Source organism: Macaca mulatta, chromosome 1, assembly GCF_049350105.2.
Source record: "Macaca mulatta isolate MMU2019108-1 chromosome 1, T2T-MMU8v2.0, whole genome shotgun sequence".
Classification (NCBI taxonomy): Eukaryota; Metazoa; Chordata; class Mammalia; order Primates; family Cercopithecidae; genus Macaca; species Macaca mulatta.
The window spans coordinates 227,572,738-227,633,685 of NC_133406.1; the positions used below are offsets into that span (position 1 = coordinate 227,572,738).

General features: G+C 45.8%; 1 protein-coding gene across 5 annotated transcripts; it reads right to left on the minus strand.

Moving 5' to 3' along the window:
- Window positions 1-4,174: 4,174 nt before the first annotated feature.
- On the minus strand, window positions 4,175-40,165 carry PDPN (podoplanin). Of its 5 annotated transcripts, none has more exons than XM_001106933.5 (6): window positions 39,902-40,165; window positions 15,577-15,710; window positions 11,817-11,946; window positions 8,391-8,429; window positions 7,730-7,835; window positions 4,175-6,243 (listed from the first exon to the last, which is right to left on the minus strand). In XM_001106933.5, the coding sequence occupies exons 1-6, from the start codon at window positions 39,966-39,968 to the stop codon at window positions 6,237-6,239; spliced, it is 483 nt and encodes a 160-aa protein (XP_001106933.3). In that variant the 5' UTR covers window positions 39,969-40,165; the 3' UTR covers window positions 4,175-6,236. The 5 variants fall into 5 exon arrangements, with proteins under 5 accessions (XP_001106933.3, XP_014969944.2, XP_077829847.1 ...); XM_015114458.3 differs by having other exon boundaries at window positions 7,724-7,835; XM_077973721.1 differs by lacking the exon at window positions 39,902-40,165 and adding an exon at window positions 39,658-39,808.
- Between the last annotated feature and the right edge of the window lie 20,783 nt (window positions 40,166-60,948).

The window sequence follows — 60,948 nt, forward strand, 5'->3', positions numbered from 1 at the left end:
TAATTTTCAACTAATAATATTCTTTTCCAATGGTGGGAATATTTGTGCCCATTGCCCAGGGCACCCTTGTTCCAGTATTAAGCTACTTGGGGAGCTGGATTATTAATCAGAAGACTGTTAGATGGTACAGAAGAGAACAGGAATGGCTAATCCTGAAATGTATCTCATCCAATCCGTGGTGGACGACTCCGGTGATCTCTTTGCATATCCCTGACTCTTAACCTTGAGGTACACCAGAGCTCAGTTCTTGGGCTTGCCTTTTTCTATTTATACTCATGCCCATGGTGAGCTCATCATCAGCATCATGGTTGTTAGGTTCTAGTAACTCCCAAATTATGTCTCCAGTCATCCCTCATTTAAGCTCTAGACTCATGTGCCCAACTGCCTGCTTCATACCCCTAGCTGGATATCTGTACACAGCTCAAATTCCGCATATTCAACACAGAACTCCAGCTCTGCTCTCTCAAGCCTGCAGCATCCACAGCCTTGCCCTATTAACCGATAACAACTCCATTATCCCAGTTGCCTAAGTCAAAATCCTTGGCGTCATTTTGACCCTCCCATTTCTCTCATATCCCACATCCAATCTATCAGATAATTCTGTTGACTTCATTCAAATTATCACTAGAACCAGACCACTTTACACCATGTCCACTGCTATCATCCTGGTCTGAACTGCCATCATCTCTTGCTTGGATTCTCACACTGGCCAGTTCCCAAAGAGATGAGGATTTTTTTTTTTTTAATATAAGTCAGATCACGTCACTCCTCTGCTCAAAAGCTTCCCATGGCTCCCCATTTCCAAGGGTGCTCCACCTCTGTGACATCATCTCCTACCATGGTCCCCTGCGCTGACTGCTCCAGCCTTCTGAGCTTCCCTGCATTCCCTAAAACATGCCAAGGGTACTCCTGCCTCAGGCCTTTGCTATGCCTTTTGCCAAAAATACTTTTCCCTCAGGTACCCATCAGGATCACTCCTCACTCCGCCACTTCAGGAACATGGCTTAACTCTCGGACAGGCCTTCTCCCACCCCAGACGCCAAGCTGCAGCTCCTCCAAACTTGAACTTCCTCTCCTTGCTGTGTTTTTCTCCATTGTCTCCCGTTTTCACACTCTATGATTTACTTATTTTTTGTAGTCTCCAGCATTAGAATGTAAGCTCCATGTGGGCAGGAATTTTTGTTGGTTTCATTCACAGGATTCCCAGCACCTGGGACAGGCCCGAACATAAATGTTTGAATGAATAAATAAATGAATGAGCAGATTACTCCTGTCCCATGAGAGTCCTTCAGCAGTTATACCCAAGGGAGTGTCGTTTGTTTCTGGATCTTGCTGGACAAGCACCCACATTATGTACCCCCTGCCCAGTGAGCCCTGCGCCATCAGCAGATCCAGCCTCACCTACAGATGCTCCGTGGCAGGGTGGGAACGGGAGCAAGAGGAAGGGGTCCACCTCCTGCTATGGTCAGGGCACTTGCACACCTTCCTGAGGTTACATGCGGAGGACCGTAAGTGCTTTTATTCAAGCACATATTTCAGACGATTTCTTTGACTACTTCAGCAGCACCCAGAGAGAAGCCATCACTTCAGAAACATTTGCTGATCGCCCTGGTATGTGACCGGCACGTGATTATTTTCTCAAAGATCTGCATCAGTGGAAAGGCAGAGGCAGCAGTAGAGAAGGAGGTAGGAAAGAAAAAATGGGAGGAGGAGCAAGGTCTCAGAACCACGCATAGGACTGTCTGTACTATGGCCCGGAGCCCTTGGATGCAGAAATAGAACATGCCGTGCTTTGAGTCAGCGTCTGATAAAATAATCTCAGAGTAAGAAAAACTGCTGAGGAATAGTGTTCAGTGCTTTCAAGCTGGCTTTGCCTATACCAGGTACATACCTGTATGCTGGACCCCTGGGCCAAAAAAAAAAAACTCCCATTCACGCCAGTGGGTATGGTCTGAGACTCATTCTGCACTGTTGACCAATAACCACACTTACATCATTTATGTTTACTGAGTTGAAAAATTCAGGATCTACTATATGTTCTAACCCAATTTTAAGCTTCAGGAAGAGCAAAGAGAAAGGCAAAGTTTCAGGTAACGAGTCCTCCAGTGCACACAAGGGGATGATTCTATTTTTAGTGTTTGTGTTAATATGCAGCTAGTTTGGGGAGAATTTTTTCCACTTTCAATGGACTTTTAATTGGCGCAAGTTTTAAAATCAAAACATGCATCATTCCTCAATCGAAGCATGTCACAAACTGCCCCATGCCCTGAATATTAAATAAATCTGAATTAACATAAAAATAGAGGCCGGGTGCAATGACTCATGTCTGTAATCCCAGCACTTTGGGAGGCCGAGGCGGGCGCATCACGAGGTCAGGAGATCGAGACCATCCTGGCTAACACGGTGAAACCCCGTCTCTACGAAAAATACAAAAAATTAGCCGGGCATGGTGGCGGGCGCCTGTAGTCCCAGCTACTCGGGAGGCTGAGGCAGGAGAATGGTGTGAGCCCGGGAGACGGAGCTTGCAGTGAGCTGAGATTGCGCCACTGCACTCCAGCCTGGGAGACAGAGCGAGACTCCATCTCAAAAAATAAAAAATATAAAAAAATAAAAATAGAGACAGCAAGGGATGAACAGTTCCTTGCTCTTTTCTGTTCATGAATGCTGAGCCTTGAAGGTGGCACATGAAGCAGAACTAAGCTCTGCTTTTTCAACTGGTTTTACCAGGTTGAGAGGAAAAAATAAGGGTTAAAAACAAGGCCTTTATACCATGCAAAGAGTTAGCTTCAGCACCCCCTGCTCCCAGATACCTCTGATAAGAGTTGTTTCCCTAAACATCCAGGGCCTTGGCACCTCCACCAGTTTCACCTCCACCAGTCGTCTCCTGGGGGTGGCATGTAATGGAATGTAAATTTACATGTAACATAGTTGAGGGTCCATTCTCTTTCAATCTGTTGAACTAGGTAGACATGGTTAGTTTTCTGCTAGAAAAGGGATGCTTTCTGACAATCTCATGAAAGTTATTAGAAACTGCAGCCCAAAGAAGTTAAATGACTTCCCTGAAGGGTTACAGGTGTAGAGGAGCAGAACGGGACTAGAACTCTGGTCCGTTTTTTAAGAGATGGAGCTCTCACTTTGTTGTCCAGGCTGGCCTTGTACTCCTGGGCTCAAATGATCCTCCCACCTCAGCCTACTGAATAGCTGGGACTACAGACGTACAATATGGTTCCTCGTTTGGAACTCAAATGGGCACCCAGGATTGCTGACAACAGACAAATTCAACAATCCTGATTTAACAAAAGTGAATATTTATTTTGAGGAAGTCATGGGGCTAACTGCTCTCCTGCTCCTAGCACCTGACCCTTACAAGTGGGGATGGAGTTGGCAGGGAGGGGACACACATCAGAAGGATGAAATCCAAATGGAGTGGTGAGGTGGGGTCAGGAGGAGCAGATCTGCAGCATCCACGCAGGAGCTGGCCACAGCAATCTCCAGCCAGGGTCAGGGTGAGCAAGGAACTGTGGGGCGTCCCACAGCAACAGGGATTCACCTCTCCTGAGGTCAGGTGTCTAGGGAGGACTAGCAGTGGCAAAATGAAATTGCTCCCTCACCTGCTTTTACTCTCCAGTGCTGAGAAATTAAGAATCAGGCGGCCAGGCTCAGTGGCTCACACCTCTAGTCCCAGCACTTTGGGAGGGCCGAGGCAGGGAGATCAAGACCATCCTGGCCAATGTGGTGAGACCCCATCTCTATTAAAAATACAAAAATTAGGTGGGCATGGTGGATAGTCCCAGCTACTCAGGAGGCAGAGGTTGCAGTAAGCCGAGATCGCACCACTGCACTCCAGCCTGGGAAACAGAGAGACTCCGTCTCAAAAAAAAAAAAAAAAAAAAAAATCAGGCAAAACCTCATTAACCCTTTGGGACCAGAGAGGGCGAAAGCCCCCAGGTGCCATGTGTCTCCCCTGCCCATGCTTCTGCTTGACCTACTTTGGCAGACCTAGCTGAAAGGTGTAGGTGTGTTTTTTTCCTGTGGAATTCTTTCCTCTGGCCATCTATAATCCACTCTCAAGCAAGGCAACAGGCAGGCGTTTACCTAAGTTGTAATCTTATCTGGAGATGTTCCCAAGTGTGGCCCAGACTTGTCTGTTTTCCAACAAAGGTCTGACTCATTGTTGTACACAATCATCTGTTTTATTTGAAAACATGTCTACACTGCATTGAGCACCAACACAGGTGTGACCAAGAAACCCACAGTCCTGTCCCTGCAGGCACTGGGTCCAGTGTATGACTTGGGGTGGACTGTTATTTTTCACAGTGAGGGGGAAAGAAAGGATAGGAAAGAGAAGATGGCCATTATCCCAACTCCTGTTCAGGAATCTGAACAACGAAAGTGAAAGTTATTTAAACTCATCCAGCTCTTCACATCCCCCTTCTCTCAAACAGCTGATGTTCAAATACGGGATCTGAGGAAGGGCACAGTGGCTCACACCTGTAATCCCAACACTTCGGGAGGCCGAGGCGGGCAGATCACGAGGTCAAGAGATCGAGACCATCCTCGCCAACACGGTGAAACCCCGTCTCTACTAAAAATACAAAAATTAGCCGCGTGTGGTGGCGGGCAACTCTAGTCCCAGCTACTTGGGAGGCTGAGGCAGGAGAATTGCTTTTTGATGCCCTGACACACGTACAATTGCCGGGAGGCGGAGGTTGCAGACTACGTTTCAAAAAATAGATATATATATATGTGGAATCTGAGCCGGTGGGGCCAGCTGGATTTGGGAACACATAGACACACTGTTTAAAATAACATCCACACGTTATTGCAAAAAATGGGAGGAATGGGCTGTGCTTCTGACTGATAGTTTACTTTTTCCTGTTTTACGAATGCTTACAAATTTAGAGGATACCAGAATTGCACAACCGCAATCACGGCAGAACATCTGCTCAGTATAAAAACTTTGTTTAGAAAAAACAAAAAAAATCCAACGGATATATGGGAAGAGAAGTGCCGGGCTGGATGGTGCTGAGACAGAATGACCCCTTGGGCTCCTTTATTTCGTTTTTTTCAATAGGACCCCACAGATATTTGTGGTATGTCATGAGGACCGGGGATATCTTCTATTTTTAAACCAGGTATTTAAGTCCAGCTGCTTTTAAAATTAAGATTGTACAAAATGATTTTTGTTCACTGTGTCTTTCCTCAGAGGCAGAAAGTAATGTTGCTATAAAACTGGCAGATTTTGTTTCTCATACGAGAGGCTCACATAGGATTTCTTTCTGCACGGGGGCCAACGTGGCTCTTAGTTTCAAAAACACTTGAGCCACTAGCACCATGAGGCATCCGGCAGCTTCCTCGGCATCCAGGCTGAGATATCCATATTCCAGAACAAAGCAGCCAATCCGAAGGATATGCATCATTGGGAAGAGAGAAGGCTGCCCCCTTAGCCCTGGCTCCCCATCATCTGAGGGAAGTGGAGGGGGCAGGTGGGAGCAAGCTTGGAGTCACCAAGTCATGGCTGGAGAAGGATTTGGGTAAAGCAACTCTAGGGGCTGCCTGGTGGCGTACTCGGGAGATACAAAGTGCCTTTGAGACTATAGACTTCCTGCTTGTGATCTAAAATGGATGTCTTTGAAATGATTAATCTGGACCAGCTAAAGGCAGTTGCTCATCACGTGTTATCCAAGTTTAGATTTTCTACTTGATTATTCACACCAGATCAGGCTTTAAAAGATAGAACAAACTAGACCAGAATGTGTGGTACATGTCAGCAGATCAGCAATTGCAAAACGCTGGTGCTATTTACTGACGTGGCACTGGATCCAAGGACTCCGTGGATATAAATATTTCCAGATTCCTCTGCATTTTAACAATAACAAGAACGGTCAGACGGAGACACATGGTTACAGCATCTAACATCGATCCAACGGTCCAGTCTTAGTTACAAATCAGCTTATACAGTTTTGCTCCATTTTCTACGAATTTTGTCTTTCAAATCATCTTTTAGAGAATGTATATTCAAAAACATGTTTGAAAGGCAAATGTTTAGAGGAGCCAAGTCTGGTGAACAGTCTTTCCTTCAGTTACTTTGGCAAGCGGAGAGGTCACCGTGGATTCCAAGTGGGCCGGGCAAGTGTTCCACGGGTCATCTTCTCCCACGAGCTCAGGGACAGGGCGCAGAGTCAGAAACGGTCTCTTTTAAGCATGTTGGCAGCAGGGCGTAACCCTTCAGCTCTTTAGGGCCTGTGAGAATAGAGAAAGGTGACAGTTGTGTCTCTTACTGGCATTGTGACTAGTAACCCCGCGAGCCCTTGTTCCTACCGTCCTTTGCTCTAAATCCTCCCAGTTCTGACACCTGGTGATCTCTTGTTCCTGACATTCCTCCTCCATCCCTTCATCCTCACACAGCAGGGTCAGACTCCCTGGCTTTTCCAAACATGCTGAGTCCACAGCTGTGTTGTCACCGGTATCCCTCAACCCTCCAGGTGTGTTATCACTTGTCCTCTCCCCTCCCCTCCATCATATATCATCCCCCAACACATATAAGAAAAACGTTTTTGGCCAGGTGCGGTGGCTCACACCTGTCATCCCAGCACTTTGGGAGGCTGAGGCGGGTGGCTCATGAGGTCAGGAGATCGAGACCATCCTGGCCAACATGGTGAAATCCTGTCTCTTACTAAAAAATACAAAAAATTAGCCAGGTGTGGTGGTGCATGCCTGTAGTCCCAGCTACTTGAGAGGCTGAGGCAGGGGAATCGCTTGAGCCCAGGAGGCAGAGGTTGCAGTGAGCCATCCAGCCTGGTGACAGAGCAAGACTGTCTCCAAAAAAAAAAAAAAAAAAAGAAAAGAAAGAAAAAGAAAAAGGTTTCCTCTGGCCATAAGTGTAGATATTCTGAATTCTTAAGGAAGTTTAATAAGGAGAAAAAACTCCTTCCCTTCATCAATAGTCAAAGCTAGGAGTCCATGACCACGTGTGTGGGTGCATGCAGGGCAAGAGTAGGAGATCTCAATGAAAAAGACCCCCTCCTTCAGTGGAACTCCTCATCAGAATGGGCTGCTAATTCTGTGACAGGTGGTTTTCTAGAAGCCACCTATCTCTGATGGCTGGAGGCAGGCTGATTAGGCATCAGGTTAAAACTTGGTTTGGATTTTCTTCCAAGTTCAGTTAGTTGGAAAATTAAGACAAGAGATCAGACGTGGTCAGATCTCAGCAGAAGTGAGCTTACGAGCCCTCTCTGGCTCTCACTCTCTTCTTTTGGAAATTTATAAGGCTTAAGTAGACATTTGTTCTTCTGAGGAAACTTCAGATGTAGCCTTTCTCAAGATTAAGGGGCTTTTTCTCATTTTTAAGAGACAGAGTCTTGCTCTGTCACCCAGGCTGGAGTGCAGTGGCATAATAACTCACTGCAGCCTCTAACTCCTGGGCACAACTGAACCTCCTGCCTCAGCCTCTCAAAGCCCCGGGATTCCAAGTGTAAGCCACTGCACTCAAAGCCCCAAGTAAGGAACTTTGGAACAGGACCATTATACCACAGATTATTTTTTTGAGACAGGGTTTTACTGTGTTGCCCAGGCTGATCTACAGGTGATCCCAGCAGCTGAGACTACAGGCATGAGCCACCACACCCAGCTTACATTACAGATTTCTATCTGTCCAAAGATTTGAGTTCTAGACATGATAGCCTTCATTTACCTATCACATGGGTATAAGTTATTTACTTACGAGTACCTTCCCGACATTTTTCGCATAACCACAACGATGATCCCACCAATGAAGCCAATGGCTAGTAAGACCCCGACGATGATTCCAACTAGGGTCACTGTCGCCAAACCATCTGAATGAGAGAAAAAAAGCATGAGCCCCAGATAAAAAACACATCGGTGATAAAATATGTAATATATAAACAAAGCCACTGCCCTACTGTACATAGCAAATAATGATCTATGTTGTTTAAGCACAGAGCATTTCTTCCAAAAGTAGAAAATCTGGGCTAGCCTAATCCTATTTTACGAATGGGAAGATTTCTGGGTCTGAGGATCTATCAACATAACACTCACATTGGCTTAAGTGTTCATTTTTGGGTAGTGTTTACGTATGGCTATTAAGCTAGCCCCTATTTTCATCCTTAGTAACGACAAACTGTGATATGATACCATTCCCCATCTCTGACATTAAGGGAATAGACTCATCTGGGGTTTGCTTATTTTCAAATACAAGGAATTCCCTTTTCTCTCTTAAAAAAAAAGCTTGGAATCTGTTCTCGAAGGTTTTCTATTCTGCTCGCATTGACTGCAATCCAGAAAAGAATGCAATTCGTCTCAACAATTAGCTTCAAAGAAATTTTTTAAAAGCTCCAGTAGGAGTATTTTGATGCCAAAATCTAGCCTACCTTTCTCAATTGCTGTCTGTGTGTCTCCATCCACTTTGTCTGGAAAGAGAAAGATATAATAATGTAGAATTATTAGGGCTTAATAACTATAATTTAACAATTGGCAAAAGGTGAACTTACCCAAGTGGAAAGTAGCAGAACATAAACCAACAGGATGGTTTCTTAAATAAATTGGATCAGGGGATTTTTAAGCAAGCCCCGATGCGACACGTTGTAACTATTATTATCTAATTTATGAACCCTTATTCACACCAATGGGTTCATAGCACTTTTCCATGTATTAATTTTGTCTCATCTAATTTAGAAAGCAGAGTAAAGGTAACTGAGCCACACAGATCTTAAATAAATGATCAAGAAGTATCAGAGGTTAAGGTAGCAGAAGAATTCAGAGCTGTGGATTCTTAGTCCAATGTCAAGATCACAGAGAAGGGACAGACTGTGAAGAGGTATTACTCATTGTGAGATAATACTCTAGTTTGGGAAGATGTGACCAAGACTGATTCGTCTCAATATCTATTTCCTGCTGCTGCTTTGGTGGCAAAATCCAGATTTTTACAAGGCAACAACAGGCCCAGCTAAGTTTCATGAGCGAATGAATACACCCTTTGTGTTTGTGCCACTGTTATTTTAGGGTTTCTATCTGCAGTCAAACCTAGTCTAATAGTTACAATGTGAATAATTGTCATTGTGAGTTTATTTTGAATAATTTTATGCAATAACTTATTTAAAAATAAAAACGTTTCATTTTTCTTCTTGACCTCTTTATATAACGAGTCCTTTACTCCTCTGGGAGGTGGCTATTGACTAGTTTGCAGATGGAGAAAAAGTCAAGATACCTTGATTTTATAAGAAATTGGAGAAGTTAATCATCAATCAGGCCCTGCCCTAAAATCTTAGTTCGCAGCTTGCAAAATACCCCAGATATCCAGAAGCTTCCCTAATCAGTGGTAAAACTAGCCAACTATCATGTAAAAGATGCCTACTTTTTCTAATGGTTGGGTTTGAAAACCATCCCTTTTGTACCAAGGCTCTCCTCAGCACAAGGTGCCTCCTTCAAGATGCTTCCAGGGTACAGGTCCCAGAAGCCGGCACTCCCTGCACAAGCTGAGCCCATGGGTGTAGAGTACGTAAGAGCTTGTGCTGACTGTGCTACCCCCACTATAGAGAACACGGCTGGGTTTGAGCTTTCCCAGAACAAAGACGGCATCAAATCAACTCCCCAAATGTCACTGCTAGAAGTCAACTGCCTGGAGAGATAAGTCAATCATCTGCTTGTCATTTGCCTACCATGTGGCTGCTGATTCCCAGCTCTTAATGTACCATTATCAAAGACACCACTGGTTAAAAAATATATTACTAAAGTTTGTGGACGATTTGTTGTTATTAAATTAGAGCTTATTAGTGCCATCTTTCCCATCTCCCTCCCAATGGCACTGACTGTGATCATGAGCATGCATCACACGTGTGCACATCATCCTATGCGGGTGTTTCGCAGCAAAACTGAACATCTGCTGCCCTAATAAAATTACCCCTTCAAAACTGCATGCTTATAATGACATTTTGGCTCACTTGTGAAAATGCCTTGGGATAATGATGTATTAAGTAGGAATGTGCCCTAAGTCACAATTTTTTGTGACAGGGAGGGGCAATTTTGTGACAGGGTGGGGCAGGGGACAGGAAGAAACAGTAACATGAGTTCTTTCCCAGGCAACTGAGAATTTTTTTTTAAAGGAATAGAAGAGGGGTATGAAGTATGATAGAATATTCAACATGGATGGCACAATTTTCTGCTGCTAATATATAGCTGTCAACCCATATTACAGATAAGCAGTTCTCCAAAATTTTGAAATGTTTTCCAATGATCGTTTATATTGATTATCCTTTCTTTGCTTAGCTCTACTTGGCTTTCTCTAGTGTTTAAATGTTAATCATTTCTTTAACAGCTTGGAGTGAGTTTCAGGTTTTATCTCAAAGCCTTTTATAAGGCTTTTCCCCCCTTCCCCACACACTGTGGTATAACACATACAGCATAAAATGTACTAAATTAACCATTTTTAAATGTACAGTTCAGTGGTATTAAGTATATTCATACTGTTGTGCAATCATCGTCACCATCTACCTCCTGAACCCCTTTCATCTGGCAAAACTGCAACTCTACCCACTAAACAGTAGCTCCTCATTCTCCTCTTCCCCCAGCCCCTGGCAACCACCACTCTACTTTATGTCTCCATGAATTTGACTACTCAAGGGGTCTCATATAAGTAGAGACATACAGTATTTTTTTTGTACTGGTTTATTTCACTTTGCATAATGTCCTTAAGGTTCCTCCACGTTGTATTATGTGTCTGCATTTTCCTTTTCAAGGCTGAATAATACACTATCATATACACCACATTTTGCTTATCTATCCAACTACCCATGGCCACTTGAGTTGTTTCTATATTTTAGCTATTGTGAATAATGCCGCTGTAAACATGGGGGTACAAAAATTAAGCATTTTTTTAAATCCTAAAAAGAACCATAGTTTTTAAAACCAGATTGGTGATTGATCCTGGAAATGTAAAAGGGACAGTAAAGAAGAGCTTTCTAGGTGTTCTGAATTGCGACTAGTTTGGGAAACCACTGGTTTAGACGTCATCTTTCTATGTAAGACCTATCTAGACTAAATGATTCACGTAAAATTTCTCAAGTTAGCCAGCACTCACTGAGGTTTTCACAGGATTCATTCATTTTCTCTCCCACCCTTATCCACTATAAAATAAGGCATTTTTTTAAAACCCCAAACCACTGAATTTCTCAAGAAATCTCTAGAAATAGGAAGTGATCTCTTTCTATTTCTTAAATGGACAATCATTTTTCCTCCTTCTCATCAGTGACGGTCTAGATAGAATAATAGCAAAGACTCAGAAAACTCCTCCATTTTTCTCCAAGGTGTTCCAGTCACGGGGCTGCAGGTGCCAACTGTGAGCCACAAGTACAACCCAAATCCTGGCAAGACGGGTTGGGAACAGATTCTTGCACCACGCATACAGACATGAACTCAATGTAAGGTGGTAAGTCTTCCTAGAGAATCTATTAAGATTTACAGAGGGTGGCTGAGTGTCGTGCCCTTGGGCGTCAACACAAAGTTCTTCGCGTCACATTCTATCAGCTTGGGGTCCGCCGTGCAACCTCAGTAGTTACTTAACTCACCCTGTGCAGGTGTTATCACTAGTTATTCCAGGTAAAGAGATATGTTCAGCAACGCACTAAACCAAATGTATCGACTCAAATCGAATTCTGAACCTACCATATAAAACTTGGTTCAGAAGTCATTCTTGCAGACCAGTATGTCCCCTGTTGATTATTATATTTGCTGGTGGACTTTGGAATGCACCGATTATGTAAAAGTAGATCAGCCCCTGTGGAGGTGGCTGGTTTTCTTACCTGTGGAGTGACTGGTTGCCACATTTGAGGCTGTGGTGCTCGGACTTTGTTCTTGGGCGTGGACTGTGCTTTCTGGGGTTGGCAGATCCTCGATGTGAATGTCTGTTACACTGTTGACACTTGTTGCTACCTATTGTAGGTGTAAATGAGAAAAAACAGGAAATAAAGCCTGCTGTCTTAAAATATACCGCCTGCCTTATAAGATAAAATGAGTTAAGGTGGCATAAAAATATAGAACGTATGATGGCATGAATTGCAAGTAGAAACAAGAACATGAACAGAAACAATTAGGTCTTGAAGAGACAGTTGTACACACATGTTCATAGCAGTATTACTCACAATAGCCAGAAAGTGGTAGCAACCCAAGTGTCTACAATATGGTCTATATATGCAACAGAACATGATTCAGCTTTATTTTTTAATTTTTAATTTTTATTTTTTTTAAGATGTAGTTTCGCTCATTGCCCAGGCTGGAGAGCTATGGTGCAATCTTGGCTCACCGCAAACTCCACCTCCCAGGTTCATGCAATTCTCCTGCCTCAGCCTCCTGAGTAGCTGGGATTACAGGCATGCGTCACCACACCTGGCTAATTTTGTATATTTAGTAGAGATGGGGTTTCTCCATGTTGGTCAGGCTGGTCTCGAACTCCTGACCTCACGTGATCTGCCCACCTCAGCCTCCCAAAGTGCTGGGATTACAGGCGTGAGCCACCATGCCTGGTCTATTCAACTTTAAAAAGGACAAACATTCTGACACATGCCATAGCATGGATGAACCTTGAGGACATTATGCTAAGTGAAATAAACCACTCACAAAAGACAAGTACTGAATGATTCCACTTATATGAGGTGCCTACAGGAGTCAAATTCGTAAGATAGAAAGTAGAATAGTGGCTGCCAAGGGCTGGGGGAAGGGAAGAATGAGGAGTTATTCTTTCATGGGTAGAGTTTCCGTTTTACAGGATGAAAGTTCTGGAGATCGGTTTAATGACGTGAATATACTTAACACTACTGAATTGTACACTTAAAAATGGTTGAGATGATACATTTCATGCTATTTTTTAAACCACAATATAAAACATACGTTAATGAGCACCTCCTATGGGCCCAGCATGGTTCCAAGCCCCAGGATTATAATGTGAATAATATAAATCCTCTGCTCTCTTGAAGCTGGCATTCTGGGGCGGGGAAGCAGAATATAAACACTTAGTAGGTAAACAAGTACAAAGGGTGGTTTGATATGATTTTGAGTGCTTTGAAAGAAATATAAGCTAGCCTTGTCTAGACTAGACTTAGACTAGCCTTTGGAAAACTTATTCTGTAAAGGGCCAGATGGGTAAATATTTCAGCTGTACAGGCCACACAGTCTCTGTCCTAACGAATCAACTCCACTCTTACAGTAGGAAAGCAGCCAGACAATTCTCAACTGAATGGGCATTGCTGTGTTCCAATAAAACTTCATTTACAAACACAGTGGGTGGGCCAAATCTGGTGGGTAGTTTGCTGACCTAAGGGCTAGAGGGTGACTTCTGATGGGGGGTGGTGAGACTACTTTAGGCTGTTGGAGATGGCATCAACCTTAAGAATTGTAAGAAGGCCGGGCGCAGTGGCTCACGCCTGTAATCCCAGCACTTTGGGAGGTCGAGGCAGGTGGATCACGAGGTCAGGAGATTGAGACCATCCTGGCTAACACAGTGAAACCCTGTCCCTACTAAAAATACAAAAAATTAGCCGGGCGTGGTGGCGGCGCCTGTAGTCCCAGCACTTTGGGAGGCCAAGATGGGCAGATCACGAGGTCAGGAGATCGAGACCATCCTGGCTAACATGGTGAAACCCCGTCTGTACTAAAAATACAAAAAATTAGCCGGGCGTGGTGGCAGGCGCCTGTAGTCCCAGCTACTCGGGAGGCTGAGGCAGGAGAATGGCGTGAACCCGGGAGGCGGAGCTTGCAGTGAGCTGAGATTGCGCCACTGCACTCCAGCCTGGGCGACAGAGCGAGACTTCGTCTCAAAAAAAAAAAAAAAAAAAAAAAAAAAAGAATTGTAAGAAAAAGTCAGCCATTCTGTAATTTACCCCTCCTCCCGTTGTAACGACTCTTCCCGCCAAAACTGTCTTTCAAGTTAGCCAGTTGGGTTCAGTTTAAATTGTGCTGTCCCCAACTCCAGCCAATGAACATAGTAGTAGGGACAAACTGCATTAAGAATAAAAAAAACCCTTTCCCTCCTTTGTTCGGTGTGCTCTTGTGACAACCAGTCCTGCGAGAAACACCCTTCTACAGAAATAAATTTGCCTTGGTGAAAAATCTTTTAAGTGTTCGTTTTCTCTATGACTCTGAGCTTTACTTCCAACAGATGTGGAGGTGAGATTACTTTAGGCTGTTTGAGATGGCATCAAACTTGAGAATTATAAGAAAAAGTCACTCATGGAAAGATCTGGGCAGTGTTCTGGGCAGAGAAAACAAAAGCCTAAGTTGGAACAAGCTTGGTGTGTTCAAAGGTCAGAAAGGCCAAGATGGCAGAAATGGAGAAAATGAAGGAGATGCTGGTGTACAGGTCAGACAAGCAGGCAGGAACCTCTGTTCTGTTACCAAAGAAATCACAGAGTCCCTCAAAGGTCGAAGATGTGGCTCATTGACCTCCTCAATCCCTCCCAGTGCCTGGCACCTTGTCTTGTCTATGGCAGGTATGCAACACATATGAGTTAAAATTCATCAGGTTAAGAATGTGTTGGTTGAGAGGCTCAATAATCTGTAATCATGTGGTCTGTGGACTGGTTCTAGTCCTGTTTATTACAAGTCTTAGTGAGAAAAGAAATTGAGACTTACTTACTTTCTAGTCCTGTTTATTACAAGCCTATAGTGAGAAAAGAAATGGAGACTTACTTACTTATTTATTTATGTATTTATTTATTTTTTGAGGAGGAGTTTCACTCTTGTTGCCCAGGCTGGAGTGCAGTGGTGCAATCTCAGCTCACTGCAACCTCCACCTCCTGGGTTCAAGCTATTCTCCAGTCTCAGCCTCCTGAGCAGCTGGGATCACAGGTACACGCCACCATGCCTGGCTAATTTTTGTATTTTTAGTAGAGATGGGGTTTCATCATCTTGGTCAGGCTGGTCTCGAACTGCTGACCTCAGGTGATCCACCTGCCTCAGCCTCCCAAAGTGCTGGGATTACAGGTGTGAGCCACCACGCCCGGCCGAGAAGACATATTTAGAACCCTTTATAGCAATGACATTGCCACAACAGCCAAGAAAACTTTCACTGTATTGAAAATTGGGCTGTAACGGATTGAAAATGTAAAATCTTGACTCCTTACCAATTTGAGAAGCTTCGGCTTCTACTTTCAAACCACCGGTGATCAGCACACCAGCTACGTGGATGAAATTAGGAAGGACCGTAAGTCCTCACTTAACGTTGTTGATAGATTCTTGGAAACTGCGACTTTAGGGAAAACGACATGTAGCATGTCCTCAAATAATGTTGTTTCTTTATAAGTCATTTTGCTTCAAGTCACAGTTTCCAAGAACCTATCAATAACATTAAGTGAGGACTTATTCTTCTTTGATGAGCCACATTACTATTCCTTGGAATGGTGGCTCATGCTGATTTTACAGATAGATATATTTATAGATATATATTATAAATAGATTATATATAGATTATAATATAGATTACTTTATAGATAAAGTAAAATATACATCATAACCCTGCATGTGATCACATGCCTACAGAAAAAATTCCTCTCTTCCCAGGACACTGACCGGAGTTGTCAAGCCAGACTTATAGCGGTCTTCGCTGGTTCCTGGAGTCACCACATCATCTTCGGCACCTGGCATCGCAACGCCGCCTTCCATACCTGTAGTCTCAACGTCATCTTCTGGCTGGCCCGTGCTGGCTGAAGAAGAAAGATTGAGTCAGAGCTTAAGGTGGAAACCGCATAAGCAGACCAAACTTGCCGGCTACATTCGGATTATTTTCTTTTCCATTTCTTTTGGAAATTTTTGTTTTATTTTTGGGGTCCTTTTTCTGGCTTACTGTGGTGCCAGAAACCAAACCATTCTCCTTGCAGCACTTCTGGTCCATCAGCACCCTGGTTATCTCCGTTGCAAAGCAAAGGAAAATGAAAGCATTAAAAGGTAGAGCAGCCAGCCCCTCCCTGGGGCCCCACCGAAGTGGCCTGGACAGGGGACGTACATCTTTCCTTTTCAATAAGGAACCTGATTCTTCCTGGTGTCATTTCATATGATGAATTAACATATTCATCTAGACCTAAAAACTCTAAATTAGAGTCAACAGGAAAGATTTCTAAACATACCCCTTTGCAGACTCCATGCAAAACTCGGGTCTCCATCTTTTTATTGATTTTGTTCTTCTTTTCCCTTTCTTTTCAAATTAATTTTTTTTAAGAGACAGGGTCTCCCCTCCGTTGCTGAGGCTGGAGTGCAGTGGCACAATCCTAGCTCACTATAACCTCAAACTCCTGGGCTCAAGCGATCCTCCCGCCTCAGTCTCCAAAGCAGTGGGGACTACAGGTGCTCACCACCACATCTAACTTCCATCTTTTTAAAATCAAACTCCCTCCATTTAATTTTGAGACTGCTGTTCATTTTGACAATTAGAACCACAGGCTCTGACCACAGACCTCATAGATTACATGGAGTTTTACCTCTTACTTTACAGTTGAGATTACTGTCTACAGGGGAGGGTCAGTAATCTGCTTAGGGATGCCAAGATGCCAATAGAACACTTAGTAACACCAAGAGCCAAACTAGCTGGGTGCAGTGGCTCACGCCTATAATCACAACACTTTGAGAGGCCAAGGTGGGTGGATCATTTGAGGTCAGGAATTTGAGACCAGCCTGGCCAACATGGTGAAACCCTGTCTCTACTAAAAACAAAAATCAGCCCTTTGTGGTGGTGAACACCTGTAATCGTAGCTACTCGGGAGGCTAAGGCAGGAAAATTGCTTGAACCCAGGAAGCAGAGGTTTCAGTGAGCTGAGATTGCATCACTGCACTCCAGCCTGAACTCAATCTCAAAAAAAAAAAACCACAGCCAAACTAATGAACTGCCCCTGGCCCTGGCTTTTCTGCATTAACATTTGGACAAATGATATGTCATGCCAATGAAAAAGGTTTCTGGGCCAGGCGTGGTGGCTCACGCCTGTAATCCCAGCACTCTGGGAGGCCAAGGCGGGCGGATCACAAGGTCAAGAGATCGAGACCATCCTGGCTAATATGGTGAAACCCCGTCTCTACTAAAAGTACAAAAATTAGCTGGGCATGGGGGTGCACGCCTATAGTCACAGCTACTCAGGAGGCTGAGGCAGGAGAATCACTTGAACCTGGGAGGCAGGGGTTGCAGTGAGCCCAGCTCACACCACTGTACTCCAGCCTGGCGACGGAGCGGGACTCCATCTCAAAGGAAAAAAAAAAAAGGTTTCTGGTGGAGCAGGGGATTGGAGTGGACTACTAGGTTGAATTCTACAACGAGAGACAGAGCAGATAACAACAGTATCCTCTTTTTCAACTTCTGTTGCAGTGATCCAAACCACTCATGACTATGCTCAACCATCATCTCTAAAAATCACCAAACCACCTTCTTCATGCATTAAAAATGTGACTCATTGGCCATGGGCTTCTTCCCTAGACTCCAGTGGTTCTGGAAATTCCATGACTAAACACTGTTGCAAAATACACAAGCATACACATCCCGGGAGCGAGGGGAGGGAGGTGCTTGGAGACTCCTTTGTGTAATTAAAGAGCAGATGTTTGTTTGTCTCTAGGCAGCACTTACATTAGCAATCCATTCCTTGCCTTAAGATACCTTATTCTCCCCACTGCTTAGACGGCCCAGCCAGAGGCACAGCTAATAAATATTTGATTATAGCTTCTTTGATGCCTAGAGGGAGGAAGCCTCTGAAGTAAGTTCACTTGTTCTATGAGCCTGCTCTTTGATTCTAGAGTCCTAATCCAGTACAGATAGCTTTGGATGAGCTATCTAAAGATTTTAAACATTTTTTTTTAATCTGGGGTATACGGCAGGGGGTTTACTAGTTAGCAATAACTGAATATTTCCATGCACGCAAATGGTTTGCCTCTCTTTGTGGCCTTTTGCAGGAGTAGGTGTAGAGGTAAGGCTTGGTGATTGGTTCCTACAAAAATGCATGACTTGCGGTATAAGCAAACATTTAGTGTATTTATATTGAGCTCAATGGCAAATATCCCTTTGCCAGACAAGTAGTCCTTATTACAAAACATATAGAGCTTCCCATTTTATTTTCTCCCTCCCCTGGTTTGAACTTAGTTAACAAATCATCAATTTTAAACATGTTTTCTGGAGCTGTTCAGTACAATCACTTACTTATTTGGTGTATCTAACTTAAAACAATCCTTGCTTTTAAAAAAATCAAGTGCTCAATGAAGTTAGTTTGAATTCTTTCATAGAAAGCTCAGTTCATTGAAAGCGTAACTTGATAAAAATTCCTTCTTGCTCTTTTCTACTCTTGGCCCCCAGAGCGGAGTACTAAAATCACTCTGAATGGACAAAAGGTGTTTTATGAATGACAGTCAGGATTAAGATGCATGTCTTTTGTCTTACCACCCTGGCATTCTTTTTGCTCCATGGGAAAGTTGAACTTTAACAAGAGATCCCCAGTTGTCCCTCTTATTATCTTGGCTGAAGGCTTCCCTGGGTGAAGAGTTCCTACTAGGTCAGCTGGGTGTTTCCAGCCAGCATCTGATGTTCTTTTCCCCGTCCTTGTGAAATTCAGATCATGTGCTGATGCCTTCACTTTCCAATCCACTTTTCCCCAAGACACATGTGTGCATAGGCATACATACGCACACACACACATACAAGGATGCACATATGTGCACACACACAATTGTTTCTACAAGCGTAGAGTGACGAATTTGCCATCATAAACCAGCACCCACAGCCTGGCTTACAAGTTCAGTTCTGGAGTGGTGTACCCGCATGCTCATATTAACACCCTTTCCTGCCACACCCAGCCTCAGCTGAACACGGCTCAGTGGAAGTTTCCAAATGCAGCAGCAACCAACCGATCCACTTATTTTGAAATTTGTCGTTGTTGTGATTCTTTTAAAAAGCTAGGCTGGGCTGGGTGCGGTGGCTCACGCCTATAATCCCAGCACTTTGGGAGGTGGAGATAGGTGGATCATGAGGTCAGGAGTTCAAGACCAGCCTGGCCAAGATGGTGAAACCCATCTCTACTAAAAATACAAAAAGTAGCTGGGCACAGTGGTAGGTACCTGTAACCCCAACTACTTGGGAGGCTGAGGCAGGAGAATCACTTGAACCCGGGGGGGCGGAGGTTGCAGTGAGCTGAGATCATGCCACTGCACTCCAGCCTGGGCGGCAAAGTGAGACTCTGTCTCAAAAAAAAAAAAAGCTAGGATGAAGTTTCTATTTCCCAGGAGAAGATAATTTGATAAATCATCTGTCTCTTGGGGTTCTTAATTTTGAGAAAAAATAAACTTAAGCAATGCTTATTTATATGAAATCACTGACCATGAATACGTTTTATCTTTGCATTCATGTCTAATAACTCTTTAGATCGCACATATTACAGGATGGCATTTCTTTTTTTGAGATGGAGTTTCACTCTTGTCACCCAGGCTGGAGTGCAATGGTACAATTTCGGCTCATGACAGCCTCTACCTCCTGGGTTCAAGGGATTCTCCTGCCTCAGCCTCCCAAGTAGCTGGGATTACAGGTGTACACCACCATGCCCAGCTAATTTTTATATTTTTAGTAGAGATGGCATTTCATCATGTTGGCCAGGCTAGTCTCCAACTCCTGACCTCAGGTGATCCGCCTGCCTCGGCCTCCCAAAGTGGGCATTTCTTTTTCAAACAGAATTTCTTTTCTTTCTTTCTTCTTTCTCTTTCTTTCTTCCTTTCTCCTTCCTTCCTTCCCCCCTTCCCTTCCCTTCCTTTCCTTCCTTCCTTTTCTTCTCTCTCTCTCTTTCTTTCCTTTGTATTTATAGAGATGAGGTCTCATTTTATTTATATATATATTTATATATATATATTTGTAAAGAAGAAGTCTCACTACCTTGCCCAGGCTGCTCCTGAACTCCTGGTTCAAGCAGTCCTCCCACCTCAGCCTCACAAAGTGCTGGGATCACAGGCATGAGCCACTGTGCCCGGCTTGCCATTTCTTTAAAAATACTTCAGAGTTGGCTGGGCGTGGTGGCTCACGCCTATAATCCCAGCACTTTGGGAGGCTGAGGTGGGTGGATCACCTGAGTCAGGAGTTCAAGACCAGCCTGGCCAACATGATGAAACTCCATCTCTACTAAAAATACAAAAATTAGCCGGGCATGGTGGTGCGCACCTGTAATCCTAGGTACACGGGAGGCTGAGGCGGGAGAATCGCTTGAACCCAGGAGGCAGAGGTTGCAGTGAGCCGAAATCGAGCCATTGCACTCCCGCCTGGGAGACAAAAAAAAAAGTACTTTAGAGTTTAGATGGAACATTCAATCAGGCTGTTATTGTAATTGTATTGTAATAGTCCAAATTCTTAATAAAAATCTTTTAAATACGTGTTTTCAGTCTTCTGTTTTTATTTACACTTCTTTGATTTGTGGAGCGAGTCGTTTCATCCATTTGTCTTCTTTTGTGACAGTTTTTTCTCTGCACGGCATTCCCTCTTGTAAGCACTCTTCGTACCTTAAGAATTTACTCTTTGGCCTAAATGCTGCTGGCATTTTTTTTCCCTCCTTGGCATCTACATCTTTCTTTTGCAAATGACCAAGCTATATCAGTAGTCAAACTTCTTAAACTTGTCTTCTCTTTGACGTCACACTCACAAACCCTTCCTCAAGACCACATAAATATTCACCTATATTTTCCTTACGGTATTGTTCTTATGTTTAATATTTCTATTTGTCTTACATTTATTTTGAAGTATAATAAAAGAGAAATATAATTTCCCCCCCAAAAGATTGGCCAATCACCCCGATAAATTCTCTTTTCCCCTTTGCTTCAAAACCAGCTCTCAATGAGACAAATCTTTTCTTTCTAATACTATGTCATGGCTGGGTGCAGCGGCTCAGGCCTGTAATCCCAGCACTTTCGTAGGCCAAGGCGGGCAGATCACTTGAGGCCAGGAGTTTGAGACCATCCTAAAAAACATGGCAAAATGCTGTGCCTATTAAAAATACAAAAATTAGCCAGGCATGGTAGCACATGCCTGTAGTCCCAGTTACTCAGGAGGCTGAGGCAGGAGAATCCTTTGAACCCAGGAGGCGGAGGTTGCAATGAGCCAAGATCGTGCCACTGCACTCCAGCCTGGGCGACAGAGCGAGACATGGTCTCAAAACAAAGAAACAAACAAATAGTGTGTCATAGTTACAGGAGAAACTTCTCAGCACAAGGCCCAGCTTAAGTGGTTAAGTGGCCTGGACACTGCCAACTGTCCCCTCTCCACGTGGCCCTCTGTCTGCAGACTCTCCAGAACCTGTTTCTAAATCCGTGCTCTCTTCACTGTAAGCTCCCAATTCCTCCTCACATCAGCTGACAGCTGCTGAGTTAAATCAGTGACCAGGGAGTAGCTAGAATAAAACTCAGTGTCTAGGGCAACGAGGAAAAGTAAGTATTCAAACAGGTGCATTTGGGGTTGTTCAAGATCTGGCACTGACGCAGCATTGGAAATTCCACTTAACGTGGAAGATACCTCATTGTCCTAACACCCTCTCACCCACATTTACTACTCACAATGTAGGGTTTACATGGTGTCTCCCAACTGACTTGATTTCACAGCAGTGCTGTGGTGGCTAGGCCCTTGGCCTGCCTTCAGAAAGAATCTTGTTAGGCCAGTTTAGCAAGAATCCCCCCAACCCGGACATCTCTTAGGAATTTTCCACCCACTGACCCCCTCATTCTGCTTATGGGCTACAAACCCCCCACTTTTCCTTTTACTCAGAAGTGAAACTGAGCTCTCTTCCCTACTGCAATGGCCCTTATTACAGTGGTCTTGACTAAAGTCTTCCTTACAGTTGTTTTTTTTTTTTTTTTTTTTTTTTTTTGAGACGGAGTCTCGCTCTGTCGCCCAGGCTGGAGTGCAGTGGCCGGATCTCAGCTCACTGCAAGCTCCGCCTCCCAGGTTTACGCCATTCTCCTGCCTCAGTCTCCCGAGTAGCTGGGACTACAGGCGCCCGCCACCTCGCCCGGCTAGTTTTTTGTATTTTTAGTAGAGACGGGGTTTCACCGTGTTAGCCAGGATGGTCTCAATCTCCTGACCTCGTGATCCGCCCGTCTCGGCCTCCCAAAGTGCTGGGATTACAGGCTTGAGCCACCGCGCCCGGCCTTCCTTACAGTTTTAACAAGTGTCAGAATTATTGTTTCTTTAACAAGGTTGGAAGTTAAGTGATGTGGCCAAACGCGGTGGCTTATGCCTATAATCCCAGCACTTTGGGAGGCCAAGGCAGGTGGATGACCTAAAGTTAGGAGTTGGAGACCAGCCTGGCCAACATGGTGAAACATTGTATTCTACTAAAATTACAAAACTTAGCTGGGCGTCGTGGCACAGGCCTGTAGTCCCAGCTACTCGGGAGGCTAAGGCAGGAGAATTGCTTGAACTGAGGCAGAGTGAGCTGAGATCGTGCCATTGCACTCCAACCTGGTTGACAAGAGCGAAACTGTGTCTCAAAAAAAAAAAAAAAGTTCAGTGATGTGCCAAGTTCACGGGATTCATTAGCGGACACAAAGCCCAATGTTATGACCGCATCCCTGGACTCACACATACAACGAAAAAGCAGCTGTGCATTTTCGTGATGTGCTCCTCTGGCAGCTTTGGGCTAAAATGCCTGCTCCCTCCCTCCCTGGGTTTTGAGATCCTTCCCCTTCTGCCCACGTGCCATCCTCATCTTCCCAGAAATCAAATTCCTGGTAGTCAGGAACCATCGCTTCCCCTGGCACCTCACTGCCTCTTATGAAATCCCATCTTGTTAGAATCTTCCAGTCTTATTTAACGACCACAGTCTTGACTTCCTCCAGTGTGTCCCCTTCCCAGGAGAAATCTGGATGAATCTAAACTTTCAGCAACAGCAGGTTAGAAGGAAGGTGTGACTTGCTCTAAAAGGAGGTGTTTCTTTGAGCAGCAGCAGCCCTCTCTCCTCTGAACTGTGCAAGTCAAGGCAGCAGCAAAAATCAAGACTGAAGCCTTCGTGAGTTCACCTCTACAGCCTCAGCTCCCAGCACTTGTATTCCTTCCACAAATGTTTACCAAGCACCTGCTATGCATTGGGCCACGTTCTCAGCACTAGAGACAGAAGTGAACAGCTAAGGTCTCCACTCTCAAGGACTTGAGTACTCCTGGAGTGGAGTGGGGTCACCATAAACAAATAAGCAACACATCAAATAAGCTATTAATCCTAGCACTTTAGGAGGCTCAGGTGGACAGATCACTTGAGGTCAGGAGTTCGAACCCAGCCTGGCCAACATGGTGAAACCCCGTCTCTACTAAAAATACAAAAATTAGCCAGGTGTGCTGCTGCATGCCTGTAATCCCAGCTACTCAGGAGGCTGAGGCACAAGAATCGCTTGAACCCAGGAGGTGGAGGTTGCAGTGAGCTGAGACTGCGCCACTGCACTTCAGCCTGGGTGACAGAGCAAGACTCTGCCTGAAAAAAAGAAAAAAAAAAAAAGATAGCTTCTTGAACGCATAAGATAGCTTCCCTCATGCCTTCAGATCTCTGTTCAAAGGGCACTTTCTGGCCAGGCACGGCAGCTTATGCCTGTAATCCTACTAGCACTTTGGGAGGCTGAGACCGGCAATCATGAGGTCAGGAGATCGAGACCATCCTGGCTAACACGGTGAAACCTCGTCTCTACTAAAATACAAAAAATTAGCCAGGTGTGGTGGTGCGCACCCATAGTCCCGCGCACCCATAGTCCCGCACACCCATAGTCCCGCACACCCATAGTCCCGCACACCCATAGTCCCGCACACCCATAGTCCCGCACACCCATAGTCCCGCACACCCATAGTCCCGCACACCCATAGTCCCGCACACCCGTAGTCCCAGCTACTCAGGAGGCTGAGGCAGGGGAATCCCTGGAGGCTAAGGCACAAGAATCACCTGAACCCTGGAGGCGGAGGTTGCAGTGAGCCTGAGATTGCGGTACTGCAATCCAGGCTAGTGACAGACGGAGACTCCATCTCAAAAAAAAAAAAAGGAGCAGGGGCACTTTCTTGGACTGTCCATTTAAGCGAGTACCCCTCCCCTCTTCCACAGCACATATACCTGAGTGCTTATCTGCACCCTGCTACCTACTCACTACTTGTCCGTCCTACTGGAATATAAGCTCGATAAAGGCTGCTTCATCTCAATGTCCACAATGCCTGAAATCCCTGGCACATACCAGGCACTCAGTAAGCAGCTGCTGAGTGAATGGGTGAGTTCTAGACAGGGGAACAGCCGGTGCTAACTAACCCTGAAGCCCAGAACGAGCATGGGGCGCTGCACGGGAGGGTGGGTGGTCAGTGTGGCCGGGTGGAGGGGCTGAGGAGGACAGAGATGGGGCTGAGAGGTGTGGAGCGGTGATTCTGTAGAAGTGTGTAAGGACGGGGTTTCAGTTGCGTTTGGAGTGTGAAGAGAAGCCAGGAGATATTGAGGCAGGGTGACCTCAGTTGAGTCCCAGAGGCCACTCTAACTCAAGTGAGTGAGTGGACTGTGTGTATCAGGGAAGGTGCCAGGATCAGGCTGAAGCAGACAGAAGCTTAGATTCTTTCTGTTGTCAAGACAAGGGAGAGGGGTTGGTGCTTACACAGGACAGTGGCAGTGAGGAGAGAAAGAACTGGGCAGGTGATGGCTGGGAAGTATTTGAAGTCATCACCCACTGACAATCAGAAATAAATGTGGGACAGGCGCGGTGGCTCATACCCGTAATCCCAGTTTTTAGGGAGGCCGAGGAGGGCAGATCACCTGAGGTCAGGGGTTCGAGACCAGTCTGGCCAACATGGCAAAACGCTTTCTCTACTAAAAATACAAAAAATTAGCTGGGCGTGGTGGCTTGTGCCTGTAATCCCAGCTACTTGGGAGGCTGAGACACGAGAATCACCTGAACCTGGGAGGCAGAGATTGCAGTGAGCGGAGATAGTGCCTGCCACACACTCCAGCCTGGGTAACAGAGTAAGACTGTCTCAAAAACCAAACAAAAAAAAAAAGAAAGAAAGAAAGAAAGAAAAGAAATAAACAAATGCAAATCCAGTAGAATTTTTTTTTGAGGCAGGGTCTCCCTCTGTCACGCAGGCTACAGTGCAGTGGCACGATCTTGGCTCACTGCAGCCTCGATTTTTCCAGGCTCAAGTGATCCTCCCACCTTAGCCTCCCAAGTAGCTGAGACTATAAGTGTGTACCACCATGCCTGGCTAATTTGGTTTATTTTTTGTAGACCATGGGGTCTCACTATGTTGTCCAGGCTGGTCTCAAACTGCTGGGCTCAAGCAATCCTTCCGCCTTGGCCTCCCAAAGTGGGAATTCATTTTACCACCTGTCACAGCTCTACTGACAAACATTTAGGGTAGAAACAGATCTACTGAACAAAGTAAGGCTCTCCCTTTGCGATGCTGAGTCTTTAGATGGGGACTTCATCTTGTTAAGTCGTCTACATAAAATTTAGCTAAGGAGCTCCTGTGCCGTTTCCATCCTGATGTGAGGGGAAAGTTTCTTCCACTCCTATTTCTGCGGACCTGCAGCTCCCTAATCTGACTGCTGGAGCAGTTTCTACAGCATTTTATCCTGAACTGGTGACGCTGATTTTTAAAGTAAACAATTTACAAGCTGAGTTACCCTTGGGATTTTCAAAGGAAACCTAGGGTATTAGTCAACAGATTAAAGGAGTCTTTCATGTTGCTCAGTGTTTTCTAGCATCCTGGGCTGCCCTAGTGTCTAAATGCACAAAGGGGCCGGGCGCGGTGGCTCACGCCTGTAATCCCAGCACTTGGGAGGCTGAGGCGGGCGGATCACCAGGTCAGGAGATCGAGACCATCCTGGCTAACACGGTGAAACCCCATCTCTACTAAATATACAAAAAATTAGCTGGGCGTGGTGGCGGGTGTCTGTAGTCCCAGCCACTCGGGAGGCTGAGGCAGGAGAATGGCGTGAACCCTGGAGGTGGAGCTTGCAGTGAGCTGAGATCGCACCACTGTACTCTGGCCTGGGCCACAGAGCAAGACTCCATCTCAAAATAAATTTTTAAATAAATAAATGCACAAATAAATATGTCTTTGTAGATAGATGATGAAACGGTATTGGAATGACTTGTGGCTGCTGAGAAGCAGAATTTTTTTTAATTCATATTCTAGGAAGTTCTGATTTTCCCCTATAAAACAAACTCTAGGATAACTAATAATTAATTCTAGCACCTCCCCAATTACATTTGAGATAAAGTTATGCTTTTGAAGAGATGTTAAAATGTCTATTTGGAAGACAAAAACACCTACTTCTGTTCCTTTGCCCAGACACAGGCTTTTGTATATTATTTTTCTATCACATCGCAAAACTGAGCCCAAAAGCCTGAAAATAAACACACCCCAAACCGTAGAAAGGTGCCAACCTCCAACATTTTCCAGCCTCTGCCAACCACCCGCTGCAGTCACTGAGGTGCTCACATCTGTCTACAGTCCTTCCGCTCAGTTCAAAAACGTCCCAAACTTCGCTGCTTGCCGTTGCTTCCCTCAGTCATCATTGAAGAGGGTTCCCGCAATCAGGAGAAAGGCATCAGAATTTTCCCTCTCTCAATCACACCTTTTTTTTTTTTTTTAAATGAGACAGAGTCTCGCTCCGTCGCCCAGGCTGGGTGCAGTGGCGCGATCTCGGCTCACTGCAAGCTCCTCCTCCCGGGTTCACGCCATTCTCCTGCCTCAGCCTCCTGAGCAGCTGGGACTACAGGCACCCGCCACCACGCCCGGCTAATTTTTTTTGTATTTTTAGTAGAGACGGGTTTTCACCATGTTAGCCAGGATGTTCTCGATCTCCTGACCTCGTGATCAGCCCGTTTCGGCCTCCTAAAGTGCTGGGATTACAGGCGTGAGCCACCGCACCCGGCCTCAACCACACCTTTTGAGTTGCCCCTTGTGTCCCATAGCCTGGCCCATCTCCTGACCTAGTGTTGAAACCTTCTTTTGGAATATTGATGTTTTGCTTACAGCCACACCACCCTGAACACGCCTGACCTCGTCTGGACTACTGATGCAACCACTAACTTTTGAAGTCCCAAAGCTTCTTTACACAAAGAAAGCCACTCCCTAACCCAGAGCTGTGGGCCCTCAACTTCCAGTGGCCACTGGGTGTGATCGGCATAATCACTGATGCGGCCAGTGAACGTTCTTCCCCCTTCACCCCTTCCATGGAGCCTGGTAAATTGCTTACTGGACCAAAAGTTTGGCCCTGGAAAATCTAGAGAATTGTGAATTAATCTAGGCTTTGGCCTGCCTGCCACTCTGTACCCACAGACATGTCCCCTCACTGAATTTTCCTCCAGGCATACATAGCGCTAACTAAAGTCCACACTGCCCCATAGATTGCTAGTCTGGCACCATGGTAGGTATTTAGTAGATGCCTGTTGAGTGACAGCATAAGTACATTTATACATTCAGGTAGAACATTTTTTTCTGAGACAGGGTCTCACTCTGTCACCCAGGCTGGAATGCAGTGGCGCAATCTTGGCTCACTGCAACCTCCACCTCCTGGGTTCAAGCGATTCTCCTGCCTCAGCCTCTCAAGTAGCTGGGATTACAGGCACCTGCCACCACACCAGGCTGTTTTTTTTTTATTTTTAGTAGAGATGGGATTACATCATGACGACCAGGCTGCTCTCGAACTCCTGACCTCAGGTGATCTGCCCGCCTCAGCCTCCCAAAGTCCTGGGATTACAGGTCTGAGCCACTGCACCTGGCCGGAACACTTCTTTAAAATTATCTTCTGTATTTATGTCCCTGCCACTGTCCACCAGGCTTCACCCCCGAGTTGTTAAACACCTTCCCCCATAATGAAAGAGATGGCGTAGCTGAAGATAGCACAGCACCTGCGAAGGGGAACTTGGCTGCGCTGCCGTTTGATTTCACACGAGCAGCACCATGCCCACTCACTGTGGCAGGTCCTGTCGGCCCCTGCAGGCTGAGGCCAATGATGAGATGAGAACTGACTGTGTGCTATCAGCACTGGGGGCATGTGACTCTTCCGTAAAATGTAAGAGAAGCATGTCAAAGCTGAGGAGATCAGATGCGTGTCACTAGTTCCTCTGGAGAAATCAGGAGAAACCCAGCATGTGAAGATGTGAAACCACGTTCCCTGAGTTCAAGCTGGGAGGCAGTCTGCACAGTACCCTATGCCCTAGAGTTTGCTTTGGGCTCTTGGTGGGCTGGGGGGTGTCCCCTCTGGGTCACCTCCCAAAGTTGAGGGCAGCATTTTCAGGGTTTCTGCAGCTGAACTGGGCAATGAAGAAGAGGGGCCAGTGAGAGGGACTCCATTTTCCTTTCAATAGCAAGGAGTCACATAAAGTCACTAGGCAAATTGAATATTGATGTTTTGCTCACAGCCACACCATCAAGAACGGACAGGATATAAGATCCTTACGACATAATACAGGTATGACATTCTCTCTCAGTCAGATCTATCCTCTCTCCCCTTTCAAGAGGGAAAGGAACTTAAATCTCATGTGTATCTTTCACAGATCTTTGCATTTAACCTCTAAGGCAATCCACAAGGTGTTTTAATAACGAGTGCTATTTGTTGGATGTACAGGAGACTGTGCAAACTGTGGTGTCAGGTGCATGCTCTCTTGAACTTTTTTTTTTTTTTTTTTTGAGACGGAGTCTCGCTCTGTCGCCCAGGCTGAAGTGCAGTGGCGTGATCTCGGCTCACTGCAAGCTCCGCCTCCTGGGTTCACACCATTCTCCAGCCTCAGCCTCCTGAGTAGCTGGGACTACAGGCGCCCGCCACCACGCCTGGCTAATTTTTTTAATTATTATTTTTAGTAGAGACGGGGGTTTCACTGTGTTAGCCAGGGTGGTCTTGACACCCACCTCGGCCTCCCAAAGTGCTGGGATTACAGGCGTGAGCCACCGCGCCCGGCCGCTCTCTTGTTCTTTACAGAAGCCTCGCAAACTAGTATCATCTCATTTTTTAGCTGACAATGGTGAGGCTGAGAGGTTAAGTCAACTGCCCATGAAATGAGCAAGTGTCAATGCATGGATTAGACATTACCGTCTATTCAGACTCTCAAACCCATGCTCCCAACCACTGTGTCTTCACAGGCACCAATTACTCTTGACAAGCTCCCAGTTATATTCCTCTCTACTCCTAAAGAAAGGTCTGGAGTAGACTGAGCTGCCCTAGATGGTGGCTTCTGTAGATTACTGAGGAGGGGCTGCCAAGGGCACCTGCAGGTTCATCTTTTAGCTCTATCAGTGCCCTTCCAAACCCCACCTCTCGTTCACTGCCCAGGTAAAACCCCCTTCCCTTCAGAGCTCTTCCACGTTGCCAGGAGGAAGTAATTTCCTCTAAACTAGCGTAGAATTTGGTAACATTTTGGCATTTACTACCTTCTCCCTAACAGCATCTGCAAGTTCCTTGAGGGCCAGGCCCCACCCTGCTGTAAGTTTATGGCCCAGCCACTAGCACAGTCTCCGCTGCCTGAATGAATGGATGAATGACATTCATCGTTTTCAGAGTTCATGGGAGTGAAATCAACACACTCATCAAGCACAAACATGGCTCAGAACTGCTCCGTGTTCACATCAGAGGCTGCTGATTACAGCTTCAACCAAGATTACTCAACCTGGGGATACGTTTCTCTCTTGACCAAAGCAGAACATTCGCAGTCCAAGAGGAAATGAGTTCACAGTTTCGTAGACTGAAATCACAGCTCTGTAATAGACTTTTCTGGAACTCAGCTAAGGCTGGTGTCATGAACATTCCCCTTCTAGGCAGGGCCACTTAGTACCTAATGACAAAAACCTGCTTTAGAAGTGCTGTCCTGGAGCAGAGCTTCTCAATGGGGTGTGTTTGGGAAGCACTTGCCTGTCTGCTCGGAAACTGAATGGAAATCTGAGCTGATTCACTCAGGGCTGTGTCAGCTGAGCAGGCCCTGATTTTGCAAGAGTGACACAAGAAGCCCCTTTGCATCTGACCTCACCGTCCACCCCACGCAGCTCAGACAGCCCAGCTGTGAGCCCAGGAGGACGAGGCCTGCAGGAATGTAGAGAATGTGGCCGTTTCCACTAGCATCCCTTGGCCTCGATCCCAAGCCTGGTTTAGGACCTTGAAGTGTGCTTTGGTAGATTTTTAGAAAGTAGTTGTTTTTGGCTAAGAGGATCTCTTCTGTTCTTCCCTTGCCATTTTTCTCCCTTTGTTCTCATGTAGCGGGAAATTCAGGCAGCAAACTTCATCTCCAGGGCTTAGCTCTGACACTCTTTAGATGACTATCTTCCCAGGTATTCATCAGATACATCAATTTGGATGTCTTACTATTTACCTCAAACTCACCATATCTAGAGCCAGGCATATAAATGCCTTTTCCTTACCAAGTTGGTTCCTAATCTCTCATCTCTCCTGATTTTTTATGCTTCTATTATCTGCTTTCTGTCATTCCTATGCGTCTATCCTGTTTCCTCCCTCTTCTTCCTGCCAAATGTTTACTATGTACCTACCATGTGCTCTTTTAAGCACTCTCTTCTCTAAGGGACAAGATATGTACACAAATAATTAAAATAGAGAGGAGACTCACCAAAGCAATCTTGGTAAAGACAAAGTAGACTCATACTTCCATTTCAAAACTCACTATAAAGCTGCAGTAATCAAGACGGTGCTACTGGGAGAAGCATAGACATATAGATCAATTTAATCCAGAATTAAACCTATACATTTGTGGGTAATTGATTTTTGACAGAGGTGCCAAGATTCTTCAGTGAAGAAAGAATCACCTTTTTGACCAGGCGCGGTGGCTCATGCCTGTAATCCCAGCACTTTGGGAGGCAGAGGCGGGCAGATCACCTGAGGTCGGGAGTTTGAGACTAGCCTGACCAACATGGAGAAACCCCAACTCTACTAAAAAATACAAAAATTAGCCAGGTGTGGTGGTGCATGCCTGTAATCCCAGCTACTTGGAGGCTGAGGCAGGAGAATCGCTTGAACCCGGGAAGTGGAGGTTGCAGTGAGCCGAGACCGTGCCATTGCACTCCAGCCTAGGCAACAGAAGCGAAACTCTGTCTCAAAGAAAAAAAAAAAGAAAAAAAATACCATCTTTTCAACAAATGGTACCTTGACAACTCAATACCCACATGCAAAAGAATGGAGTTGGGCCTCTACTTCATGGCCCACACAAAAATGAACTCTAAATGAATCAAAGACCCAAATATCAGAGCTAAAACTATAAAAGCAAACCCCTGTAAGCTTGGACTAGGCAATACCTTCCTAGATGACGCACCGCCAACAGGACAAGCAAAAAACCAGACACATTTAACTTCACCAAAATTTTAAACGTTACTCAATGGTCGCTATCAAGAAATTGAAAAGAGAACCCAGTCCATAGGATGGGAGAAAGGTCTGCAATTCATATATTTAAGGGTTTAATATCTAGAATATATAAAGGAGGCTTTCAATCGACAACATAAAGGCAACCCAACTTTAGTGAGCAAAGGATTTAAACAAACATATCTCCAAAGATATACAATTGGCTAAGAAGTGCATACAAAGATGCTCAGCATCACTAATCATTAGGAAAATGCAAATTGAAACTACGAGATGTCATTTCATATGCAGTAGAATGGCTACAACGTAAACACACACACAGAGAAAGAAAACAGTGTTGGTGAGGATATGGAGAAACCAGAACACCATGCATTGTTGGTGGAACTGTAAATAGCGCAGCCACTTTGGAAAACAGAATGTCAGTTCCTCAAAAAGTTGAACAAACTTGGTGTGGTGGCATGAGCCTGTAGTCCCAGCTACTTGGGAGAAGGAGGCAGGAGGATGGCTTCAGCCCAGGAATCTGAGGCTGTAGTGAGCTATGATTGTGCCACCGCTATTCAGCCGGGGTGACAGAGCAAGACCTCATCTCTAAAAAATATTTTTAAAAAGAACGAAATTCTAGTGCATGCTATATAACATGGATGAACCTTGTAAGCATCATGCTAAGTAAACGAAGCCAGGCACAAAAGGTCACATATTGCATGATTCCAGTGATAAGAAATATCTAGAATAAGCAAATCCATAGAGACAGAAAGTAGATCGATGGTGGTCAGGGTCTAGGGTGAGAAGGAAATGGGAATGACTGCTGATGGTTTGGCGCTTTCAGGAAAGGGGAGTGATGAAAATGTTCTAAAATTGGTCCGGCGCGGTGGCTCACGCCTGTAATCCCAGCACTTTGGGAGGCCGAGGCTGGCGGATCACGAGGTCAGGAGATCAAGACCATCCTGGCCAACACGATGAAACCCCATCTCTACTAAAAGTACAGAAAAATTAGCTGGGCGTGGTGGCAGGCGCCTGTAGTCCCAGCTACTCTGGAGGCTGAAGCAGGAGAATGGCGTGAACCTGGGAGGCGGAGCTTGCAGTGAGCCAAGATTATGCCACAGCACTCCAGCCTGGGCAACAGAGCAAGACTCTCTCAAAAAAAAAAAGAAAGAAAGAAAAAGAAAAAGAAAATGTTCTAAAATTGATAGTGGTGATGGTTGAGTAACTCTGTGACTATACTGAAGACTACTGAATTGTTTGCTTTAAATGGATTAATTTTATGGTATATGAATTAATATCAATTTAAACGTGTGAATATAATCATGAGTGCTCGAAGAGGTGACTAGTAACAAGTCAGGAAATGCTGAACTGTAAGTCTTGCTGGCTCTTATTCCTAGAAATTTGGTCTCACTGGGAGCGGTGGCTTATGCCTGTAATCCCAGCACTTTGGGAGGCTGAAGTGGGCAGATCACGAGGTCAGGAGTTCGAGACCAGCCTGACCAATATGATGAAACCCCGTCTCTACTAAAAATACAAAAATTAGCCGGTGTGGTGGCGGGTGCCTGTAATCCCAGCTACTCAGGAGGCTGAGGCAGGAGAATCGCTTGAACCTGGGAGGCAGAGGTTGCAGTGAGCCAAGATCGTGCCATTGCATTCCAGCCTGGGCAACAGAGTGAGCCTCCATCTCGGGGAGGGGAGGGGAGGGGAAGGGAGGGAAAAGAAAAAGAAAAGAAAAGAAATTTGGTCTTATCCCCACTTTCTGTTGTCGCCACATTTTGCCTCTTTACCTCCTGACCCCCACCCCCACCATCGCACCTGCCCCTAGACTGGTCTCACAAACTAGATTCAGTCTCCTATGGCTCCTTCCTCACTAATTATCTTCTGACAACCAGCATTCATGAGCCACTCCCATTCTCTATTTCTGCCTACAGAAAAAGATCCGCCCTTCCACTCAGCATGGACTCATCTGTCTCCCCAATTTCCTGCCGTTGCCCAACTCAACTCTCCTAACTCCCAGCCTTCACCACTCTTGCCAGCCCTCAATGCCCACGACTCTTCCCACAAAAAACCCGGACCGATCTAATTTCCACGCATTTGCTCAAGCTGTTTCTTCTGCCTAGACCAACTGTCCCTGCCACCTGGTCCAACCAACCCCACCATTTTTCACAGCCAAAGTCAAGTCGCATCTTCCCCACAAGGCTTTTTCCAGCTCCTCCCAACTCCAAGATTCTCTCTTATCTCTAAATCCCTAGCAACAGACAACAGCATGTGCCATGCAGGACACGACTTTATTTGTTGCCTTGTATGTTCTTTCTACATGTGTAGAAAGCACACACCCGTCTTGCCTCTCTCTGCAAGCTGCAATCACAGTGTATGCTTCCTCTCTAACTTAATGTGTGTGCTCTGTAAATGCTTAAGGGGAGAGGGACAGCATCCTTGATTCGGTACTCCCAGCATTGAGTATACTCATCATCAGCATTATGTATGCAACAAACAAAGTTAATACAAGCCGGAAAAAAAATGTTTGTAAAAATAACAAGTGGTGGTCGGGCGCAGTAGCTCATGCCTGTAATTCCAGCACTTTGGGAGGCTGAGGCGGGTAGATCACTTGAGGTCAGGAGTTCAAGGACAGCCTGGCCAACATGATGAAACCCCATCTCTACTAAACATACAAAAATTAGCCAGATGTGGTGGCACATGCCTGTAATCCCAGCTACTAGGGAGGCTGAGGCAAGAGAATTGCTGGAACCTGGGGGGCAGAGGTTGTAGTGAGCTGGGATCACAACTCTAGCCTGGGCGACAGAACAAGACTCCATATCTCAATCAATCAATCAATCATTCAATCAATTCAAGTGGTTTGCTGCTGTAAGGTAGTAAGTACTGGAAGGAATCAACCTCTCACTTTTCTGGGTGTCCTCAGTGGCACGGATTCAAGCTATTCCAAGCATAGCTCATTGTGCAACTAAATGGTTAGGGGTGTGGGCTCTAGGGTTGAGCAGCCTGGGTTTACATCTCACTGCTGCCATTTATAAGCTCCGTGTCTGTGTGTGGGCTACTGAACCTCACTGAGTCTCTTAATTCCTCTATAAAATACAAGAAGCTCCAGCCGAGTAGTCTGTTGTGAGGACTGAATGAAACAGGGCTTAGAAAGGGGTTCACACACACTAAGCGCTAGCTGTTATTATATTGTTAGTGCTATTAACATCAGCCATTCAGAATCTAGATCCCTTAGCTTTACAGATTCACATTTAATCTTATGGGGAGATTTAGCTCAGAACAAACTTTCCCATTAGCCAAGCTCATAAGAGGCCAGAAAACCAAATAGTTTATTTAGAACAGGAAATTGTTTTCAAACGCTTTGTATGCATATTTGTTGTCCAAGGCATGCCCTTCTCAGGAATCAGATACCTCCAAGATGCTATTTTTTGTATTTACAACAAAAGCAAAGGATGGAGCTATTAGGTGGAATAAATTTCCAGACTGTGACAAAGCAGAGATCTCTGATTCATCATAGAACCACCTTGACTGAGATCAGAATACCCCCAGACACCACACGTGACACCTTCCCTACTATAAGCAGGGTTAGGGTTTGCCTTGTTCCCCACTGCCTGACTTACACTGTAGCTATTCAATAAATATTTGCTGGCTGGGTGTGGCGGCTCACAACTGTAATCCTGGCACTCTTTGAGGCCAAGGCAGGTTCAGGAGTTTGAGAACAGCCTGGGCAACATGGTGAAACTCCATCTCTACTAAAAATACAAAAACAGTCGGGTGTGGTGGTGCACACCTGTGGTCCCAGCTACTCAGGAGGCTGAGGTGGGAAGATCGCTTGAGCCCAGGAGGTCAATGCTGCAGTGAGCCAAGATAGTGCTACTGGACTCCAGCCTGGGTGACAGAGTGAGACCCTGTCTCAAAAATATACATATACATATATATTTTTATATATGAATTTATATATATTTATATGTGAATTTATATATAATTATATATGTATTTACATATGAATTTTTACATAATTATATACATTTACGTATATGAATTTATATAATTGTATATTTATATATTATATATTTACATGTGAATGTATATATAATTATAGATATAATAATAAATATTTGTTAAATCAGTTAATTCTTTGGGCAGGGAAGGTTTAAACATCAGCAAATTCTCTTTCTTCTCCTCTTCTAAGGCAAATGGATTCCCTTCTCTTTTGGGCAGGACAATATTTGCTGTATCGCAGCTTTTTAAATACAAGTTGTGTTGTGTTCTCCTGGATGGAGACACCCTGATGAACTGTGGGAAGTGCCCTGTTCTCATCAACATGTTAAAAATATTCTCGCATGCCCCTTTCCTGCTTCCCATTTACACTCTGCATGACTGGCATTTGTACATGTGCAAATATTAACAATGGTGATTATTACCCCAGTGGCTCAGGGTTGGTCTCCCTCTACTGCCTGGGACACTTTGTGGCCCGGCCCCTCTGGACAGGGGTCAAGAGCACATCTTTTTCCGGATGTGTGTGTGTGTTTGGTGGGGAGGGGGGGAACTGGTTCATTAAATTTAGCATTGCCTCACATTGTCAGCTTTCAGCTCCTCAAAAAACTACATGAACGAGTTGGCCATACCTGCGTACTTCCCCCTGGACTTAGCTTGATTCCCCTCAAAGGACAAATCCATCTTTGAGCAATTCTCAAGGCAAAGACACTCAGCCAGATGAAAAGGAGGGTGAGCCCTCCTACCTCTTTCGACCGACACTCAGGGGAGCCTGCCATCAACTGGCTGGCTGCCAACAGGCTGGTGGACGGGCGCTGGGGTTAGACATGTGGGAAGGAAACGGTCACCTTGTTTTCCTGCCTTGGATGGAACTGGCAGAATTCCAGTTATTCCCTACCGGGGCTCTAGCTCACAGCCCCTGTATAAAATGCCTAATCACGGAGCTTTATCTCTTGCCCAGCAAATGAGAATCCTAAGACTCATCACAATAACTGTCCACTTGGAAGTGTCCAGCACCCTCCATCAGTTGATTCTCTTCAATAAAACGTGCACACCGGGTATTTCCCTGAGAGGTTTTGGGGCATCAAGAGTGGCAAGGCCTCCTGGAAGAGCCCTACAGGTTCGATTCAGATTCGTCAAATGAATTTCACCAGGGTAATCCTGAGTAGTTCAGTTCTTGCTCCCTCCTCCTCCCCCCGTCGTATTTCCACAAGTTATAACCTGGCATGCCTGCTCTCCAAAGCCAGAAATATGACAAATATTCAGATAAGCTGATGGAATTTAAAAGTGCACATTCATTGCCTTGCTGGTGAGGACTGCAGGGCACACTTTAGAATGTGAGGTGTGCCTCTCTCAAAAGTGCATGTAGTTCAAATTCTGCATCTAGTAACACACCAAGAACTCAGGAAACGCTTAATAACTATTTGCAGAATGAATAAATCAATCCTATTTTAATGTATTGTGACAATTTCATTCTTAAAAGGATATTATGGAGAACATTTAATGGGAAAGAATTTTCGTATCTTTAGAAAATTTTGTTTTTATGTTTAAGGGGCTTAAAGTGAGGTTAACCTTTAATTTCAAGCTCAACCTCTTTATTTTTTGTTTATTTATTTATTTTTTTGAGACAAAGTCTTGCTCTGTTGCCAAGCTGGAGTGCAGTGGCTCACTGCAACCTCTGCTCACTGCAACCTCTGCCTCCCGGGTTCAAGCAATTCTTCTGCCTCAGCCTGTAGCTGGGACTACAGGCGCACACCACCATGCCCAGCTAATTTTTGTATTTTTAGTAAAGATGGGGTTTCACCATATTGTCCAGGCTGGTCTCAAACTCCTTACTTCATGATCCGCCCGCCTCGGCCTCCTAAAGTGCTAGGATTACAGGCGTGAGCCACTGTGCCCAGCTCTTCTTTTCTCTCTCTCTCTCTTTTTTTTTTTTAATGGCAGAGTAGTGTAGTAAAAAGAGCTTGAGGTTTGAAGTTAGACCTATTTTTCAAACCCAGTTCTGGTATATTCCAAGATAAGAGCATGTAATTTACAGGTGTTACAAGGATCCAAAGAGGTAGCTAGAAACATTCCTAGCACGTGGCGGGCGATGGGAATGGAAGGATGGTCTTGTCCTTTTTTCTTGGTCTGACCCTCCACTGTCACGCCAAGGCTTGGGGTCCTTATAATTCTACAGTGTAGAGTCCCTCGGGTGCTGCTCATTTTACAGAAGCCAAAGAAAGTCAGGGGTTTAGTTCCTTCGGCCACGTCCAGACTCAGTCTTCTCATGCCTGGACACACTTTTTAAATTGTGCTTTTCTATATTCAATGCTATTTTGGATCTTATACACCAGTGCAATGCAGAGACCGCCCTCACAAAGCCTCTAACAGACCTGATCTTTATTAAGTGCCTTCAGTGCAACAAAAACTCTTAACAACTCATGAGGATTTCAGGGCCTCCAAACTGGCAAGCGTTTCGGGGAAATCACAGGGAAATTTGTTGGCCGCATGATTAATCCTGGGTGGATTGGTCCCGGAAAAGCACATGTGGGTTAGCAGCGAGCAGCAGCTTGCAGAATCTCACAAAATAAACTGTCCAACGAAGAGGCCCCGAAAACGTGCCTTCCCGATGAAAGTTCAGCATGAGGGTGGGGCCTGACAAAGGAAGAAAACGCCAGATGTGTGGACAACAGACCTCCTTTGAATCCACTAACACCCAAAGAGATGACACATGGGACCAGATTATAAAACTGAACCAGATTATAACGCTGGAGGAGGGAAAGCCAGTAGGGCGCAGGATCTTATGAAAAGGATCATAAAATTCATCACCGTAATTACCCCCCAGCCCAGCTCCCCAACAAAAGCCAACTATAGCCTCCCTCAGTAATGTTATTCATCCATATTCAAGTCGCCTCGCTCATTATTCTCAGACAAAAAGCCTGCTGGGCCTCTGCTCCTCTGGCAGCCAGGCAACTCAGCACCCACCCTCACTCAGCCAGCCCCCCATACCACTTCTTTCTTTAGTAGTGGAGTTTCCAGCACCAACGACGGTTTTTCGGTTTTAATGCCGTCTTTTAGGAGTACCTTTGACATTCAGGAGCTGGCTGAAGAGAATCACAGCTAAAGCTTCCCTGGGCAAAAACAAAGGATGTTACCCAGCCGCTTTTTCTTTAGCAGGGCTGAGATGCTGAAGTGAGGGCACTCCCTCACTTTGCCCTGGTGAGCACAAAACGGTGTCATTTGCACATTGTCTCGCCAGAAAGGAAATGTAACTGAAAATACAGAACTGTATATATTCCAGTGGAAAGAGAAGTTCCAAAGATAGGACTGCCACGAATAACCCATGGCCCCTATAAAAAGAGTTGCTCTGTCCCTTTGAAGCAGACAGCCCAGCACAGAGCAGTACACTCTATCATTTCCCTGAGATTGGGTATTTTTGTCTGTGTGGACAACTGTAGGAGCCCAGGTTAGGAGCACCCCTCCTGCAAACCACCCTCTCCAAAAGTATTCCTCTGGGCCTAGGCCTACGTTGATCCTCAATTTTTGGAAAATGTTTACTTTTCACAGCACAGCTCAGCAACCTCCAGCCCCAAAGATCACGAATTAGCTTACAATTCCTTCAACCAACATTTAGTGAGCAACTACTATGTGCCAGGCATTGTTTCGGCTGTGGGGAATCAAGGCTGGATGTAAGCTGCGTCCTTCGGAACATGTGTTCTATTGAGGAAACATAAAAATAAAAACCCAAGAAAAGAAACAAAATGTTGACAGATGTCAACGGAGACCACCAACACAGCAACCCAGCAGGAAGAGGTAAGGCTCCAGGAGCGGACAAAGGAGAATAGAAGCTGTGGACGCCCCCACCCCAACATGGGACCCAATACATTTAAAGCCTAAGGAGTCAGCAACAGGCATTCAGCCACTGTACTTGTTGCCCAAGATGAACACGTGGCTCAAACCCACTTAAACCTCAACGTTCATAACGTGTAACAATCTTCATGCACTCATACCGCTCGGAAGCCTCCACTTGGATCCTTTCCACACACACCATCCTCTCTAAGGAGGATAAAGGAGGCCTCTTCCAGTCCAGTGATGGGGTGCTGAGGGCGTCCAACAGGCAGGGCACCAGACTAGGTAGTCTCAAGGGGGACCAGGGCCACCGCAGAGAGGGGAACCCTCCTCTTGGCCCCAGCCCTCCTGAACGTCCCTCCCGATTCTATGGGGCCAGCTTCTCCCGAGGCGTGCGTATTCCTCCAACACACCGCCCCAAGGTAAGGAAACCCCAGGCACTGCTGCCAGCAAGCGGGGCTGCCTACTGTGAACCTTCCACCCGATCTCTCTGGCGCTGCCGACTCGGAGGGAGGCCCCCTCTGCTGCCCACCTCGCAGCCTGTGGATTCCGGGGCTCCTCCCTGCACACCCGCGCAGCTGCGTCTTTGGGACCTGGCACCGGCTAAGCCGCTGCCTCTCCTCCTCCGGCGCTGAGCCGCCTGGCACGCACACACCCTCAGCTCCCCCGCGCTCCCCTGGACAACCTCGAATAATACCAGGCCCGGGCATTCCAGCAAGTCTCTGCTCGCTCGTCCCCATCAGCGACCGCAGGAAGCCACTTGCGCTGGGTCTTACCTCCTTCTGCCAGGACCCAGAGCGATGCGCTTCCCAAAACGAAGAGCAGAGCTGACACCTTCCACATCGTTCCCGTTGAGTTGCTCTCCTAGGGGCCGAGCAGCAAGTTTCTGCGCTGGGGGAAGATTAAAAAGCGCCGCGGCCACAGGCCCAGCCTGGAGGAGCGCGACGGTGGGGGCCGGAGCGGTGGAAGCAGGAGCCCCGGCGCGGGAGGGTGCTCGAGCTTCCCAGACCTCAGGCAGCCGGACAGCAAACTTTGCAGTTGAGAACTTTTCCGAGCGGAGTCAGCATTTATCTCTCCCGAGGAGGCGGGGGAGCGGGGTCGGCCGCAAGGTGGTCTCCGTCCGGGCGCGCTAGGCCCGCCCTCGGGCTCTGTTTGGCCGGCGCCAAAACGATGATCTCAGGCCAGGTTTAAAGTTACAGGGCCGCAGCTGCGGGGGCCGCCAGGACTGTGGGCCCTGGCAAAATAGGCTTTTCTTCTGTTCAGCAACAGGAGGGAAAGGGACCACATGCAACAAACGGGGTTTAAAAAATTATATATAAATTTTTAAAAACCTATATTTATTATTCTTTTTTTTTTCTTTTAAGAGCAAGGCACAAGTCTGTTTTTCTTATTATGGGCAGAAGTGAGAAGTAAACTGTTCCTTGAGTGGCCAGTAGTTTTAGAACCAAGCATGGGGTTGTGCCTGTAAATATTGAATTTGATGGCTTAAAAAAAAAAAAAAGTTGGCCGTCATCTGGGTGGGCCGGAGGCTGCCCGCGCTGGTCAATTGCGCCCTTGTCCCAGGGACGGGAGCGGGTGGGCTCCGGAGGGCTGTCCCAGAGCTGGCTGGTGGGGGAGTTTGGCAGAGCGGGTGGCTTTGGCAGTTTTGAAACAGAGGCTGAATTCCATCCGCCTCTCCCGACCCGGAGATCAGCCCTGCGATGCTGTGGCCCACCGGCGTGCGCAGTTGGATTAGGCCGGGCCAATTGGTGACCCATCTGGTCGCCAAACCTGTGTCCCCTTCCAGGCCGAGCTCACCCTCTTTATTCCTGAGTTTGCCCCCATAATCCTCACTTTACTGGTTTAAGCAATCTTGCCTTGATCTCAGGTACCAGATATCAGCAACCGGAGAACTTACGTCTTTTACTTTAATTCCTTCTGAATTGTTGGAATTAAAAAAAATAAATAAATAAGAAGAACAGGAGTTTGGGAAGTGGTCTCTGCTCCACTCCCAGATGCCACAAATTCCTTTCAACAAAAGAACGTAACGCTGTCTCGAAGCGCCACACTGGGTGAAAATTGTTTTCAGATGCTTATCTTTGACTCCTCCCCATTATAAATTTACTATCTAAGAATCGCAGGAGAGATTGTTTTAAATACCCAGTTTCCTGGATTCCACTCCAAACTCATTAATCAGACCTTTTGGGAATTCCTAGTTTAAACCAGTGTCGCAGGAGAACTTGTCCCCAGGAACATTTGGTAAACCTTACCCTTCATCATAGCTTCTCAGCCGGATCTACCTGGGGCGTTGGTTATGCAGGTGCAATTCCGTTGTGGGGTAGTGAGAGATTCTGCATTTCTAAAGATCTCCCTGGTAACATCTTGTCCTGAGGCTACAAACAGGAGCTGAGCCCCTGAACCAAGAAGATGAGGGGTGGGGGCAACACCCCTAGAGCCAAGGGGTTGGAAATGGAAGGAGAAAACTAGTGATACAGATAATCTTTCTTGAACTGACTTCCCCATCTTGGAGATGCATTTTATGACTCTAGTGTCAATAATGTCTGTTGACAGGAGGAACTGTGCATTGTCTGTTGAGCCTGTTAGATGAAGAATAGATGCAAATCTATTTTGCGTATGTGTAACTCCAAGGTCACACTCAGAAAGAAAGATGGCCTGCTTTATTTAAAAGATTGAAACACGGCCGGGCGCGGTGGCTCAGGCCTGTAATCCCAGCACTTTGGGAGGCCGAGATGGGCGGATCACGAGGTCAGGAGATCGAGACCATCCTGGCTAACACGGTGAAACCCCGTCTCTACTAAAAAAATACAAAAAAACTAGCCGGGCGAGGTGGCGGGCGCCTGTAGTCCCAGCTACTCGGGAGGCTGAGGCAGGAGAATGGCGTGACCCCGGGAGGCGGAGCTTGCAGTGAGCTGAGATCCGGCCACTGCACTCCACCCTGGGCAACAGAGCCACACTCCGTCTCAAAAAAAAAAAAAAAAAGATTGAAACACAATGAAACCTAGGTGGGGGAGATTGGGTTACATGCAACTAATTTAGAGGGATGCTGAGGCTAGGTCACGATTCAAGGGCACCTGCCTTCTATCCCGCACCCCTGGATGTGTCTAGAATCTAGAAGGTTGGTCACATGACCTTTTGATCAGGGTGGAGGAGTGGGCGGTAATAAGGAATTGCATTCAGCTGGGGGTCCTAGGGTGGGGAGAGGGGACAAGATGAAGGAGTTTGTGGATCGGTCTGGGTGCTGTTGGTCTGAAAATCTAGGGAGAGAGGCTGGGTCTTGGGAGGGGGAACCTGAAGACCAGAGGTAAGAAAGAAGTTGCCCTCCTGGATACCAGATAGAGCGAGCAGGTCACGACAGAAGGAATATGAGCAGTGAGACTTGGTTAGCTAAAGGAGCTCAAGTGAAACACAGGGGATCTGGAAGCATGAGACCCCGCCCAGCTGAGGGGAAGAGGGAAAGGATAGTATATGCCTCCATTCTTGGCAAACAGCTTGAGCTCGGAAAGCCGTAGCAGTGAACCATGATGCATTACTGGTGAGATAACAGCAACTGCTACAAACTGGCCTTTACCTTCCTGCCAGGAAACATGCACTACCTCCGTTCAGCCCCAAAACAACCCTTGGCTTTGGAACATGATACCCATTTCCTACACAAGTGAGGTTGAGAGTGAATTCACCTGGAGGGCTTGTTTGCCTGGAAGGCAAGGCTGCTGGGCTCCACTGCCAAAGTGCTGATTCAATAGGTAAGGGGTGGGGTCCAAGAATTTGCATTTCCAACAAGTTCCCAGGTGATGCTGAAACTACTGGTCCTGGGTCTGCGCTTTGAGGACTGTGGGTTTAGAGGCCACCGTGCAAATTGTCTGGGATCCTACAAGGTGGGAGCTGTGCGGTCATGCGTTTCTATTGCAGAGCAGGAGTTGAGCCTTTTATTAGTACTGTGCCTGTGCCTTACAGGACTGGGCACGTCTGTAAATTGCTTTTAGGAAGCAAGAGGACCCCCAAAAGTGGGGGGATCCACAGTGGAATGAGGAGCTGAACCAGAGCTGCCAGTTTGGGACCTTCCACCCTGGTGGATGCTGGAGATGACACGTCAGGGTCTCCTCAAGCTATCTGTGTTTCCCGAGGCCTCTGCATCGTCCAGCGAACACCTGGCTGAGCTGGTCCAAGATGCCTGGGCTGATCTGGCCGGGAAGATGCTTCTCAACACACAATGGGACACCAGCCCCCCAACCCGTGGTAGTTCACCCCTGTGATCCCAGTGCTTTGAGAGTCAGAGGCAAGAGAATCACTTGAGGCAAGGAGTTTGAGACCAGCCTGGGCAACACAGCAAGACCCTGCTTCTATAAAAAATAAAACTAACATTAGCCAGGTGTGGTGACACGTACTTGTGATCCCAGTTATTTAGGATGCTGAGTTGGGAGGATCACTTGAGCCCAGGAGGTCGAGGCTGCAGTAAGCTATGATCATGCCACTGCATTCCTGCTGGGGTAACAGAGCAAGACCCTTACTCTATAAACTCAATAATAATAATAATAATAATAATAACTTTAAAAGTCAATATGCAATGTTCCAGAGCTGAGATATCCCCAACTGAATCTCTGATAGCAAAGGCAGCTCTATGGCCCAGGAGAAAGGAACACACTTAAGGGTTTGAGTGGGAACAAAATTCTGATTTATAACCCAGACCACTACAACTCTGACTGGACGGAGGACCAGCTTTACAAACATTCTCTCCTGATAAGCTACTGCACACCTCAAGCCAGTTTCAGCAGTTAAGAGAGGCTGCGTACGAACTGTCTTTGTGTCCTATAGTTCACATTCTGATGTAAAGAACCAAATGCCACCTCATTTTAACTAAAACCCCGTTCCAAAGTGAACGTGGGATGTAAGTTACAAGTATGTTTACCCATTGTGCATGCACTTGGCTCCCTGATGTGAACGGACAGCCTTCCCTGCAAACCTGCTAAATGTGAACACAGGCCTTGGAAGGCAGAAAACTCAACCTGCTGTGTTTGAAGAGGGCACCTTTGGTCCAGCTAGAGACAGTCTCTTCCTCGTTTGTAAACTGACATCGCCACTAATATTAGCCTTTCTAATATGAGCCATCCTGGTGGTTTTCTGGATGACACAAGGAAAAACACAGTTTCACGCTGCCAACCTGGGACGAAAGAGATTTTTTTCACCCCAGGAAATGCTCCATAATAAGATACGGGATGGATAAGAATCTGCTTTTTTTGTTGTTTGTTTGTTTGTTTGTAATTGGGGGATGGGTCATTGGGAAGGTGCTACATTCTCCCAGAAGTTTCAGTAGAAAACTTAGGAGCCAGGGCCGGGCGCGGTGGCTCATGCCTGTAATCCCAGCACTTTGGGAGGCTGAGGCAGGCAGATCACCTGAGATTGGGAGTTCGAGACCAGCCTGACCAACATGGAGAAACCTCGTCTCTACTAAAAATACAAAATTAGCCAGGTGTGGTGGCACATGCCTGTAATCCCAGCTACTAGGGAGGCTGAGGCAGGAGAATCACTTGAACCTGGGAGGCAGACGTTGCGGTGAGCCGAGCGCGCCGTTGCACTCCAGCCCAGGCAACAAGAGCGAAACTCCGTCTCAAAAAAAAAGAAAAAAAAAAGAAGAAAAGAAAATTTAGGAGCCAGGGCAGTGGTTCATGCCTGTAATCCCAGCATTTTGGGAGGCCAAGGCAAGAGTATTGCTTGAGACCAGGAGTTCAGGACCAGCTTGGGCAACAAAGCAAGACCCTGTCTCTACCAAAAAGAAAAATTATAAAATAGAAGAAAACTTAAGAACATTGAGGCATTGGAAATTGACCCCCTTGAACCCACCCTTGCTGGCATTCTTCTGGGGAAATCTGTGTGTATCTGACATTTGAAAGCCCCTGCCCTGTAACCCTGTGGAACTGGATCTCTTCCCAACAATAGGGCTGTCTCACCCCACCCCACTGTAGTTAAAGGATTGAGCCCAAAGGTTCCCAGCTGTGCTGTCTGTCTGCCCCCTTTGATGATATCCTAAGCTCCCAAAGCCAGGAGCTTCGCTTTGGGAGTTATCTCTCTCTGTCTCTGGCCTCTGCCTCTACCACTGCTCCGTAAATACTTGTGAAAGTCAAGTTTGTAATTTTCCTTAGCCTGCCGGAAGACCTTCACCATGAAAGAACCTCAGCCCAGCCTGAGGCTGGAGATGGAGTCAATGACATGTAATGTACAATCAGCCAAAGATGAAACAAGTAAGTGACTTCTGTGTTTTGGGGGGCTGCTGAGAGAGCCCTGCCAGCACCTCCCCAAATCTCAGTACACTTCCCCTCCTCCTTGCAAACTCACTGATAGCTAAGGATCCCTTTTAGGCTGCCAGTACACCTGGGAAGGACACACAGTTAGCACAGTCAGTCTCGCAGACCTTGACGTGTATGGGGTTCTCTCCCTTTCCCAGGAGGATGTTTCGATGAGGTACCATGGGTATTCGTTTCTTGGATACTGCCAAGGAGTAAGTGCACAAAAATAGAAAGCCTGGGGCTGCTGAAGACACATTTTACCCATTTCATACTTTATTTTTATTTATTTATTTATTGAGACGGAGTCTCGCTCTGTCGCCAGGCTGGAGTGCAGTGGTGCGATCTCGGCTCACTGCAACCTCCACCTTCTGGGTTCAAGAGATTCTCCTGCCTCAGCCTCCCGAGTAGCTGGGACTACAGGCACATACCACCACATCCAGCTAATTTTTGTATTTTTAGTAGAGACAGGGTTTCACCATGTTGGCCAGGATGGTCTCGATCTCTTGACCTCATGATCTGCCTACCTCAGCCTCCCAGAGTGCTGGGAATACAGGCTTGGGCCACTGCGCCTGTCCCATCCATTTCATACTTCAGTTTGATCAAACAGGATTTGCTGGCTGTGATGTCTCCTGAGTCTGGCTTGAGCCAGTCACCCTCTCTCTGTCCTCTTATCTGACAGATGTCACATGTGGTTTACCCCTCAGTGGGCAGCTCTACCCATTCACTTGGTAGGGAAAGGTTGAGTCTTCACCAGTTGCATCTTCTGTGGCTGTGGCAGGGCCCTGCGGCATCTCAGGACAAGGAACAAGGTGCGACGTTTAGTTTTCCACTGGTCTATTAAAAGCATGGGGCTTTTGCATGAAGCAGAAAGGAAAACATTCAACTCTGCAGATCAACAGGCTCCTGTGTTGTATGTCATCCTGGGGAAGCCTTGGGCCCGGCTGCTGGACATGGCCGTGTGTACAAAGTGAGCACCACATGCTCCAGGAGAACCAAGAGCACCGACCTGGTCAAGGGGGTGAACGTGACCCTTGTAGGGAAGGCGAGACACCCCATTTTATTTACTCCACATCTGATGCTGGGCTCCATGCTGCACCAAAGAAATGCAAAAATGGAACTCGCTCAGACCATTGGTAATTTTTCTTCACAACAACACATTGCTCATTTACGAAGTGCCCATCCCTCAATCCAAAACAAAAAAAAATTGGCTGGACTCATGCATCAAATTTGAGTCAGGTATCTCTGATGGTCATCAAGGTGTTTAATGGGCTGGGAGCACACAGTCGGAGTAGGTTTTTTGTTTTTTTTTTTTTTAAGATTAATACTGAGTTTTAATGGACAGACAAGCATTGGGGAGGTTGTTTTTTACAATTCAGACCAATACACACAGAAAGCTCCTTTCATTGGTGTGTTCAGAGAGCCCTTGATTATGAAGACTCAGTACTCTGCTTGGAAAATAGTCTGAATGAGTGTGTTTCAGTGTGGGAGACGGGGAAGTCACTCAGGGACAGTCTGGGAGGGCAGGAGGGAGGCTGGTATTTACCTTCCTGCCCTCTGGAAGGGTGGTGGACTCGCAGATCCCAGTCCCAGCCTTTCTTTCGCTCAGTTTCCCTGGGTGGAAACTGGGCTTGTGAAAATGATGGTGGTAAGGTCTCCACGCGTCCCTGGTAACAGCTACCCAGGAGCCTCGCTCTGCTGGAGGCTTGATGAGAGCAGCTTCTCCCTTCATCCTGCCAGCTGAGGTGATGACAGCAAACCACCACCGCCACAAGTCTCATGCCGTCCCAGCCTGGAATTCTATTCCTGGCACAGACGGTGCCCTCTCCAGAGAGGAGGCCATGAGGCCCTCAGGTGAGCCCCTACTCTGCCTCCCTCCAATGGGTGCAATCCCTTTGGAATAGTCGGGATCTTGTTGGTATTTTGGAATCTCCTGTTGAGGTCCCGAATCTGTTTTAATCACTGTTCAGGAATCTAATTCAAATATGCAGACTTCAGTGGCTGCCAAGAGGTGGGTTTGACCATGACAGGAAAACAGGAAAAGGCTTAAAAGTTAATAAAGTTGGAAGAAAACAACTTTTGTGTTAGCATCCGATTTCCAGAGCCCTTGCCTCGAAGCTGCCTTTAGCGAGGGGGAATTGGGCATTGGAGAGGGCGGAACTCTCCTTACATGGGAGCAGCCTGTTTAGAGTTTCTGGAGATGGGCGAGAGACACGAGGGAGTTTCTGGAAGACGTTACTGGGGATATTTAACTGTTTCCTTTAGCAGAGCCAAGGAGCCTGATCACACATTTATTACTGGCACCAACAGCAGGGAGCTACCACACCGATTACTTATTCTTTTATTTGACAACTATCTATTGAATATCAGCTGTGTGCCAGACAGTGTCCTAGACTCCATGGACGTGGCAGGGAACAAGACATCCAGGTCCTGGTTTCTGAGCCTCTTGCAATCAGTGTGGGAGACAGATGATAGGAGCAGAAATAAAAAAGGTAAGGAGAGGTTGTGCTGAATGTTCTGAGAAAAAATAAAAGTCAACGGAGTAGAGCAGCAGTCTTCCAAGCGGGAAGGCAGCGCGACCCTCCCAGGCGACACATACACAGGAAAGTTCAAAGGGCATCAGTTTCCAAATTCTAACATGTGTGTTCTTTTCAATACAGATCTGCTTCCCTATCCCGTTGTTTCTTCTTCCACTTTGCTATGCAAAGACAAACTTCTGAATATTTGAATTAGATTCCTGAACACTGATTAAAACAGATTCGGGACCTCAACAAGAGATTCCAGAAGCGGTAGCTCACGCCTATAATCCCAGCACTTTGGGAGGCCGAGGTGGGTGGATCACCTGAGGTTAAGAGTTCGAGACCAGCCTGAACAACATGTTGAAACCCCCATCTCTACTAAAAATACAAAATTAGCCGGGTGTGGTGGCGCATGCCTGTAATTCCAGCTGCTGGGGAAGCTGAGGCAGGAGAATCGCTTGAACCTGGGAGGTGGAGGTTGTAGTAAGCCGAGATAGTGCTACCATACTCCAGCCTGGGCAACAGAGTGAGACTCCGTCTCAAAAAAAAAGACAAACTTCTCAGTCCTCCTTAAGCCTAGAATAGTGCATTGCCTAAGGGATGTCAAAAACCTTCTAAGGGCATTTAAGGGACAATTTGAAATACCGGTGTATGCGCAGCCTCCCTTAACCAGAGTTCCCTACGGCGCCAGCAGGAGAGCGTTGTTCTCTCTTTTCCACACGCATGGATATTCTGTTAAGTGTGAAACACTTGGGATATTTTGACCCACACTGGGTTATTCTGAATTCAGACGGTGAGAGTGGTGACAATTTTAATTTTATGACTTGACCTCTTCCAAAGTCTGGCTCTTGACTCAGATGTGTTGCTGCCGAGAGAGCCCTGAAAGACCAAAGCAAAGGCAGAATGACAAGAAACCGTGGAGGCTGCAGCAACCACTTCAAACAGGAGACAAGCTCGTGGCCAAGGCTCCCAGCCTTATCCATGTATCCATGTTAGAATTAGAATTCAGATGCTGTTAGAATTCTCAAGAAGGTGTATAATAAGTTATTGTGGGCTGGACACCGTGGTTCATGCCTGTAATCCCAACACTTTGGGAGGCTGAGGCAGGAGGATCACTTGAGCCCAGGAGTTTGGGACCAGCCTGGGCAGCATAGTGAGATCCTGTCTCTACAAAAAATGCAAAATTAGTCGAGCATGGTAGTGCACACCTGTAGTCCCAGCTACTCAGGAGGCTGAGGTGGGAGAATTGCTTCAGCCTAGGAGAGGGAGGTTGCAGTGAGCTGAGATCCCACCACTGCACTGACCTGGGTGACAGAGGAGACCTTGCCTCAAATAATAATCAAGTTATTTTGAATTGAAAACAAAGTTAGACTTTTGACAGAAAAAAATATGACTTGATAAAGACTGGCTTTGACAATTATGTGTCATGGGAGAGATTTGCCGTTACTTCAATAAGTAAAGTTTGCAGCTTTATGAGTTTTTTAAAAATAAATGTAAATTAGGTATCATGACTCAAACCTGTAATCCCAGCTACTTGGGAGGCTCAAAGGGTCGGTTGAAGCCAAGAGTTTGAGACCAGCCTGGGCAACATACTGAGAGGCCATCTCTAAAACACATATAAAGAAAGAAAGAAGCTGGGGGTGGTGGCTCACACCTGTAATCCCAGCACTTTGGGAGGCCAAGGCGGGTGGATCACCTGAGGTCAGGAGTTCAAGACCAGCCTGACCAACATGGAGAAACCCCATCTCTACTAAAAATACAAAATTAGTCAGGTGTGGTGGTCCATGACTGTAATCCCAGCTGCTCGGGAGGCTGAGGCAGGAGAATCGCTTGAACCCAGGAGGCAAAGATTGCAGTGAGCCAAGATCACGCCACTCCAGCCTGGGCAACAAAAGCAAAACTCCATCTGAAATAAAAAAAAGAAAGAAAGAAAATAAATGTAAAGCATGTGATAAGATAAAATCAGTTTATTTAAATGCATTGGCAAAGTTCTCTTGAGATTAGAAATGTCTTTATTTTCTCAACCATTTTTTGAGTATATTCAATTAACCTAAGGACCTCTAAGTGAAAGAATAATAGGTAAATGTGTAGTCATCTAGTAAGTCCTGGTGATTTAGTGGTCCCCACTTATCCACGCTTGTGCTTTCCAAGGTTTCAGTTACCTGTAGTCAACTGCGGTTTGAAAATATCAAATGTAGGGCTGCGTGTAGTGGCTCAAGCCTATAATCTCAGCACTTTGAGAGGCCGAGGTGGGCACATAGCTTGAGCTCAGGCATTTCAGACCAGCCTGAGAAACATGGCAAAACCCTGTCTCCACCAAAAATACAAAACAAACAAACAAAAAAAATTAGCCAGGTGTGGTAGTGCATGCTTGTAGTCCCAACTACTTCGGAGGCTGAGGTGGGAGGATACCTTGAGTCCAGAAGGCAGAGGCTACACCATTACCACTGCACTCCAGCCTGGGTGACAGAGCAAGACTGTGTCTTAATTAAAAAAAAAAAAATATATATATATATATATATATATAAAAAATAGAAAATTTCAGAAATAACTCATAAGTTTTAAGTTGTGCACCTTTCTGAGTAGCGTGATGAAATCCTGTGTTATTGTGCTGCCTTTCTCTCAGCACACCAAAGTCTTTGAGTCTCAGGACTCAAAGGTCACCCCTTTGTCCAGCATATTCACATTGTCAGTGCTACCTGCCTGTTAAGTCACTTTGTAGCCATCTTGGGTGATCAGATTGACAGTCGTGGTATTGCAGTGCTTGCGTTCCAGCCTTATTTTACTTAATAATTGCCCCCAAAGCACAAGAGTAGTGATACTGATATGTTAATTGTTCTATTTTATTATTATTGTTAATCTTGTTATATATAAAGTTTCGGTGCCGCAAAAGAAATGCCACTCGAATATAAAATTTTCTTTTTAGTTCTCAGCAAGGCAAGTTACCTCTCTATAGAAGGGTGCGCCTTTACAGATGAAACAATGGTGAGAGTACACTGGGACAAGGGAGGGGAAGAGGTTCTTATTCCTGACGCACGTGGCCCCTGCTGCTGTGTCATTCCCCTATTGGCTAGGGTTAGACTGCACAGACTAAACTAATTCCGACTGGCTAATTTTTTATTTTATTTTTTTGAGACGGAGTCTTGCTCTGGCACTCAGGCTGGAGTGCAGTGGAGTGATCTCGGCTCCCTACAAGCTCTGCCTTCTGGGTTCAGGTCACTCTCCTGCCCCAGCCTCCAAGCTGGGACTACAGGCACCTGCCACCACGCCCGGCTAATTTTTTGTATTTTTAGTAGAGACGGGGTTTCACCATACTAGCCAGGATGGTCTCGATCTCCTGACCTCGTGATCCACCCACCTCAGCCTCCCAAAGTGCTGGGATTACAGGCGTGAGCCACCGCGCCCAGCCCGATTGGCAAATTTAAAGAGAATGGCGGACCGAGTGCTTTGGTGGGAGTCAGGGCAGAGCAGGTAGCAGGCAATTGGAATGAGTTAGGGTGGGGCAGGTGATTAGAATGTAGGGTGGAGCAGGCGATCAGAATGATTCAGGGTGGAGCAGGTAATGGAAAAAAGTTGCCTTACAAGAAAGTTTATTTATTTATTTATTTATTTATTTATTATCCTAAATGTCAAAGCCCCCAAAATATATTTTTTTATTATTACACTTTAAGTTCTAGGGTACATGTGCATAACATGCAGGTTTGTTACATATGTATACTTGTGCCATGTTGGTGTGCTGCACCCATCAACTTGTCAGCACCCATCAACTCGTCATTTACATCAGGTATAACTCCCAATGCAATGCCTCCCCCCTACCCCCTCCCCATAATAGGCCCCGGTGTGTGATGTCCCCCTTCCCGAGTCCAAGTGATCTCATTGTTCAGTTGCCACCTATGAGTGAGAACATGCGGTGTTTGGTTTTCTGTTCTTGCGATAGTTTGCTGAGAATGATGGTTTCCAGCTGCATCCATGTCCCTACAAAGGGCACAAACTCATCCTTTTTTATGGCTGCATAGTATTCCATGGTGTATATGTGCCACATTTTCTTCATCCAGTCTGTCATGAGAAAGTTTAAAAGTAGAAGGCAAAGAATTGAACACACTGACATATTAATTTTTTGAAAAGAAATTTAGAACTCACATCTAACAATCCCTCCCCTTGTATTTCCTTACAGCTTTATTTTCAAACTTTTTTTTTTGTTTTTAACAACACATTTTGGCTTAGTTGTTTCGCTTGCTTTTCTAAAAGGAGCAGATTCTCTGCATAAGGTGGAGGACAGTTAAGGGAGGTTTTAGTGAGTGCCGTTTTTATGAGCCTCTGCATTTATTTACTGATGCATGGTGTGACACAGCACCTGACAAGAATAAGTACAGCTATTATGGCTGCGAGGGAAGTAAAAATTGAGGCTATGGCCGGGCGTGGTGGTTCACGCCTGTAATCCCAGCACTATGGGAGGCCGAGGTGGTCAGATCATGAGGTCAGGAGATCGAGACCATCTTGGCTAACACGGTGAAACCCCATCTCTACTAAAAATACAAAAAATTAGCCAGGCGTGGTGGCAGGTGCCTGTAGTCCCAGCTACTCGGGAGGCTGAGGCAGAAGAATGGCATGAACCTGGGAGGCGGAGCTTGCAGTGAGCCGAGATCGCACCACTGCACTCCAGCCTGGGTGACAGAGTGAGACTCTGTCTCAAAAAAAAAAAAAAAAAAAAAAAGAATTGAGGCTATTATTCCTTTCCATTTACTAGCTACCTTTTTTTAGCCGTCCTGTAAAGAGGTCAGCTAACTCATTGGATAGAACAGTCAGACCTTGCAATGCTTTTGTTATACTTTTATTAGGGGTAGCGTTGTTTTGGATGAACGTGTAACACTGAGTTTTAATTATGATGCAAACTCCTCCTCTTTCTGCTAATATCATGTCTAAGGCTATCCTATTTTCCCAAGCCATCTGGCTAGTGGCCCCCAATTGCTCAGCTATTCCTTTAACAGCATCTCTAGTGTAGTTAATAAATCGCTGTTGGTTGTAATAGATGTAGTGTATCCAATTTACATTTTTATTAATTGTTACCCACCAAAATACTGACTCAAATCCTGCAGCTATTTGATTTTGGGCTTTAAATTGATCTGGTATTCCCTGTGGGACTTTAATGGTGACTAAACAGACGTAAGAGTTGAAAGACCTACAAGGGGCTTCTCTTGCTTTACAATGCTTATTTTTCCTTCCTCTGGTGGATGAAATGCCAGGGTGAAAGGGAAAGCCAATTGGACTAAAGCCCAAGTGCCACTCCAGTTATTTGGCAGTGTTCGGTAAAGGTCCACCACAATATCACCACACATCCGCTCGGGGATGAACAAGGGCTGACTGATTGATAAGCTTTTGAAGATTCTTCAGCTCCCTGCATCCTTTCAGGTCCCCAAGGAATGCTAAGCTTCCTCCCTGTCGTAAGAGATATGGAGTGAACTTAGTGGTGGGTGATGGAGGCTGGATGGCTCTCAGGGGCTGACCCGCAGGGTGCTGGATTTCAGGATATAGCAGAGAGAGAGAGAGCTTGGCATGACTTATTACTCCAGGCTGTATCATGCAGCCTATGCCTGGTCGACTGGAGGACCACCTTAGTGGAAAGGGGACAATCTGGGCCTCTGGCCTGCCATGCGCACAGGCATAACAATTGCTTTTGTTTCACGTGTGGACGGAATATTTGATCCATTCCAACCAGGCATTTACATCTTGGTATCCTGTCTCAATTGCCAAAGTGTGTTTTAAGTCTTTAACTTTTACCATTGCTATCTTGGCCTTGTCATTAGATGGAGGAGGAACAATGGTTCTGTTGTGAGAGATTTTGGGAGAAGGCTTGGAGGCAGGTGCAGGCGGTGGGGGAATCAATGAAACGCATTTTAAAGAATCCAGCAGGGTCTGTTCTTGAAAACTCAGCCCTCATGCCATAAAACTGGCTGAAAGAAGGGAACCGGCTTAGAAAAGGGGAGAACTTTGGGGGCTTGAAATAGCCTGTATAGGGTTGCACTGGTTTAGCTGACAGGGGGAGCTGTCCCTTTAGTAAAATGAATGTATGGTTGTAGGAAATTACAAAAACTGATTGGGGCAGTCTATCCTTGCTCTTCAGTGGTCCACAAAACATTGGACCAACTACGGCATAAAAGCTTTACATCGGGGGCAAGACTCCTGGTTGACAATGGGGTCTTTATTGAAATCTCCTTGGATTAAATGGTTCCAATTTACTAATGCCCAGTCTGACGAGAGTCAGCAGGGCCAGAGGTACTTTTCTGAAGTAGAGAGCTGTTTTTGACTTTGCAAGTCCCAACAGGATATAACAAGGCAAGCATTAAATGCAATAGTTTGGGCCGGGCGCAATGGCTCACGCCGGTAATCCCAGCACTTTGGTAGGCCGAGGCAGGTGGATCACAAGGTCAGGAGATCGAGACCATCCTGGCTAACATGGTGAGACCATCCTGGCTAACACAGTGAAACCCCATCTCTACTAAAAATACAAAAAATTAGCCAGGCATGATGGTGGGCGCCTGTAGTCCCAGCTCGGGAGGCTGAGGCAGGAGAATGGCGTGAGCCCGGGAGGCGGAGCTTGCAGTGAGCCTAGATTGCGCCATTGCACTCCAGCCTGGGCGACAGAGCGCGACTCCATCTCAAAAAAAAAAAAAAAAAAGCAATAGTTTGAGGCGAAATTGACTTGGTTATGTTAATAACTAGATGGTCAGAAATAGAGCAAGGAAAGAAAGAATAATAGAATAGGTGAAAGAGTTAAATTTTTTTTATCTTCAGTTTGGTAGGGTTTTCCCCTGGGACTATGGTCCACGACTTTGGAGAGGAGTGGCGCTTTGACTCGGGTGTGATGAGTCCATCCCTTTTTTGCTGTACGAACAGCAGTCTCAGGGGTTAGCAGCACAAGGTAGGGTCCTTCCCAGGCTGGCTCGAGTCTTTTTCTTTCCACCCTTTGATGAGAAGGTGATCTTCAGGCTGGTGCTGGTTTACTGGAAATTCTAGGGGTGGTACCTGTGCTGAAAGACTTAGTTTGGAGGGAAAGGAAAGTGGAAGATAAACCAACTATATAATTTTTAAGAAATTGACCATAAGCTAAATTTCACCTTTATATTAGTGTTATTAATGTTAAACTTAATTTTAATAAAACCTTGTAGACATATTTATCCAATTTTTAATGTCTGACCATAAGGTAAGATTTTTATAGACTCTTTTTAACCTTTTTATAATTTTTGTTAAAGAGTAGATTAGTGCTTTAAGAAAAACCTGTTGTGCTTTTATTTAATGTCCAGTTCACAGAAAAACTGGATACCTCTTTAACTTTAGCTAATATGTTTACACACAGAATTTCCTTTACAATTAACGTTTTAAAACTGGCTTAAACTTTTAAAACAAAATATATATATTTTAACCTTATAATGTAGATAAAAATTCACATTCTGATGCCTCCTTTATCATCTTTTTACCAAAAGTATATTTTACTTTCCTTACACACCTTGCACATAAACTGTTTCTTCAATAGTTTTACATTTAGGAGGCCTAATTACTTTGAAATTATGCAACATTTCTTCCATAAATTTCCTTTTATAACCTGTTTTTTTCCCATGACTTTAACAGATAACTTTTCGACATGCCTTAACTTTCTGACTTGTCGCAAGCATCCTTTTTTTTTTTTTTTTTTTAACAACCAGTTATTTTAGGACAAGAATTTACCATATAGCACTCTTTTTACATAAATTCTCCTCCCCGACTTTTTTTCTTTTTTCTTTTCCTAAAGATAATCATTCTTTTCTAAAGCAGACTTCCTTCACCTCTGTGGACTAGACTGCCCAAGGCCATAAGTTTAGAAGTTAGGATAATACATGTTACACTGTTAACTTTTAGCAAACTTTACTTTTGTTGAAAACCTTCTAAGTTTGGGATTTCAATTATCCTTTGCTCTTAATAAGACCTTGTTTAGTCTAAATTAACTTAGAATTGATATAGATGGTTCTTTCCTGGTTCTGTAAGTACTTTAAGGCTTGGCTGAAGGCAAACAGCTCCCAGATTTGAGCCGACCAGTTATTAGGCAATTTTCCTAACAGCTTCTACAAGAGTTTCCCTATCAATTACTGAATACCCATTTTTTTTTCCCCCCTCAATCACCCGGGAGGAACCATCTATCTTCCTGACCTGAAGGGGGTTCCTCCTAGGTCTGGTTGGACCTTTGTATGATAATTAAGGTTTAAATCCCCTGTTAGGAAACCTGCTGGGTTAAGGGAATTTTCAGTGGTTAATGATAAATCATCTTTTTCTAACAGAATAGCCCTACATTTTAAGATTTTTGAGTTAGTAAACTACCTTTTTGCTTTTTGACTTAGGATAGTTCCTAACTGCTGAGCTGCTCACAATGAGGTTTCCTCTAAAAGTTATTTTTCTACTTTCTTCTGTTAGCAAAGCAATTGCCACTACAGATTGAATGCATTTGGGCCATCCACAGGTTACTGGGTTAAGGATTTTCTTTGAGACGGAGTCTCGCTCTGTCGCCTAGGCTGGAGTGCAGCGGTGTAATCTTGGCTCACTGCAACCTCTACCTCCCGGGTTCACGCCATTCTCCTGCCTCAGCCTCCTGAGTAGCTGGGACTACAGGCTCATGCCAACACTCCCGGCTAGTTTTTTTGTATTTTTACTAAAGACAGGGTTTCACCGTGTTAGCCAGGATGGTCTCGATCTCCTGACCTCATGATCCGCCCACCTCGGCCTCCCAAAGTGCTGGGATTACAGGTGTAAGCCACCGCACCCGGCCTCCTGTCTTCTTATATTAATGAGAAAAACAAAACAAAATGAAGTGTTGGGCGGTCAAAATTTTTGGCCGTGGTGTGGAGAGATAATGGGCGATGTTTCTCAGGGCTGCTTCAAGTGGGATTAGGGGTGGCATGGGAACCTAGAGTGGGAGAGATAAAACTGAAGAAAGATTTTGGGATAAGGGGTGATATTGTGGGGTTGTTAGCAGGAACATTTGTCATATAGAATGATGGGTGATGGCCTGGATGCGGTTTTGTATGAACTGAGAAACTAAACGGAAGACACAAGGGCTGAATAAAAGAAGAAGAAAAATAGATATTAAAGGACTAAGAATTGGGAGGACCCAGGACATCCAATTAGAGAGTATCCAAGGGGGTTCAGCATAATTATTTGCTTGGCTGGTGAGTTTTTGGGCTCTATCCTTGAGTTTTTTTATGTTGTCATATACCAGGCCAGATTGATTTAGATAAAAACTTAATTTAAAAATATACAGAGTCCCCCCGCCCCGGCCTTTTTTTTTTTTTTTTTTTTTTTTTTTAGCAGTAAGTTGGGGCCTTGGTGATTTTGGAGGAAAGAGAAATGCAAAGCCAGCAATTGTTTGTTAAAGAAGGACTAGAAATGGCTAGGAGAGAGTGAGTGAGATTGATAGTGTGGCTGGGGAGAGGTAGAGGGTAGCTTAAGAATGGGAACGAGAATAAGAGTGAGTATAAAATGGCCGGGCGTGGTGGCTCACACCTGTAATCCCAGCACTTTGAGAGGCCAAGGTGGGTGGATCATGAGGTAAGGAGATCGAGACCATCCTGGCTAACACAGTGAAACCCCATCTCTACTAAAAATGCAAAAAATTAGCTGGGCGTGGCGGTGGGCGCCTGTAGTCCCAGCTACTTGGGAGGCTGAGGCAGGAGAATGGCATGAACCCGGGAGGCGGAGATTGCAGTGAGCCGAGATCACGCCACTGCACTCCAGACTGGGGGACTGAGCGAGACTCCGTCTCAAAAAAAAATGAGTATAAAACTAAGGAATAGAACTTTATCAGGGTGAAAGTATTGGAGGGTGCCCTGCCAGCAAAGATCAACCATCCACTCTAAGAGGGAGTTAAGAGTGACAGTTTGGGGCTAGCACCAGGAGATATCAGTTGTGATGGCTTGGAGAAACAGTTAAACTGGCAGTGTAAACAAGAGCAGGGCATTTATCAGTAGTTGAGAATGGTGAATAGTAGTATAACTAGACAGAAGCTAGTAGGGATGACAAGTTTTTGGGGCACAGTCCAAGTAGTGGGGATGACTGCATAAAACCCTGTTGCAAAAAGTAGGGCAAGGACAAACAGACCTAATAGAATGAAGGGACATAGTAGGCTCATGAGGGTTATTACTGTTCTTCAGAAATGCAAGTGAGTTTAAGGGAAGTAGGGAGAGTACTTGCGACTTCCAGGAGAAAGAGGATTAGGTTGGCTGTCTGAGGGACACAGCTTTATTTTGCAACGGTGAACCCAGTGGGGAGGATCCTGCAGGCGGACGGCAGTTGGGGTACTATAGAGGACTAAGTGGGGTCTGGTCCATCGAGGTTGTAGAGTTTGAGGAATCAGATTCTTTTTTTTTTTTTTTTTTTTTGAGACGGAGTCTCGCTCTGTCGCCCAGGCTGGAGTGCAGTGGCCGGATCTCAGCTCACTGCAAGCTCCGCCTCCCGGGTTCACGCCATTCTCCGGCCTCAGCCTCCCGAGTAGCTGGGACTACAGGCGCCCGCCACCTCGCCCGGCTAGTTTTTTGTATTTCTTAATAGAGACGGGGTTTCACCGTGTTAGCCAGGATGGTTTCGATCTCCTGGCCTCGTGATCTGCCCGTCTCGGCCTCCCAAAGTGCTGGGATTACAGGCTTGAGCCACCGCGCCCGGCCAGGAATCAGATTCTTAACAAGAACTGATCTTCCAGCTAGGGTGTCTTCATGTGGCTGGGAATCTGAAGTAGGCAAGAGAAGATTAGCAGCCTGGCGAATTTCCTGTCTAACGTGCTGGAGGACTGGAAGATAATTACCTAGAGGGCTGGTGTCTGGAATGGGACTGGGGCCAAGCAAGAAAGTGCGTCCATATAAAAGTTCAAATGGACTATACCCTGTAGCATCTCGAGGACAGGCTCTAATTCTGAGAAGGGCAAGAGGTAAAAGTACCGTCCAGTCCTTTTTAAGCTGGACGCTGAGCTTGGTGAGGTGTGTCTTTAAAAGACCATTAGTCCATTTTAACTTTTCCTGAAGATTGAGGACAGTAAGGGGTATGAAGTTTCCACTGAATACCAAGAGCCTGAGAAACTGCTTGGGTGATTTGACTAATAAAGGCTGGTCTGTTATTGGACTGTATAGAGATGGGAAGGCCAAACCGAGGAATTATGTCTGACAGAAGGGAAGAAATGACCATGGTGGCCTTCTCAGACCCTGTGGGAAAGGCCTCTATCCATCCAGTGAAAGTGTCTACCCAGACAAAGAGGTATTTTAGTTTCCTGACTCAGAGCACGTGAGTAAAGTCAATTTGCCAGTCCTGGGCAGGGGCAAATCCCAGAGCTTGATGTGTAGGGAAGGGTGGGGGCCTGAACAATCCCTGAGGAGTAGTAGAATAGCAGATGCAACACTGAGAAGTGATTTCTTTGAGGATAGATTTCCATGATGGAAAGGAAATGAGAGGTTCTAAGAGGTGGGCTAGAGGCCTGTAACATACATGGAAGAGGTTATGAAATGACAGAATAGAATGGGCCTGTGAGACTGGAAGGAGATATTTTCCTTGGTCCAAGAACCATTTGCCTTGTGTGGGAAGAGATTGACAGGTAGAAGTTTCAGTAGGGGAGTAGGTAGGAGTGACCAATGAGGAGAAAAACTGGCTGTGAGGGACAGAAGTTGGAACTGCTAAGCTGCTTTTTAGCTACCTTATCAGCATAAGCATTGCCCTGACCGATGGGATCTGATGAGTTTTGATGGCCCTTGCAGGGAATAACTCCAGCTTCCTTTGGAAGTAAAGTGGCCTTGAGAAGAGTTTTTATTAAAGAGGCATTAATAACGGAGGACCCTTGAGTAGTAAGGAAACTTCTTTCAGCCCATATAACAGCATGGTGGTGTAGGATATGGAAGGCATATTTAGAGTCAGTATAAATATTGATGTGTAGTCCCTTTGCAAGAGTGAGGGCCCAAGTTAAGGCAATGAGTTCAGCTTGCTGAGAGGTAGTAGAGGGGGCAGAGTGGTAGCCTCAATGATACACATGGAAGATACTATAGCATAGCCTGCCTTTGCTGGTGAGTGGCGATTAGGTCTGGTGGAACTGCCATCAATAAACCAAGTGTGATCAGGGTAAGGAACAGGAAAGGAGGAAATATGGGGAAATGGAGTGAATGTCAGGTGGATCAGAGAGATACAGTCATGGAGGTCAGGTATGGCATCAGGAAAAATGTGGAAGGCCAGATTGAAGTCTGGGCCAGGAACAGTGGTAACTGTGGGAGACTCAACAAAGAGTGAGTATAGCCAAAGGAGCTGGAGGGGGAGGGCAGAAAGTATGTCAGGTGTGAGGAAGAAAATAGATTTTGGAAGTTATGAGAACTGTAGAGAGTGAGTTGAGCATAGTTTGTGATTTTGAGGGCCTCTAAAAGTATTAAAGCAGTGGCAGCCACCACACGCAAACATAACGGCTAGGCTAAAAGAGTAAGGTCATGTTTTGTGAACAGAAAGGCTACAGGGTGCGGTCCCGGCTCTTGTGTGAGAATTCCAACCACACAACCCTGCACTTCGGTTGTGTGTAATGGAAAAGGTTGGGATGAGTTAGGGGGAGCTAGTGTGGGAGCAGCTTTTAGGGCTGTTTTTTAAGGAATGGAAAGGGGAGTGGGGAAAGGATTTAGGATTTATGGGGTCAGCTAGGTTTATCTAGAACAGAATAATAGGTTGTGGAGGGAGGTATTGGGGATAGGAGAGTATATGGGTTTGGCACCATGGGGTGGATAGGCAAGACAATTTAGTTGATAAGGCACAGATCCTGAACTAACCTGTAAGATTGTCTGGTTTTTGGATAGGTAAAATGGGGGAATTGTAAGGAGAGTTTATAGGTTTTAAAAGGCCATGCTGTAACAGGCGAGTGATAACACACTTTAATCCTTTTAAATTGTGCTGTGGGATGGGATACTGGCATTGAGTGGGGTAAGAGTGATTAGGTTTTAATGGGATAGTAAGGGGCATGTGATCGGTTACCAGGGAGGTAGTAGAGGTGTC

Bases quoted from the DNA above. Each gene is read 5' to 3' on its own strand.
- PDPN (XM_015114458.3), bottom strand. From the start codon at position 39,968: ATGTGGAAGGTGTCAGCTCTGCTCTTCGTTTTGGGAAGCGCATCGCTC. The intron at 15,711-39,901 runs GTAAGACCCAGC...TTTCTTCTTCAG, and splicing joins CTGGGTCCTGGCAGAAGGAG to CCAGCACGGGCCAGCCAGAA. The intron at 8,430-11,816 runs GTAAGAAAACCA...TTCTCTTTCCAG, and splicing joins GGCAACCAGTCACTCCACAG to ACAAAGTGGATGGAGACACA.